Source organism: Peromyscus californicus, unplaced genomic scaffold, assembly GCF_007827085.1.
Source record: "Peromyscus californicus insignis strain IS unplaced genomic scaffold, ASM782708v3 Scaffold_20__1_contigs__length_68692818, whole genome shotgun sequence".
NCBI lineage: Eukaryota > Metazoa > Chordata > Mammalia > Rodentia > Cricetidae > Peromyscus > Peromyscus californicus.
In genome coordinates this window covers 42,483,905-42,545,922 of record NW_026294503.1, presented here as the reverse complement: position 1 = coordinate 42,545,922, position 62,018 = coordinate 42,483,905, and the positions used below count along the sequence as shown (strand labels likewise).

Below are 62,018 nucleotides of genomic sequence, written 5' to 3'. Positions count from 1 at the left end.
CCCTAAATGAAAGGGCACACACATTTGTAAAAGAAACATTACTAAATCTTAAATCACACATCGATTCTCATACATTGATAGTGGGACTCTTCAATACCCTACTCTCACCAACGGACAGATCATCCAGACAAAAACTAAACAGAGAAATACTGGAGCTAACAGAATGTTATGAACCAAATGGACCTAACAGATATCTACAGAACATTTCACTCAAACCCAAAAGAATATACCTCCTTTTCAGCACCTCACAGAACTTTTTCCAAAACATACTTGGTCACAAAACAATTCTTTTTTTTTTTTTAATTTTTTTATTTTTATTTTGCAATACAATTCTTAACAGATACAATAAAATTGAAATAACCTCCTGTATCCTATCAGACTACCATGGATTAAAGCTGGATTTCAACAACAACAGAAAGTCTACAAACTCATGGAAACTGTATAAATGGCAGAAATGAAGAAAGAACTTAAAGACTACCTAGAACTCAGTGAAAATGAATGTACAACATTTCCAAACTTATGAGACACAGTGAAAGCAGTGCTAAGAGGAAAGTTCATAGCAATAAGTGCCTTCATAAATTATTTGGGGGATTTCATACTAGCAACTTAACAGCACACCTGAAAGCTCTAGAAGAGAAAGAAGCAAACACATGCAAGAGGAGTAGTTGGCGGCAGGAAATAAACTGAGAGCTGAAATCACTAAAATAGAAACAGATTAAGACAAACAAAAAGTTGGTATTTTGAGATAATCAATAATATAGGTGAACCCTTACCCAAATTAACTAAAAGACATGGGGAAATTATTCAAACTAACAAAATCAGAAACAAAAGGGGACATAACAACAGACACTGAGAAAACCCAAAGAATCATTACCTTATACTTCAAAAACCTGCACTCCGCAAAATTGGAGAATCTAAAAGAAATGGATGATTTCTTTGATAGATACCACTTACCAAAGTTAAGTCAAGATCACATAAACACTTTAAGTAGATCTATAACCCTTAAGGAAATAGAAGCAGTCATTAAACTCTCTCAACCAAAAAAGCCTAGTGCCGGATGGTGTAAGCACAGAATTCTACCAGCCATTATCAGAAGAGCTAATCCAATACCCCCCAAATTATTCCACAAAATAGAAACAGAAGGAACATTGCCAAATTCATTTTATAAGGCCACAGTTACCCTGATATCCAACACACACAAAGATTCAACAAAGAAAGAGAACTATAGACCAATTTCTCTAATGAACATTGATGTAAAAATACTCAATAAAATACCCTCAAACCAATCCAAGAACCAATCCAATCAAAAAGATCATCCACCATGATCAAGTGGGCTTTATCCCAAAGATGCAAGGATGATTTAGAATATGAAAATCCTTCAATATAATACCCCATATAAATAAACTGAAAGAAAAAAACACATGATCATCTCATTATATGCTGAAAGAGCCTTTGATAAAACCTAACACCCTTTCATGATAAAAATCTTAGAGCGATCAGGGATACAAGGGACATAACTAAACATAATAAATGCAATTTACAGAAAGCCTATAGCCAACATAAAATTAAATGAAGAGAAACTCAAAGCAATTCCACTAAAATCAGGAATAAGACAAGGCTATCCACTCTCTCCATATCTATTCAATATGGTACTTGAAGTTGTAGCTAGAGCAATAAGATAACTAAAGGAGATGAAGGAGATACAAATTGGAAAGGAAGAAGTCAAAGTATTTTTATTTGCAGATGATATGATAGTATACATAGACAATCTCAAGAATTCTACCAGGGAAATCCTACAACTGATAAACACCTTCAGTGAAAGGGTAATATACAAGATTAAAGAAAAATCAGTAGCTCTCTAACATACAAATGAAAAAAATGGGTTGAGCAAGAAATCAGGGACACAACACCCTTCACAATAGCCACAAATAATTTAAAATGTCTTAGGGAAACTCTAACCACACTAGTGAAAGGCCTGTATGATAAAAAACTTCAAGTCTTTGAAGAAGGAAATTGAATAAGATATCAGAAGATGGAAAGATCTCCCATACTAATGGACCAGTAGAATTAACATAGTGAAAATGGCCATTCTACCAAAAGCAATCTACAGATTCAATGCAATACCCATCAAAATCACAACACAATTTCTTACAGACCTTGAAATGACAATTTATTCAACTTCATATGGAAAAGCAAAAAATCCAGGATAGCTAAAACAATCCTATACAATAAAAGAATTTCTGGAGCTTATCACCATCTCTGATTTCAAGTTTTACTACAAAATTGTAGTAATTAAAACCATAAAAACAGACATGTTGATCAATGGAATTGAACTGAAGACCCAGATGTAAATCCACACACCTATGAACACCTGATTTTTGACAAAGAAGCCAGAATACACAATGGAAAATAAGAAAGCATCTTCAACAAATGTTGCTGGTCAAACTGTATATCTGCATGTAGAAGAATGCAAATAGATCCATATATATCACCCTGCACAAAACTCAAGTCAAGTGCATCAAAGACCTCAACATAAAACCAGACACAATGAACCTGATAGAAGAAAAAGTGGGGAATATCTTTGAAAGCATTGGCGCAGGAGACAACTTCCTGAATAGAACACCAACACCAACACCACAGGCACTAAGACTGATGATTAATAAATGGGACCTCATGAAACTGAAAAGTTTCTGTCAGACAAAGTGCCAGAGGCCATAAAATATACAGCAGATGACAACCAATCTTCAACAGGTCAACCCACCAGATGGATAACTCTCTGATGGGGAGCCTCTCTAGGCAAAGACCATGGGGTTATTGGCTGTGGAATACCATTTGTTTTTGTAATTTTCTCATGTGTTACCACAATTCCTCCCTAAAAAGAACAGCTATGGGTTTCTTTCTACAGCCCATTGGGAGTTATATATATATATATATATATATATATATATATATATATATATATATATATATATATATATATATATATATATATCTGTGAATGGTCAGGAAGATGACCTCTTCTTTTTTTTTTTATTTTTATTTTTATTTTTTTTTTTTGGTTTTTTGAGACAGGGTTTCTCTATGTAGCTTTGCGCCTTTCCTGGAACTCACTTGGTAGTCCAGGCTGGCCTCAAACTCACAGAGATCCGCCTGGCTCTGCCTCCCGAGTGCTGGGATTAAAGGCGTGCGCCACCACCACCCAGCCTAAGATGATCTCTTCTTAAGCTATATAATTTTGATGAATAGAAAGAATACTAGGATATTTTTTCTTAACTCAGACTGACATAGGAAAATAACAGTATTTTCAGCTAAAAAGACAGCTTTTTACATATTTAGCTGATTTAAGACTTCAGAGCAAATTCAAAATATACTAGCTGTCCCTGCAAAATACATATAAGGACAGAATCCCAGATGTCTGTTGAACCAAGGTCAGGCACAGGACAATTTTAATAGATATAACTCCCCATAGCAATTGACTCTCTGAATGTACTCCTAAATTTACTTTTATGATACAAGGCTCAATGTTCAGCAAACTAACTGTTTATTGTTTAGGTCCTGAATTTCAATGTTACTCTCTGTGAAAAATGCTGACTGACCACTTAGAGCTCTGTGCTTGCTTACTCACTGGCCAGTCAGCATGACATTCCTAGCCTGGAGAAAGTGTAATTTTCTCATGTGATATCAGAATGGCTCAGACCCTGAATATGTAACTCATTTTGTCCAGAGTTCTTCTGTTGAAGGAGGTGTGTGTGTAGAGAGAGATGTGTAGAGAAACAGAGTTGGGGAGATGAGATGTAGCTGTATAGAGATGTGTGGCAGTGTAGTATAGAGATGTAAGTGTATAGAGGTGTGCATCTGTGTAGAAGAGAGATATTGCTGTGTGGAGAGATATGTAGCTGTGTGGAGACAATGATATTTTTTTCAAGATGCAGTAATAAAGAAATTTACTATCAGAATGCATGTGTACTTTTTCCCTATCACTCAAATAGAAAAGTTTAGCCATTGCCTATCTTTGTGGATTTTTTTGCATACCCTGGGCTGCTGGAGGCTGGCACTTCAGGCAGCAGTAGCAAAGGATACCATTAACAAGACACTGGAAGGCTACAGAATGGGTAAATATTTTTTATCAACCCCACATCTTATCGAGGGCCAATATCCAAAATACATAAAGAACTCAAGAAACTAGACAACAAACCAAATAATCCAAATAAAAATGAGGTAAAGATCTAAACAGAATTTTCAACAGAGGACTCTCAAATGGCCAAGAAGCACTTGAAGAAATGTTCAACATCCTTAGTCATCAGGGAAATGCAAATCAAAATGACCCTAAGATTCCACTTATATCTGCCAGAATGATTAAGATCAATAACACAATCACCTCATGCTGGTGAAGATGTGTAGCAAAGGGAACACTCCTCCACTACTGGTGGGAGTGTAAACTTGTACAGCCACTTTGGAAATCAATATGTCAGTTTCTCAGAAAATTAGGAATCTATTTACCTCAAGCTCCATCTATATCACTCCTGGGAATATACTCAAAAGACACTCCATTCCATCACTAGGGCACTTTCTCAACTATGTTCATAGCAGATTTATTCATAATATTCAGAAACTGGAAACAACCTAGATGCCCTTCAACTGAAGAATAGATAAAGAAAATGTGGTACATTTACACAATGGAGTATAACTCAGCTGTTAAAAACAATGACATCATGAAATTTGCAGGCAAATGGATGGAATTAGAAAAAGTCATCCTGAGTGAGGTAACCCTGACCCAGAAAGAAAAATATGATACATACTCACTTATAAGTGGATATTAGCTGTTAAGTAAAAGATATTCATTCTACAATCCACAAACCCAGAGAGGCTAAGTAACAAGGCTTAAGGCTCAAGGATCTCCCTGGGAAGGTGAAATAGAAAATATTTTATGTGTGTACTTGGGATTGAGTGGAGATGTGAACAGGGGGGATCAGGTGGGGTGGGGAAGGAGGGAGAAATGACAGTTTCTCCTGCTATCCCAGACAAAATTTTGAGACACCAGCCTTCATTACAGTTGTCCCCACTCCATCCCAACGATTTGTTTTATTCTTCCTTCCAGCCTGGACTAACAAACAGTTGTCAGAAAAACCTGTGAGAGACACCATACCTGGCACCAGGAACCCTGCAGCTCTTACATCCTCTAGAGGTACTGACATCTCTTCTCTAGCTATTTTCTGAGTGTGGTCTAGAACCTTGGGCCTTCATACTGAAAGCCTGTTGAATTGAGGATAGAAAAGTTGCCCCCAAAATGGACTAAGGGGAGTCTCCTGAAACTGGGTAAATGGTGTTCTCCTTATTGACTCTGTCTTGGGGTACATGCTCAGGGACTTCCTCAACCCTCCCTTGCCTCTCAATAGGGTCATGACAGCCTGAAGAAATGGGGAACAAGAGGGCATGTGACTTAGTGACAACTTCCAATGTCTGAGGAGACTCCAAACTCTCCACCACACACAGGAAAACACTTGTCTATGATCTTGTTCACACCAAGTTTTGCATATTTGTCAGCTCCTGTGAACGAGTCCTTCATCTCCTACAAAACCTCACCACAGCTCATCCTGTGGTGGATCTGTGTGTGTTGCAAGCAACATGGGAAAGAGTCATGACTTCAATGAGCAGGTGTCACTGCAAGATGGAATGAGTTCTAACCTGAACGGTGATGTCTGTTTACAATGTGAGTACTCTGTCCTCTCTCTGGGGAAAAAGGTGCCCATCTGGATGGGTACTAGAGACATAGAACACTAGATGTCATGGGCCATGACATAAATACAATAGATGTCAACTAATAATTCAGGTGTTGACCCACCAGATGAACTCTCTGATGGAGGAATCTTGTCAATCAAGGTTTACAGGACCACAGACTGAAAATCAATTGCTTCTGTCTGTAATTTTTCTCATGTGCCACTACATTTCTTCTTTAAAAACAGCTATGGATATTTCCCCCACTGCCTTTGTGTTTATCTCATGTACATATTCCATGTGTTGGGTACACATATATCTGTGGTCAGGAAGATGATCTCTTCTTAAGCTGTATAATTTTGATGAATTGAAATAATACCAGGATCCTTTTCATGGCTCAGGCTGACATAGGGAAATAACAGTATTCTCAGCTACAAAGACAGCTTTAGATACATTTAGCTGATTTTAGACCTCAAAACAAAACCAAAATAGACTAGCTGCCCCTGTAGACGAATTGCACAAGGACAAATTCATAAGTGTCTGTTTTTTGAACCAAAGTCAGGCACAAAGCAACTTTAGTAGCCATAATCCTCTCAGCAATTGGCTTTCTGCATGTACACCCAATCTCAGTTTATGATACAAGACTCAAGGTTCAGCCAACTAACTGTTTATTGTTTAAGTCCTGAATTTCAATGTCACTCTCTGTCTGGGACCCTGACCACTTAGAGCTACCTGCTTGTTTACTCATCAGCTTGTCAGTGTGACATTCCAAGCCTAAGAGAAAATGTGTGATTTCTTATGTGTATCAGAATAGCTCTGTCTATTATTGTTTACTCAAGAAATGCTATGTGACTCTGAATATTTAACTCATATTTGTCTAGAGACTTTCTGTTGGTGGGAGAAGAAAGAGCTAGGTAGATGAGATGTATAGCTGTGTGGGAGATGTGTGCAGAGAGAGCTATGTATAGAGAGCTGTGTAAAGAGCTATGTAGAGCTGTGCATAGAAAGAGGTGTGCAGAGAGAGAGAGCTATGTAGGAAGAGGAGTAGCTGTGTAGAGAGATGGAGCAGTAGCTGTGTAAAGGTGTGTGTAGGAAGAGATATGTAGAAGAGAGTTGTGTGTAGAGAGAGATGTGAAGCTATTTAGAAAGGAGATGTAACTGTGTATAGAGATGTGTGACTGTGTAGAAAAGGGATGTAGCTGTGTAAAAAGAAATGTAACTGTGTGTAGAGATGTGTGGCTGTATAGAAGAGAGATATAACTGTATGGAGACAGATAGATTTTTTTCAAGATGCAGTAATAAAGAAAGTTATAGTCAGAATGCATGAGTGCTTTCTTCCTAACACCCCTCAGATAGAAAAAGTCTGGCCCTTGCCACATTCATGGATTTTTTTGTGAACCCTGGTGCTGCCTGAAGGCTGGCTCCCCAGAGACAGTGATAACCAGATAGACAGTTTCAGAAAAGAAACTCTCCATATCCTAATAGTTAAAACACTAAATATATAAAACAGAGAATGTATGAGGAGCTGCAAAAGAGAAACAGTGAGTCATATATAAAGATAGGTCCATCAGACTAGCAGCTGATTTCTCAATAGAAAAACATTAAAAGCCAGAAGGACTTGGTAATACGGATTTCGAGTGCTGAGAGACCACATCTGTTTACCCACCTCATTATACCCAGCCAGAGTACTGTTATGATGGAAAGAGAAAGGAAAACAAGTCATGATCAAGGCAGGCTAAAAGAATTCATGATTACATCCAGGTCTGTAGAGGATACTGGAAGGAATGTTTCACACTGAGGAGGAAGCTCAACATGTCCAAGAGACTATAGGAGAGAGCAAGTCCCACAAGAGCACTGGTTAAGTAGATGAGGACCAGGAAAAAGCTAAACATTTCAACCTTAGCAAAATGATAAGAATTAATACTTTCAACAATACTCCTGAATATAAATATTCTCTATTCCCCAACCAAAAGACACAGACTGGCAGACTGGATTAAAGCAGAATTCACCCACTTGTGGCCTCCAGGAACACATGGATGATGGTGATAAAGACAGATGCTGCCTGAGGGTGAGAGGATGGAGATGGAGCTCCAGGCAAATGGAACTAGTGAGCAGTGTTCTAATGTCTGACGGAGTAAACTTCAACCCAAAGTTCCTGAGAAAGGACAGAGATGGCCACTGACTATAGGAGCAGTCAGTCAAAGGAAGTCACAATTCCAGATGTCTGAACACCAAAACAGGCACACCCAACTTCAGAAAACAATGCTACCAGATGTCATAGACCAAGCCTAGCAATATAATAGGATCACAAAAGTAGAAAAAGGGAAAACACAGGGAAGTTGAAGAGTGATTAATTGCAAAGAGGGAGGGAGGGAGGGGTCGGCATGAGTGAAAGTGGCTCAAGATGCTAATTGTGGTGAATATGATCAAAATGTATCAAGTAAATGGATGGAAATGTAATAACAAAACCCATTATTATATGTAATTTGTATGTTAATAAAAAGCTTAAAGAAGGGGCTGGAGAGATGGCTCAGAGGTTAAGAGCACTGACTGCTCTTCCAGAGGTCCTGAGTTCAATTCCCAGCAACCACATGGTGGCTCACAACCATCTGTAATGAGATCTGGTGCCCTCTTCTGTATACATAATAAATAAATAAATTTTTAAAAAAAGCTTAAAGAAGAAAATAATGAAAGAAGAAAAGGAAGGGAGTCCCCATCCTACATGCTAGCTCCATCTAGTGTGTGATGCTAGAACCCCAGTCAGAGGTGGAGCTCAAACACCTGGCCCTTGAGCTGCACAGGCCTCTATTCTTTCTAATGACATAGTCACAGGCCTCATTGTTTTCATTGTCTCAGAACAGATTAAGAGACTCGCTTTTGGCATCCAAGACAGACTGACATTTTCAAGATGTCTTCTCTCTGTCTGTCTCTCTGTAATGTTGTAGAATATTATTTTAAGGTGTGTTACTTTTGTTTATGTTGCATTTGTTTAATTCTGTGAAGCTGTGTTACTGTGCCTGTCTAGAACACCTGATGGTCTAATAAAGAGCTGAATAGCCAATAGCAAGACAGGAGAAAGGATAGGCGGGGTTGGCAGGCAGAAAGAATATATACAGGGAGAAAACTTGGAGGAGATCTAAGAGCCAGAGAAGGATGAGCACTTCAGGAACCAGCCACCTAGCTATAAAGCAGGCAATGGAGTAAGAAACAAAGGTATACAAAAATAGAGAACAGGAAAAGCCCAGAGGCAAAAGAGAAATGGGATGATTTAAGAAAAGCTGGCTAGACATGAAGCCAAGCAAAGGCCAGGCATTTATAATTAAGAATAAGCCTCTGTGTGTGATTTATTTGGGAGCTGGGTGGTGCCCCCCCCCAAAGAGTAAAATACCAAGCAACAACACTGTAGAGAGAAGATTTACAGAGACATCCACCTCTCACTTTCTGCAGTAGACACTGTAGACCAAAGGTTCTGGGTTCAAACAATCCTTTCATAGGGATCACCTAAGACCATTGGAAATATCCGATATTTACCTAAAGATTCATAACAGTGGTAAATTGATAGTTCTGAAGTGGCAACAAAAACAATTTTATGGTTGGGGACACCACAACATGAAAACTGTATCAAAGGGTCCCAGCATCAGGAAGGTTGAGAACTACTACTGTAGACACTCCTGCAACCAACCTCACCAAAGCCCAGCTCCTGCAATGGCTTCTCACATCTCCTTTACTAATACCATGATCTCAAGGTGGGCCTTCTCCCTTACTGAGAAGAACAGCTGACTGACTCACCGGACTCTGACAGGAGTGTCCCAGGATCTATGACTGATGGACATGGACTGTACAGGTGTATGTTGCTAGTGTCATGTGAGGAATGAATAAACCAGCACATCTGTGAGGTCCCTGTGAAGCCTGTCAGAGGTGGCCATGGCTCCCGAAGGTTCCTTTCCTCGGCAGCTGGTGTTTGCTCACTGACCTCATCACAGCAGCACAGTGGCTCCCGAGGTCCCGATGTGCATCCCAGTGCAGAAGCCACTCCTCTGCCCCTCCCCATCCTGCCTCTCCTCTAGGACACCGGACATCCTGACATCCGGGATTCTGGTCATGGGGCATGTTCAAACTAACAGTGACCATGTGACATAGGCCAGAAACTAAGGGAAAGCTGCTAAAGGTCCTCTGGGGTCTCTTGCTGTATTGGGGTGAACTGGAAGATCAGAGAGACAGAACAAGCCACAGCTAACCTCACCTGGCCAACTTCTCAGCTGGTCTTGTTTCCTCAGACTGGAAGCTTCTGTGTCCTCATCCCAATGGCTTTCAGCTGAACTGCTGCTAGAAGCCTGAAAGCTTAACCAGCCAAATGCCTCTAGTTTCTGGTCCTCACGCCTTATATACCTTTCTGCTTTCTACCATCACTCGCTTAAAGGGATTAAAGGCTCGCTTTCTGGGATTAAAGGCGTGAGTCACCATGCTTGGCTGTATCCTTGAACACATGGATTTCTGCCTCTGGAATGCCAGGATTAAAGGCGTGTGCTACCACTGCCTATCCTCTATGTTTAATATTGTGGCTGTTCTGTCTCTGACCCCAGTTAACTTTATTAGGGTGCACAATATTTCGGGGAACATAATACCACCACACTCTTGCTATAGATACAGGTGTGACAGGAGAGCTGGGGGTCCCTTTCTTTTTCCTCCTGCTTCACAGGCTGCAGGGTCCCAATGACACTACAAGGACCATGTGCAAAACAGAGCTGGGATGGTGGGCAGACATGATGATAAGACTGAGTCTTGGGTAACCCCACACATGGCTAACAGTATCTGACCGTGAGTCTCATTCTCCCACAATCCTCTGGTGCTGGAGATATGGCTCAGTGGTACAGCACTTTCCTAGCATGCAGGAGACTCTGGATTCTCAGCACTGGGGTGGAGGAAGGCTCCCTTGGTCAGCTCTGAACCTGCCTTGGACTCAGTCCTTTTTGCCTTCTTGGAAGAGCGTCCCCTGGGTAGGTGTGTTAAGGGATCTTGGATGGTGTCTTCTCTGTCCTGCTCCTGGTGAACTGAAAGCCCAGGCAGGGAGCCTGCTTCCCCCGCTGTGCTGAGCTCTCCAGATGAGACAGTACCAAGGCTGTCTGCACAGCATTTAGTGGCAGTGGGACATCCTACCTCTGCTTTAGGAGGGAACACAGGGGTCAGGACTACAAGCTTCTCCTGGTGTCAGGTTCAAGGGCTTCCACAAGCACATAATACCTGTTCCCTGCTGTGGTCACTCCCTCATCACCGTCCAGTCTCCCACAATTGAGGGACATTCCAGGACTCCAGGCCTGTACTGGGCTCCTCCCACCCCATAAAATTCCTCCCTTCCCTTCCCTTTTGAGGCTCTTACACACCACCTCCTCCCTGCTGGCTTGCCCAGTCCCTTCTAGCCTGGTGTCCCTATGTACTTCTCCACTTCCGGTGTCCCTAGGGCACTTCTCCACATTACACTTGCCCCCATTCTACCCCACCCCCATTCCTCCCACAAGACCAGTGGATGATCCTGGTAGCAGCCCTTTCTGGTAATTAGGACCAGCTGTGCAGCCTCTTTCTCTAGGGCCCAGCAAGTGTCCCACAGGCACTCCACATTTCCAGCAGGGAGACAGCAGAGAGTGTCCATGGAGACACTGTGGGGTCAGAGCAACTTGCTTTGTCTAAAAGGTTGGGAAAGAGCTGACTGTCAACCATAAGGAAGTAGAAAGAGGAACCAGAGTCTACAAGAACCAAGATTTGCTCTGCTGCCATGAGACAGAACATGGGCAAGGAATAGCCAGGTAGTGAGTAACCATGGAGACCCGTGGGGCAGAGGTTGAGGCACGTGTCTTCCTGGAGCCAGCTAGGTCTGATCACAGAATGTGAGTGTCCCCATGTCCTTCTTATTCTCTTTTGACTTTTGCTTTTTTTTTTTAAATTTTTTTATTTTTATTTTGCAATACAATTCAGTTCTACATTATCAGCCACGGATTCCCTTGTTCTCCCCCCTCCCGCCCCCCTCAAACAGGGTGTCACTATGCAGCTCTCAATCTCCTGACACTCACTGTGTAGACCAGGCTGGCCCTGAACTGACAGAAATCCACCTGCTTCTGCCTCCAAAGTTCGGAGATTAAAGGCATACACCTCCATGCCCAGCTGTCTGTCTTATTCTTTACCTGGATACACAAGACAGAGTCTGCCATTTCCCCCCACCCCCCCACCAGGCTGAGAAGAGAACAGCTGAGGCCCACAGGATTCAAGGCTACCCTCCACTGCTCAGCCTCCTTTCCTGGATCCTGGACAAGCCACTGTCTCGTGCAGCCTCAGTTTCCACAGAGTCTCACTTAGAATAGCAATTCAGAGACAGGTTGGGTGAGAACCCCTCCCTGGGAGGTGGGCTCCTTGTTTCACAGGAGGCAGCTTTTGTCCCCATCCTGCTTCAGTGGCGGTACCCCAGAGCCAGTTTTACTGACCAGACACCAGGGATGGCCAGGCTTAGGCCCCCACCCTCCTCCATCTCTATGTTTCCTCCATTTCTCAGTGGAGTGGGCACCCCCAGCAGACACTGATCCTCTGGGATCCCCTGTCATGTCCCAAGCATTCTGTCACAAGCTGAGCCCTGGCAGCTCCCTGATCCTGCTGAGGGCTTCCACACCCTCTCTTGTGCTTCACAAAAACAAAACAAAACAAAACAAAAAAAACCCAACCCTGCCTTGAGTCCAGTTCTACTGTCACTGAGTGTGGACATAAAATGGGTCTACACCCTGCTCTAGAGCTGTGCTGAAGATGAGCAAGTGGGGGACCAGAACACATTCCCCAACTTACAGAGGAGTCTCCTGGGTCCTGAGACACAGGTCTCAGGAGTGTGGGTGCTGCCACTGACTGTGTCTGTGTGACAACCTGACAAAGGTCAGAAACTCAAAGAGAGAGGGAACGCTTCCTCCTCTGAGCAGCTCAGATCCATGTGAGACCCCAGACTCAGGTCCTGAGCCCCACCCTCACCCGATATCCTGGTCCACCCACTCACAGGACCAACCTCAGGTTGACTTTGTAGATTCTTCTCTGCACACCCCGTGCTGTTTGTGTGTACTCTATGCTCTTTAAAAAAAATCTGCCACTTCGGGCTCGGGGACCTTCCAGAGATCACTCTCCACAGCTCCCGGCTTCTGACCAGGCCAGTCTCTCCCCAAGCACACCTGCTTCTCCTCATCCTGTTGGGAGCACAGTGACCCTCATGCACCCATCCCCAGTGAAACCAGAATTGTCAAGCAAGCAGCATTTTCTTTTCAAAGAAAAAGATGGATAACTTGTTTTTCCACCCAGAAGTTTGGGAATTGGGGGTTATTAATAACCAGGTTATCTGAAAGTCAGGCCATATCAAGCTTCCAAAACTAGGACTGGACATATTTAATGGTCTAGATGATCTTTACATTTTCTGTCTATCCTTGGTTTCCCCCAAGCTCCCATAACCAGGACCAGAGGTGGCTAATGGCCCAAATAATCTCTACTCTATCTGTATGACCAAGACCATCCCAGAACATTCTCTAGGCCTTAAGCTAATACAGGTAGCCTATCTCTAGAACCCATCTTTTGGGAAAAAATGACATGTACTTTGAAATAAGTTCCAATGTAAATATGCCTCCTCATGCACCGGGGGTGGTATTGCACCAGGAAAACCCGCCCCCTGCCATATTGTACTGTTTTTAAATATGCTCACATCAAAGAGCCTGAGACTGGACTCCAGAAGTTTGATCCAGCCTGACTAACTAAGTCATTCCGAACCAAGTTTTTTTTTTTTTTGCCTCTTGTGGATGTCTTGCCATAAGCTGTGATGCATGCAGGAACACCCCACATCACTCCTCAGCACAATCCTGGCCTCTGGAGTGGTTGACGCTTTCAGTGGTCTGTTGACACTTTCAGTGGTCTGCTGACATTGGTGAGCATAGCACTTGGAATCTGCCTTTACTTAGGCCCATCCTGCATTGCTTCTTCTCAGAATTTCCCAGCATTCTCTATGGCAGAGTCCACTACCTCATGTCTCACTCTTGTGACATCTTTGATGGACAGGCCAAAGTCCTCTGCTCTACCAGAGACCTGCAGCTGGAAGGCTGTGAGACATCTCTGCTGTGCCCCAGGTTAGGGGACTAAGAGGAGTCAGTCATCAGGGGCAACATAACCCTTTCACTTGATACCTGTTTTACCCTAGAGAAGGGTCTCTGGGCCTTGATGGCCATGGCCTCGAGAAGGAGGGAGAGCACGTGACTACTTAGGACCCATGCACTACAGTTAGCAACACATTTTATTGGGATTTCTTAATCATTCCCTACAATACATATCTTTCTCCATTTTACAAACCAGTGTGTAATCACCACATACACTACGGGGTTGTGCTGTGATTTTGCAGATGGGGAGGACAGGGGTGAGGAATGAGTCATCAGCTTTCATTCTGCTACTCAGAGCCTGAGCCAAGACTCAAGCCAACGTGGAGCCTTAGACATGATGCACTATTGACCGTGCTTCCTTGTAAAGAGTTATTTCTTTGCCATTAAAACAACCTTTTCTTCCTCTTTCATCAGCATGACTTTAGCTTGAAAAAGAAAAACAGTGAGAGGCAGGACCATGTAAATGTCCCCCGAGCCACAGGCCAACCATGATGGGAATCCCTTGATCAGTCTGAGGAATGGGCTGGAACATTCATAAACCTTGATCAGTCAGGATGGGGCTACAGACTCTTACAGCAGTGGTTGGGACACCCCTTCCCCCATCCCTCTATCTCTAACTCCAGAGACACAAGCAGATCCCATCGGACCTGGAGATCCTGAAGATCTACTAGGGACCTGCTCAGCCTGAACAGTGACACCACAAGACAGTCATGCAAATGTCTGCCACCTCAGAATTGGTGACACTGCGAATACCTTTGGTCTGGAGGAAACTTCAACCAATGGGAATGTGATCCCAATCCAATGGAAGCCATCCTAATTCTGATTCGTGTTAATATTAGCCTTACCAAGTGGAGTAGGGAGGAGTCAGCACAAAGGTGCCAGGTCATTGTGGTCACCCTAACCTAATCAGCCCTCTAGAGAAGGGGCTTGGCTTAGACAAGGCATGGGGTTACCTGTATCAGAGACCATCTACCTTTCAAGTGGTCTCCCTTTCTCTAGGGTCTGTGGGGGAGACAAGAATCTTCCATATGAGCAAGTGACATCATGGCTGGTGTAATCATCTGAGGGACCCTGACAGATAAACCTCCCAGGACTTCAAGCAGAGAAGGCAATTTCATGCCACACTGACAGCATATTCTGAACCAGTCTGTTTCCCCAGAAGAAGAGAAATCTTTGAACTCTCCAGGGTTTTGAAAATGTGATTCTCATCCTTGAGTGCCTGAGATGAGTCACAACATTTCAAACACCATGACATTGTTGTCCTGTGGTGTGTAGTGGGTAGCTGTTCCAGCTTTGACCTGGAAGTACTACCCCCATTGAGGCTTCCGGTAATTGTCATGCCTATGAGGCAGAGCCGAGACAGGAAGCCCTTTAGACCTGAGATCCAGATGTGCCGGTGCTCTTGGTGGAGTCACTTCCTTTCTAGTCTGGTCATTTCCTTTGTAGGCACACAGGGTCAAGAAACAACAGACCAAAGGACTGAAATGCTAGATGCTGTCAATCATAAACATGCTGTGGGAACCACACTGCCTTTGGGGTTGATGGCTAAAGAAGGTTCCAGAATTTTTGAGGACAAACAGCAAAACCCAGTTGTTAGATCACAGACCAATTACTTGTCTCCTCCCTCCCTCCCTCCCTCCCTCTCTTCCTCCCTCCCTCCCTCCACTCTGTCTTTAAGAAATCAGACTATGTCCCCATGCCTCTCTGGTCCCTACCTCCTATCACTGTGAGCTCTGCTGCTCAAGGATGTAAGAGGAACTCGTGAACAAATGTTTTCCCTTATTTCTGTCATTCAGAACCAATCAGATGCCTACTTTGACACTGGCTTTGAGCTCTGGCCAGGCACAAATTATAAAATCTGAGGGGATTTTGTTCTCACTCTCTTATTCTTTCTCTCTTCTCTCTTCAGCTTTATGTCCTTCTGCATTGTTGTCCATGGCGGCTGTCTACCTTACTATTTTAATTTAACTAATTTCTCAATGAACCTCCTCTCCAGGTCCTAGAGTGAAGCTCCTGTTTAGGCTCTGTCATACCATCTCTGATGATCCTCTAGCCCCTGATTGTTACCCCGCCTTGAAGCCCAACCATGACCCCCACTATGGTCATGTGACTTTCTCTTCTAACAAAGCTCATGCTAGAGGGTGATTTCCTGTCAGTTTCTTCCCCAAAGGCTTTCTTTCTTACACCAGCCAATGTTTAATGTGCTTAAGTGGGACCATATCTAACCCCAGGCATCCAGCAGGCAGAGTCAGAGCAAACATTCCAGGAAACCACGTGCAGGTCACAGAAGCAGCTGGAAGCAGCTGAGTTTTAATGCCGAAGGAGAGAAGAAGGGATCGACTTTCCAGTCATTGTGCAGTGGTCAAGCAGTCCCGAGTCCAGTGACACCAGAGAGCACTCCAACATCCAGAATGTATGCTGCAGGGGTGGGGACAAAGGGGGACGCTTGGCTTTCTGGAGCTAGGTCTGACTACATAATGCAGCTTATGGGTATTTGTGTGTGTGTGTGTGTGTGTGTGTGTGTGTGTGTGTGTGTGTGTGTGCCAACCTCCACTTGGATACACCAGAGCCCCTGCCCTTTCCACTCACCCTTTAACAATTGAGTAGAGAGCAGTTGAATCCCATAAGGAAGATGGCTGCCAGCTACCTGTTCAGCCCCACCAGGGGGTCCTGGTCAAGTCACTCTCTTCTGAAGCCTCAGTTTCCTCACAAGGCCTGACCCAGAGTGAGGGATCAGAGACAAACTGGGTGGAAAAACTCTGAGGTCCTCGTGTCTCAAAAAAACAGCCCTTGTCCCCATTCTGTTTAAGTCACAACACCCCAGAGCCAGGTTTGGGTGTCCAGCCCCCAAAAACAGAGAGGCTTGGTCCTCTGCCCCCCACCATCTCATTGTTTCCTCTGTGATTGGAAGTTTCTGTCCCACCAGCAACTCCCAAATACCCGGCAGGCACTTTACACTTAATTGACTCAGAGGCTTAATATTACTTATAAATGCTCAGACAGTAGCTCAGGCTTATTACTAACTAGCTCTTACATTTAAATCAACCCATAATTCTTATCTATGTTTAGCACATGGCTTGGTACCTTTTCTTAGTATGGCATTCTCATCTTGCTTCCTCTGCATCTGACTGGTGACTCCTGACTCCACCCTTCTCCTTCCCAGCATTCTCAGTTTGGCTTTCTATCCTAACTTCCAGCCCAGCTACCAGCCTGTCAGCTTTTATTAACCAATGAGAGTAATACATATTCATAGTGTAGAAAAGGATTACTCCACAGCATTCCTCTATTTCCCAATGAAGGGACACTGACAGCAGACATCTCTTTGAGGCGTCCTGGTCAAGTCTCGGGCATCCTGCCACACATGCTGAGTCTGTAGGGTAAAAGGGCCAGCCAAAGACACCCACCCTAGCTGTGAAAACAGAGCCAGTGAAAGAAATACTTTGTCCGTGAACCCAGAACCAAAGAAACACACCTTGACCCTGAAACCAGAGCCAAAGAAACACACTTTGGCCCTGGATCCAGAGCCAGTGCAAGAAATACACCCTGGCCCTGAAACTAGAGCCAAAAGGATAAAAAGAGCCAGTGAAAGAAACAGTTTGTCCCTGAAACCAGAACCAACACTGCCCCTGACCAACTAAACATGAAACCAACCAATCCCTGAGCAGGAAACCAACAAATCCCTGAGCATGAAATCTAGCACTCTAACCCTGAATCCATAGTGAAAGAAATACTTTAGCCCTGAAACCGGAACCAAAGAAACACACCCTGACCTTGAAATGAGAGCCAGTGAAAGAAATAAGCCCTGGCCCCAAAACTGGGGCCAAAAAGCTAAAAAGGGCCAGTGAAAGAAACACAGTTTGCCCTGAAACTAGATTCAACTCTGCCCTGACCAACTGAACATGAAACAAACCAATCCCTGAGCATGAAATCTAGCCAATCTGAGCTTGTTCAAGCTCAAGGGGATTGAAATCTGACCAATTCCCTCCCTGAAAATCTTCTGCCTGGAAAAACTCCACCCCTAAGAAACCCTATATAAGCCCCTCTGCCTGCTCAGTTGATAGCTGTCCTTCTCCACCCTGGCAGAGATAGCCACTCTCCTGGATTCCTCCTTCCCAAATAAATCTCTTTCCTAAAAGAGTTTTAGGTGAAGATCTTCTTTTTCTGGGGAGGAGCAGAGTCCCTGCTGGGAAGCTCCCTTGGGAGCAGAGCAGAGCAGAAAAAGAAAGGGATACTTCTACTGGGAAGCTCCCTTTGGGGAGAAGCAGAGCAGAAGTAACAACTTTTGAGCTGGAGCAGATTGCTACATTTCTGCAGGAGTTTCCCCTTTAGCAGAATGAAGCAGAAGTAACATCTTGAATGGAGCTGAGAAGAAAGGGACATTCCCTTAGGGGAGCAGAGCAGAAGAAGAAATGGATACCTCTGCTGGGCAGCTCCCTTGTGAGGGGACGAACAGAGCTCAGTTGTAATGGATCTCTTGGAGAGGAGCAGGATTGCTACATCCTTTGGGGAGACTATCCCCCACCAGACCCCAGCTTCAGATATAGCCTGACTTCCCAATAAGTCAGGATATCTTTCTCACAGCTGTAGGTATCCAGGATACCTCCCTTTCCAGCTGTAGGTAGAGCCTGACTTCTTGGAAAATTAGGATACCTTTCCCTCCAGAATTGTAACACTTGCAGGTATAACCTGACTTCCTGACAAGTCAGGATACCTTTCTCTCCAGAGCTGTAACACTTGTAGGTATAACCTGACTTCCCGACAAGTCAGGATACCTTTCCCTCCAGAGCTGTAACACTTGCATTTTGGTGCTCGTGCTCTCCCCTTGTAGTCTGAGCCACACTGGGACCCTATCCCTTATCTCTAGTCCATCTGCAATGGACTCACCTTTGGCTGACTGATCCCTCAGCATTCCATCTAACAGCAGCAATTAGGTGAGTTCCCCCTTTGGTTGGTGTCTGAGGAAATGACCATTAAGTGTCTGGCACCCCTCTAGTACTCTTGGAAGTGGAGGTACTCTCAGTCATTGTCTTTAAGGCTATGGCTGGCCCTCTTCACCTGACCACACTCCCCTACCTGTGGAGCTGCAATCAGGCAGTTTCCTTAGGCCAAATTGGGTTATTGCATTCCTTCTTGTCCTCTCCTCCTAGTGCTGTGGGATGTTCTGTATGTTAAATGTGTTGCTCTGATTGGTTAATAAATAAAACACTGATTGGCCAGTAGCCAGGCAGGAAGTATAGGTGGGACAAGGAGAGAGGAGAATTCTGGGAAGTGGAAGGCTGAGGCAGAGAGAGGCTGCCAGCTGCTGCCATGAGAAGATGTTAATATATTGGTAAGCCACGAGCCACGTGGCAACTTATAGTTTAATAGAAATGGGTTAATTTAAGATATAAGGACAGCTAGTTAGAAGCCTGCCACGGTCATACAGTTTATAAGTAATATAAGTCTCTGTGTGTTTACTTGGTTGGGTCTGAGCAGCTGTGGGACTGGCGGGTGAGAGAGATTTGTCCTGACTGTGGGCCAGGCAGGAAAACTCTAGCTACATCCTGTCTTCCCTTGGAGCTGCCAATAATTACACAACTTCTTCTCTAGGCTCTAGAATTTATAGAATAAATCTCTCTCTACGTACAGAAAGAGGATTTATAGAATAACTCACAGGCTATGCTTCTGCTAGTCCAACAATGGCTGCCTATGAATAGTACGTTGAAGACTCCAGTAGCTGCTCAGTCCACAAAGCTGGATGTCTCAGCTGCTCTTCAGTATATGCTGGAATCCTGAAGAAGGAGGCTGTAATGCCAGTGAAGGAAGGGACTTGTTAGTCAGGCAAAAGCAAGCAGGCAAAGATCAAAAACTTCCTTCTTCTATGTCCTTATATAGGCTTCCAGCAGGAGGCGCAGCCTAGATTAGAGTCAGGACTTCCCTCCTGAAAAGATCTGTATTAAAGGCATATCTTCCCACCTCAAAGATTGGGATTAGAAGTGGGTCTTTACACTTCCAATTATACAAAAATCCTCTCATAGGTGTTCCCTATATATGAGTTTTAAGTTAATTCCAGATGTGGTCAAGTTGACAACCAAGACTAGCCATCACACCACTCAACCAGAGTTAACTCCAGGAGGTGCTCTGCCATCCAGACCCCCCCCAAAAAAATTAGGAAATAAACCCTTTTGGAAACCTGTGGGACAAAGGTTGAATCACAGTTTCGTTGAGCTAAGTCTGAGTGGGAACTATGTATGCACCTGTGTTTATGTGCACTGTGTTGGCATGTTGTTTAAATTAGCTCAAGTGGAAAATATAATACCCCTGATGGTTCTGGAATAAAGGATGCAGAGCCTGGTCTCTTCCCTCTGAGCATCTCCAGATCAGAGGCAAGCTCAGGATTCTTAGTACCCATATTCCCTTGGTGTCTGTGGCGTGTGTGGCAGATGTCTGCCCACAAAGGAGAGCAGTGCCCTGCTGGAGATGAGCAGAGCAGCCAATCCTAACTCTGTTTATCAGGAGAAAAAGAGAGATTCTGAGAAGGCAAGTCCTGTACACAGTGTCACACAGCTGATTCTGACTTTAAAGGGAAAATGTGATTTTAATAATTCCAAAGTTTCTAGACTGTTCTTTGCTTGTATTGACACATAGGTTGCCCTTACCTGGACTCTGTCCTTGGATCTTTCAGTTACACAAAGGTTCTGTCAACAGGATTGTGTACCTTGCCCTCCCTGTCCGCAGGCTGGCTCTCTTTCCCACCAAGCACCCAGACTGCAGAGATGCTGGCTAAGGCCAGGGGTGTAGGCAGGACACCCACTGACTTAGTTCTTCTATGTGGAACAGGACACTCTTTTCTGGGCCTCAGTTTCCACTGTGGATCCTGCTATAGACACACACTCTGAGAGAGTCATGGTGCAGTCTCTGGGTTCCTTGTGTCTCACAAGTCTACATTTGCCACCGTCTGTTCATGTGGGGACCTTAGGGACAACACCAGGGTGGTCTTCATACAAAGATGGGTGGACTCTGGGCTCTCTGCTCTCTCCATTCACATCCTTCAATTCCTTCATTACCCTGAGGACACCCAGAACAGCCACGTTCCCTCTGAGTTGCCCTGGGAAGGCATATATCAGGCAGCCTGAAATGAAGTTGAACCTTTTAGTGATCCCATCTGAGGGGGGTCCCACAGTCTCTTGTGCTGACTTCTGAGGGAGAGGAAAAAGCAGCCAGATTCCAGCCTGGATGAAAGTTTAGTCAAAGGCTAATGAACCTGTGATCTGGACCAATGCCTAAATCACGTTTATAGACAGGGGCAATAGTCCTTTTTTAGAGTGGCTGTGGGCATGGGCAGAATTTCTCTACTTAGAGAAGTTCTTTCTGGCTGAGTTAGGTGGGACACAGCGGTCCTGAGCAGTGTGTCCAGTCTCCAGTTGGGCAACTGAGTCACAGCCAGAGGTAAGTGCAGGGCCAATGTTCCCAGCCTGAGAAGGGCAAGTGGAGTCACACCTGCTGAGCAGCTGATGATCCCGTGGACACCCCAGACAAGCCACTCACCTGCTGCCACCCTCAGTCTTGCCTTCTCCACAGACCCACTCAGAGGAGTGACCTCAGGCCCTTCTCATCTCATAGTGCTGGATGAATGTCTGTGGTCTCAGCCACCACTGACTGTGGGACCCTCTATAGATCATTTCCCAGCTCTGCTGGCCATGTCTCTCTTTCAAGTAGAATCCCCTTCCTATCCCCTCACCTGGGTTCTTGGGGGCACAGAATACCACTCCAAGGTCAGTAACAAATGTGGATGGTGCAAATGAAAGTTTCCAGAAGGAATCCCAACTGAGTCTTCTAAGAGCCAAAATAGGTAGTTAGAATGTCAATAGCTGTGGAGAGCTTGGAATGTTTTGGATCAAGAGCAAAATGACAGTTTGTCTCTGGCTGTCTTTAGACCCTTGAATATTGGTTCCTCGTCAGCTCTGTGTTGGATTTAACATCCTGTGACTAAGAGATAAAAACCAGTTGGGATGTATTAACTTAGCTGACCACTAACTTCCACAAACCCACAAGCTAAGAACATCGGCAGATGGGATCTGAGGACTGTAACCTGCTCCGATGTTCCACAAATGTATTCATTTATGGCTTTCTTTCTTCTGTTTCTACAACAACTCCATGATTGGTTACCATGTTGAAAGATGGACTTTGGTGTAACCTAACTTTGTGTTCCTGGGCCATGGTCCCTCCTATTAGGCTCCAGATCAACACTGTCTTATCCCCTTTGAGGTGAGAGTTAGATATTTGTGTTGACAATGGTAATGAGCAGCTGCCTCCCAACCCTAAGCCCAGGCTTTGGACTTTAAGCACATTCCTGTCCTTCTTTGTCCTGGCATCAGTTCAGCTACTGCCGAGTTGGAGGGGAGGGTTCAGTCACACTGTTCTTCCTGCTGCCAACATCTATGGGAAAAAAACACAGAAGGGAGAGGCAGCAGGAGAGGAGAGCCCCCCACCCCCACCACGGAGCCTCCTGAGGGAAGTTCTCCCAGAAGGAGGGAACAGCACTGCACCTGGAGTCCTTGATAATGCAGAGTTCGGGAGCATTCCTGTTTGGCTCCTGTCTGGCTGCACCAGCCCTTAGAGGCAACACCGAGAGTCAGGATACCTGAGGAATCTTCCAGGTTCTTAGGTCCCAGGACAAGGAACTGAAGCAAACACACAGTGAGGTAGTTACAGCAGAACAGTTTATTTAGGGGATGAAGACATGCCTGAGGATGGAGTGGACTGGGGATCCGGGGGAAGGCATTGCTCTAAACCACAGGGCTGGAGGCTCAGGACTTATTTACACAGCACACACCTTCTCTTGGGTCTGTGTTTTGCGGGTTCTTCTCTCCCATGCTTTGTTCTGGTAGCTGAGGTGGGGAGGGCTTTCCAGTCTTCGTGACAAGAGGTTTCTTCCATGTTTAGTGCAGAGACCACTCTCTCCAGTCCCTCTTCGGCACATCCTCTGGTCCTGGTCTCAGGCTCCAGTTGGACTCATTGACCCACTGCTGTGCACACTAACCTGCCAAGATCAGTCAGAGGCTTGACTCTCTGTCCCATGGACTTGACTGGACCCATGTTCCCCTTCTAACACTGTCCCCAGCTCTGTCCAGTTCCTTTCCCCTGACCCCAGCTTGTCTTGGGGGACAGGGCCTGATCAGAGTGCCTTGTAGAATTTGACGAGCTTCCCCAACTTCTCCTCCAGCTCCTCAGCCAGCTTCCTGAGAGCTTCAGCCGACTCTGACTGTGCCCCTTCCTGCAAATGCTTTGACTTTTTCACAAGGCTGTCAACATCTTGCAGGAGAGACACACCTGCAGTGGTGGCACTCCTGATCCGGGCGTCATTGCTCATCGCCAGAGGGGTTCCTTTCAAGGTGGCCTGTACCCTTCTAGCACGTTGGGCAGGGATCCTTCCGGTGGTGGCAAGGATCCTGGCATCTTCTTCTAAGCCAGGGTTGGCTCTAACCAGCCTGAGGGCATCCATGTGCTGCTGAAGGGCTTCAAGGTCTTTGGTGATATCTCTGGTAGCCTGAGGGAACTTGCTGGCAATCCTCGCCAAGGTTGTTCCAGCCTCCAACACATCCAGGCCAGGTGAGGCCTGGTGACCGGCTTCAACTTCATCCAAAATCCTGCTTGCTTCCTCCACGATGGAGGTGGCGGCATTAGTCACAGTGGCTGCTACTCCCAGCCCCAGCCCAACAGAGGACAGCATCAGACTGCCCTCCGCTGTCACTGGTGCCAGAAACAGACCAAGGAGGCCCAGGATGTCAGAGGCAGTGCTGAAGGAGTCAGCCACGACATTGGAGATGGTGCAGCCCCTGTGCACCCCCTCAGTGTGGTCAGCCAGGGCGTGGAGCTGCCGGATGTGCTCCTCCACCTCTGCTCTCAAGCGAGGAAACGCTTTCAAGAACTTCTTCCTGCCCTGCAGGTCTCTCCGAAGTCTGTGTCTGTCTGCTAGGGCCGAGAGCGCTGTCAGATCCCTCAGCACTTTGTGCAGTGCAAGTGCCTTAGCCCTGTAACAGCAGAGGTCAAGTGAGTAAGAAAGACAGCTCCTGTCTGGGTAAAACGGGCTGTGCTAGACCCACCCTACAGATGTATACTGTAACCGTCCACCCGGAACTCTAAAGATGTGCAGAAGTTCCCCTTTGGTGGGTGATGTTAGGTCTTTCCAAGGCAAACTTTGTGGTCCTCATAGGTGAGTCTTTGTAAGGGCTGGGGAGACTCTGTTGGGAAGGTGCTTGTATGTAAGCATACAAACCTGAGTCCCATCCCTCAAACCTAGGTAAGAAGAGCCAAGCCCAGGCGCATGATGTGTAATCTCAGTGCTGGGGAGGCAGAGACAGGTGGATCCTGGGACACTCTGACCAGCTAGTCAAGTCTACTTGGCAAATGTGAGTCCAGTGAGAGACCCTGTCTCAAAAACAAGGACAGTATCTAAGGCACAATTGAGGTTGTCCTTTCTCCCTTTTGTACATAAGTTCACCTGCACATGTACATGAACACAGACATGTAGGCACATGTTTTATAATAGTCATCATAATTGGCATGGTATCGGTAGATATTGCAGAAAGATGCGCAACTACTCAGGTAAACGCCATCACCTCCAGAGAGAGATATGCTGAGTGGTGGATCAACACTGCCACCACCAACCTGCGTGTGCTGAGGGGAGTCTGCAGATGAACACAGAGCCCCGAATGACCTCAAAGCCCCCTTCACTCAGGGAGTGTTGGTGTGCTGTGGAGAGTTGATTTTCCCCAAAGACAAGATTTCTCATTGTCCTCAGCTGCTGGAATGTCCACTACAGTCCTGGCCTGCCAGAAAGGTGTGTTCACCTAAGCACTTCGGCTGTGAGACCATGCAGCTTGAGCATGTTGAATCTGACAGAGTCTAAAGACGGGACCACTCTCCGACCATGACTGATTATGTGTGCACATCTCTGCCTTCTATTCGAACTTCAATCTCACTCAGGACCCGAAAGATGGAACTGAGGAGACACTGGGTCTCGGTCTTTCCCTTTCCGAAGTGGCCCCTTCCCACTTTACCACTAATTGGTCTATTCTGGTTGTTTTATTGAGGATGGGTGTCTGAACCTGACTTCTCCAGATACAGACTGTGACCAGGAGTTTGGTGACCATGTGGGCAGTGATCAACAGCTGTCCCCCACTCTTAAGTCTGTGCTCAGCAGCTGCTACCAACTCACGTGTTTCTTTGCCCCTGCACAAGTTTGGTCAAAGAAGTAGTAATAAATAGTGTCCTCTGACCTTGACACACATGCCCACATGTGAGTATCATACAGATCTCACATACTATAATCCACTAATTTCAAAAATGAAATGACCCTTGCCCCTGTGGGCACCATGTCCCCTCAACCTGATGCAGCTGCTTCCCAGGGAGATCATGTTAGAACAGTTTCCAAGGATTGTTGGGGAGTGCCCTACACCCCAGCTCCTGGGACTGTCTGGAGTAGGTGTGCCTGCCCAGAGAGAACCAGTCATGCAGGGGTTTGGGGGCAGTGCTGGGGCATCCCATAGAGGTGACCTGGGCAACTTGGTCTTAGATACAAACGCCTCCCAGGCTCCATCTTCAGTCAGCAGGCAATGCAGGTCATCTCTGCCGGCCGTGTCCTGGAGATGCCCAGGGGCTTCCGTAATGAAGTATCTGCTCTCTATGTGGAAGTAAAGAATGAAGTCAGAGACAGGGCAGAGGGACTGAAGTGACATGGAGCACAGGGATCTTATGTCATGTCATGAGCTTTGGTTAATGACATTCTGCTGATGGATTCGCCAGTGTTGTGGACTGAATTGTGTCCTTTAGTTTCTATGTAACAGTTGTCGTAAGGCCCAGTGTCGATGTTTATAGATAGAGTCTCCATGGAAGTGAAGTGATTGCAATGAAACATTATAAACATAGGTTCCTAATCGACAGTCCTGGTGAAATGACTCACTCACCCACTCACCCACCCACTCACTCCCACACTCACTCACTAACCCATCCACTCACTCACCCACCCACTCACTCACACATTCACTCACTCACCCATCCACTCACTCCCACACTCACTCACTAACCCATCCACTCACTCACACACTCACTCACTAACCCATCCACTCACTCACACACTCACTCACCCATCCACTCACTCACACACTCACTCACCCACCCACTCACCCACTCACTCACACACTCACTCACCCACCCACTCACTCACTCACCCACCCACTCACATACTCATTCATTCACTCACCCAACCACCCATTCATTCACTCACTCACTCACACACACACTCACTCACTCACCCAACCACTCATTCACTCACTCACTCACACACTCACTCACTCACCCACCCACTCACTCCCACACTCACTCACTCACCCATCCACTCACCCACTCACTCACTCACTCACACACTCACCCACTCACTCACTCACTCACACACTCACTCACTCACCCATCCACTCACTCACCCACACACTCACTCACTCACTCACACACTCATCCACTCACTCACTCACTCACCCATCCACTCACTCACCCACACACTCACTCACTCACTCACTCACACACTCACCCACTCACTCACTCACTCACTCACTCATTCACTCACTCACTCATCCACTCACCAACTCTATACCTCTGTCTCCTTTCCCTCTCTGTTCATACAAAACAGCAGCAGAGACTTTGTAACGATCCAGTGAGCCTGATCCCACTGCAAGCCAGGAAGAGAGTCCTCACACTAACAACCGGCTTCACCTTCATGATTTACATTGCCTTCCAGAGCTGAGAGAAAAGGTAGGCTTTTGTTCTCCCTTTGCCTGTGGTATTGTGGAACACATTGTGTGTGGGACACACACACACACACACACACACACACACACACACACACACACACACACACGGAGGTGCCACATTGCTTTGCAGGGGAATGAACTGTGTTCAGCTCAGAGTGAATGGAAAGTGAAGGCTGGCTCTGTGGAGGGGAAAGTTTCAATGCTGGCTTACCTCCACCTTGAACATCTGGCACATCAACCACTGTGGTACCAGTACCTTCAAAGGTGTCTTTCAGCCTCTCTGGTTCTGACACCAGTTTATTGGGTCAAAGAGGAACATTGACAAATGGAATAGATTGGATATCAGAGTGTGTTGAACACAGCAAAGATATTGTTTTTGGAGTCATCTTATATTGATAATGAATATGTCTATGTAGATTACGGACAAAATGACCAGCTTTGGAGAAGATTACAGGAGAAGTATTTCTTCCTCAACGGGAGCTTTGCACTCTCTGGCCTCTCAGAAATGACACAGTCAGTGAACCATGGTGACTGGGGAGATGTGACTGAGCCACATGGTCTGCTGTCCTCCACGTTGTCAGGCTCTCCTGGTCACACCAGAGAGGAAAGGTAGAGGGAAGATAACCCTTTCTAGGTACCCAAGATAGGGCTCGGATGGGGATCCCTACAGACGCAGGGTCAGGTCACTCACCTTGGTCCTTGGTGGCCTCATCCTCATCTGATGTGGAGGCCACCAGGTCCAGGCTGAGAGCAGAGAACAGACTTGGTCGAGGATCACGGCTCCCTCGAGAGGACATCGGTGCTTCTGGAACTTTAACACCGGTCACAGTGTCTGTGAGAGATTTTCCTTACAGATCACTGGATGCTCAGGCTCTAGGGAAGAAGAAACACAGTGTGGGATAAAGTGGGAATAACTGTAGGAAAGGCAGCTAGCCAGATATCCAGTTGTCCCACGGTTCCCCCCAGAGTGACTGCCAAAAATCACAGGGACTTAATTCACAGAGCCCAGTCTTTCCCTGAACCAGGCAGCTGCTACACAAGGAAGTCAGTCATCTGGCTTCTCCTGTCCTCCCTCACCCCAGCCAGGGCAGAGGCCTCCTGCCCTGTGGGGTCCAAGGGAAGTGTGAGGCACTGAGGACACAGTTGTGAAAAAGATTCACATCCACACAAGCCAAGGGGAGATGGGAAGAACATTCTGGTAACTACTCAGGGGTGGGAATACCAGCTAACATCAATAGAGGGACTCTGTTTCAGGGGCCTGAGCACCCAGGCTGGGGCTTAGGACTCTGCAGAGGAAGAGAGCATGGAGTCTGCTCGCTTACGTGTTCCACTCTGTGATGACATCTTCTTTTGCTACAACAAGAATATCCTGTTCCAAACTAAAGCTGCGACCTGGGCCATGCTCTGAGATGGCCCAGCCTTCTCAAGTGAGGTCAGTAAATATCTGTCTTTGTAGACTGAATCCTTGCAGGTACTGCGTTACAGTTACAAGATCTCATCAAGACACCCTGCCATGGAGGGAAAGAATGAAGTGCCCTTCCTTGCCAAGTACACCTTGGTGGGTCCTTCCTCAGGTCTATTTTTCTATAGACAGGATACAGAGAGATTCCGTGGACACAGCTGGCTGTCACTTTCTGTAGCACACATCTAGACATCCCCCTAACCCCACCCACCCACAGCCCTGATCCTGTTGAGGGTTCTTTCTACCCCCCTCTCTCCAGTCTTGGATCTCCATGGTGAGCCTTCTCCACCACCGGGAACAAACACCCCCGGTTCACTTGATGACAGGTCTGTCCCTGGGGCTGGAGCACACCAACTGCCCAGAAACAAGTCACTTCTGTCTCTTGGAAGGAAGCTGTGAGATGTCCCTTCCTGGATGCCCAAAGGTTGCCTTCTCTATTGAGCCTTAGTAGCCCAGGGTACTCCCAAGAAGATGGCATCTGGGTTTGGCTACCATGTGCAAAAGCCACCACCACCACCTGTCCCCAGTGTCCTCCACTCAGAATTTCTTTTCTCAGACTTGAGGTCAATAACACAGTGACTGAGTGACTCCATCCTGTCCAACAAGACAAAAGAAGAAGGCTGCTGAGGGTTTTTGGGGTGGGGGGCTTGCAAAAGGCACTGGTGTGTAGGAGAGCTGCATCCTTGCTGCTTCCTTCTTGCTTCACAGGTAAGGACCTGAGAGACTGTTGCCTGAAGAGTTGGAAATTTGGGAGACAGTTTGCATTGGTAAAGTGTCTGCACCATGGACCTTATAGCTCTGTGTGAGTCTGGGCAGGAGAGATGAGTCAGTGGGTGAGTTCTTGCCAAGCATGCCCTAGGCCCTGGGATTGATACCCAGTACCACAAAAACAAATGAATATATAAAAATTTGTCTTGCTCCACATGTATTATGCTCTCCTTCTGGCCAGCAGGACAGTGAGCCTTCTTAGAAAAGCGACTCCTTGGGTATGTCCCAGGAGGTGTGAGGATGATCCAGTCCTTTTCTGCTCCTGGCCAACTGAAGTCTCAGGCTGAGAGCCTCTGTTCTCCATCAGTGCACAAGCTCTCCAAAGATGGCCAAGCAGGGGCTCTCAGCCCAGCATCTCCCAATGTCTGCCTGACTTCATCCTTGGGCAGGCAGAGCTGAGGGCAGCAAGCTCCTACTGAGAATCTGTAATTCTCTCCATCTCTAGAATGAGGCAATTATCCCCTATCCCAAGGTAAATAATTCAAGACCTGGAACCTATCACAGAGGGTCCCCCCTACCCACCACACCTCAGTCTGCTGCTGTCCCTCCTGCTAATCCCCTCAAGCAACTTCCAGTTTTTGAGGCCTACACTGGGCTCTTCCCTACCCATCAAATGCCTCCATGCTCCACCCCTTGAAATCTCAAGGCCAACTCTTTCTGGGTGGCTTCTGCATTCCCTCCCTGGACTGAATACAGGGCTTTCCTGGGGCCCCTCTGTACATTAGTGTTGGTCCAGTATCAGCATCAGCCATGATGCCAGTAGTAGCCCAATGCTGGTGCCAGAACCATCTAAGTTGGTATTGTCCTCCTGGGCCCAGCGTTCCCATATCTATGCTCTGGGAGACATTTTTTGTGCATAGAGTCACCAATATCTGAGGATATAGCATCATTAAAGGAAAAAAGAGTGACTGCTTTTCAATTTTCTTCTTCCTCCTTCTCTTCCCCTCTCCTTATCATCCCAAAGATTCTAGAATGTTCTCTGCTTCTACATGCACAGAGGACCACAACCCCTCCCTCAACACACACACACACACACACACACACACACACACACACACACACACACACACACACCTGAAGTCTGACTGTTGACCTTGTGATTAACAAACAGCTCAGTGTGCTGTTTATGGGATTGTCCCCATTTTCCCTCCCTGCCCTCACACTGACACCCTTCCCTACCTAATACACAGGGAACCATTTCTCTATTCTCCATCCCCTACAGATAGAGGACAGGACATGCTCAGATCCTGTGACCCATCTGCTCAGCCTCTTTCACAGACTCCTCAGTACTACACACTCCCTGGTCCTCAGTTTTCCCCAGGGCATGGCACAGATACATGCACAGAACAGTTCATGGCACAATCTCTGGGCTTCTTAGATATCCAAGTCAACATTTATCCGGAACTGGTCTAGGCAACCACAGTCCTGGTCCAACTTCAGGATTCGCCCAAGGACCAGTGAGTTCGGAGCCTCCTGCCCTCCTCCACATTCTCCAGCTTCTCCATAACTCTGCTGTTTATCAGGACTCTGCCTGCCGGATTCTAGGCATTCCAGCATCTGAGCTGAGCCCCCAACCACATGGTGATCCCATCTGAGGGCTTGCCCATCCCTCTTATGCTTAGTGCAGAGAGAAAGAGCCAGAGCCAACCTGGCTGCAAGTCCAGTTCTTCTCAACTAAGGGCTAGGGATGATGCCTAAGTTCACTGAGTCCATCCCTAGAATGAGGCAATTATCCCTTATCCCAAGGTAAAATCGTGAAGAGGAGGCGGTAGAGGAGCTGAAGGGGTTCAACTTACCAAGGAGTCTCGTTCTGGCTGAGTTTGAACAGGACACAGATGGCTTTATCTGTGTAGATTCTGTCAACAGCTGCACATCTGAGTCATAAGGAGAAACAGCCTCTGGCCTGGTGGACCCAGCTGGGAAATAGAAACTGAACGTCTCATCTGGGCAGACATGGTCCAATCAGCACCCTGCAGTGGACACTTGGAGGGTGCCACCCACTGCCCCACCCATCTTGCCGAGTCAAAAGAGTGACCTCAGCTCAACATTCCCAATTCTGCTCTGGGCAACCCATCTCTGGTGGGTTCTCCGTGGTGGGAAGACCCACCACCACAAACTGTGGAGCCCTCCACAGATCACTGCCAGCCCCTTCCTGCTCTGGCAAGCCTCCCCAGTGCCCTAGTACACCCTCATCCCATCCCTCTTGCACTTCAGCGGAACATCCCCACCCTGGTTCATTGGTGAGGTCAGCACTGCTGAGGGTGGCAGGCACAGTACTCAGACACCTGCCTACGTGGATTCTTCTGTCTCAAGCTGCTGCTCTGCACTTAGACATCTCACGAATTGACTCCTCTGAGAAATCCTCTACACACACACACACACACACACACACACACACACACACACACACACACAGAGGGATATTGACACAGTACTAGGTTGGGAGCCCTGCACTTTGACCTCAACTTAATATGCAGGCAGAGAGTATCTGGGTGTTCCATCATCTTGGGAAGTGGAGTGTGTGTGTATCATTCCCTTTATGCTCTTTCTGTTCAGATCAGCCAACTCCACTTCTGCTGCTTCCCACCCAAAGCCCCCGACAGCACAGTTATCCTGAATGGAGTCAGTGATCCAGGCCCAAGCGAAACATCAGCACTTGGAGCCTGAGGCACTCGGTGCCCAGGGACCATCTAGGAAAGAATGTACAGTAGGAAACAGATGACAATTGACTAAGAAGTGAAATGTGTTTTTTAGATGAGAGGCTGAAAGGGGACCACGGCTCTGTGGATTACTTCAGAGAAATGGAAGAATCTATTGCAGGCCACAGGGGAACCCGGGACAACGGACAGGTAGAGGAACAGTGAGAAGTCTTCAGCAGGGTTGTGGGCACTAAGGGACTCACTGAGCACTGTGGCCTCCTCAGGAGTGACAGGTGGTGTGGGAAGGTCTGCACACTGCATGCTCCTGCTCCTGTACAGGGAGAGCTTCCACTCAGATGCGTGCGTGGATAAATGGAGAATCGATGCCCCTAGTGTGGACTCACATGGAGCCTTGTCACTTCTCCATAACAGAAGATCTGAGGATGGTCCCTTAAAGCTTCCTCAGAACGTTCTGGCAGGCTTAGTCACCCACGTGAACAGGGGAAGAAGAAGGTGTCATTTTATCCACTATTGCTCTTCCCTCTGTCATTCCTCACAGTCACTCCACACGCCCCAGAACCAGTCCTTACTCAGCCACTGTGTGTGACCCTTACCCCTGGAGGTGCCCGTGGACCCCCCTGGGTACAGCACTCACCGGTATGTGTCATGGAATTGTAGGGGTTTGTCTGAATGGTAGTGGAAGCCATCAGGGAGTTGGAAGCAGGTATTTACCCAAATCTGTATTCTCAAGGCCAAGAGGCCCCCTTGGAAAGTATTCAGGGGCAGTGCCACAGAAGAAATTTATGGAAACTCTTGCGAGTCAAGGAGGGACCCAGAAGCAGATTGGGGGAGTTTTGCTGTCCAGCTGTCTCTCTGTAGCCGGTCCTCACACACTCCTTCATACAGGTCCCTGAGTCTAGGCAATCTTGTTCTCGCATGGTGGCTGAGGAATGTACCTGCGCCCAGCTAAGCAGACAGGCGTGGTTTTCAACCATCGTTCCAGAGGGGCCTGTAGATGGCAGAGACCAAAGGAAGTGCCTGAGTGAGAGAGAGTGAGGGCACAGGAAGACCATGGAGTATTCAGTTCCCTCACGCCACACGGAAGGTTCACAATGAAGGGAAGCCAGGCACGTGGTCCCAGGCATCAGTCAGCCAACACTACACAGGTTCAGTGTGTTATTGAAGGGATCCACCTTGGCTTGACTGCAGCCATCTTGGGATGTTACCATCAAGAGGGCCATGAGAAAACCTACCCTGCTTTCCCTTCATGGTCTCCCTGCCATGACAGCAACACATGGGACTTTACCACAGGATCCCTGTGCTACCAGCATTAGAAATAGGCCTCACAGCCTAGGCGTCAGTGAGATAAGAACAGCCACTACCTGGCTCTGGCCAATGTCACCAATAGCCTACTCACCCCACACACCCTCCCTCTAAGTCCAGGCAGGCCCCCAGGCTTCCTGATTCCCTTGACCTTACATCAACCATAGCTCTCCAACAAAGACTACAGTAGGTGGCATCCCAACACTTTCTATCCATTTCTTCTGTCCCATGTCATCTTCTTTTTCATGGTTGACTGTTTCATCCATTTTTCCTGAGCATTAAGTGATTTTATTCAAGCCAAGTCTATAGAGTATAGGACAGTCAGAGCCAGGTGACCTGAGACATCGTGTTGACCAGCACCCCATTCCCAGCTCTGGAAGAAGCTGAGGCTCGGGGGCTGCATCTTCTTTTTAAAATCCAATAACCTCAGTATCTTTTAAAAAAGATACTTAATGACATTTATTAACTTAGTGTGTGCATGTGTTTTGTAGGGGGTGGACTGGGTGCCATGGCCAGTTTAGGGGTGTCAGAGAACAGCTTGAGGAAGCCAGTGCTTCTCTTCCACCACGGGGTCCCCAGCATCAAGTTCACATCACCATGTTTGGAGGAATGTGCCTTCATCCTTTGAGCCACCCTGCCAGGCCAAAAGCATGTCTTGTGACCCCCCATTGGTTGACCCTACACACCACTAATTGTTTGGTCTCTGATAAAATCTGTCTGCACTCTCCAGGCCCCCATGTGCTGTGGTGGAAAACGGGCCGGCAAAGAACCAAGCGGGGCACAGAGAGCTGGAGCTCACGCTGAGTTTTGCAATCTGGCCTGGACCCAGCCAGCGCTTTGCAAAGCCCGGCCTCAACCTGGTTTCCTTACTGCTTTTATGGGCTGAACAACTGTGTTGAATTCGCTCCCCGTGCAGTCACCTGCAGAGGGCGCTCTTAGTGGCAATCCACTGCAGTCAGGCTTGCCTGCAGAGGCAGGGCTTACAAGGTTCCGGCAGTTTCTGCCATGTCTGTTTCAGGGATAGCTTTCCCAAGTGTTAGCCCTCCCGAGGTCAGGGGGAGTGAGGGTGCAGTTGGGGTTCAGCTGAAGCAAGCAGGAACACAAGTCTGAGGTCAGCACTGTATCCTAAGTGTGTCAGAAGTGAAATTTTAATTCGTTCTATTTCTACTTAATCCTAGAGGCCGGGAGGAGGAATAGTTATTTAAGATTCCACAGTGTAAACAGGAGTGTGACTACACTAGGTGCACATTAGTGTAAACAGAAGTGTGACTACACTAGGTGCACATTAGTGTAAACAGAAGTGTGACTACACTAGGTGCACATTAGTGTAAACAGGAGTGTGACTACACTAGGTGCACATTAGTGTAAACAGGAGTGTGACTACACTAGGTGCACATTAGTGTAAACAGGAGTGTGACTACACTAGGTGCACATTAGTGTAAACAGAAGTGTGACTACACTAGGTGCACATTAGTGTAAACAGAAGTGTGACTACACTAGGTGCACATTAGTGTAAACAGTAGAGTGACTACACTAGGTGCACATTAGTGTAAACAGAAGTGTGACTACACTAGGAGCACATTAGTGTAAACAGAAGTGTGACTACACTAGGTGCACATTAGTGTAAACAGAAGTGTGACTACACTAGGTGCACATTAGTGTAAACAGAAGTGTGACTGCACTAGGTACACATTAGTGTAAACAGAAGTGTGACTGCACTAGGTGCACATTAGTGTAAACAGAAGTGTGACTACACTAGGTGCACATTAGTGTAAACAGGAGTGTGACTACACTAGGTGCACATTAGTGTAAACAGAAGTGTGACTACACTAGGTGCACATTAGTGTAAACAGAAGTGTGACTACACTAGGTGCACATTAGTGTAAACAGAAGTGTGACTACACTAGGAGCACATTAGTGTAAACAGAAGTGTGACTACACTAGGTGCACATTAGTGTAAACAGAAGTGTGACTGCACTAGGTGCACATTAGTGTAAACAGAAGTGTGACTGCACTAGGTACACATTAGTGTAAACAGAAGTGTGACTGCACTAGGTGCACATTAGTGTAAACAGAAGTGTGACTGCACTAGGTGCACATTAGTGTAAACAGGAGTGTGACTACACCAGGTGCACATTAGTGTAAACAGGAGTGTGACTACACCAGGTGCACATTAGTGTAAACAGAAGTGTGACTGCACTAGGTGCACATTAGTGTAAACAGAAGTGTGACTACACTAGGTGCACATTAGTGTAAACAGTAGAGTGACTACACTAGGTGCACATTAGTGTAAACAGAAGTGTGACTACACTAGGTGCACATTAGTGTAAACAGAAGTGTGACTACACTAGGTGCACATTAGTGTAAACAGAAGTGTGACTGCACTAGGTGCACATTAGTGCAAACAGGAGTGTGACTACACCAGGTGCACATTAGTGTAAACAGGAGTGTGACTACACCAGGTGCACATTAGTGTAAACAGAAGTGTGACTACACTAGGTGCACATTAGTGTAAACAGAAGTGTGACTACACCAGGTGCACATTAGTGTAAACAGGAGTGTGACTGCACTAGGTGCACATTAGTGTAAACAGGAGTGTGACTACACTAGGTGCACACTAGTGTAAACAGGAGTGTGACTGCACCAGGTGCACATTAGTGTAAACAGGAGTGTGACTGCACTAGGTGCACATTAGTGTAAACAGGAGTGTGACTACACCAGGTGCACATTAGTGTAAACAGGAGTGTGACTACACTAGGTGCACATTAGTGTAAACAGGAGTGTGACTGCACTAGGTGCACATTAGTGTAAACAGGAGTGTGACTGCACTAGGTGCACATTAAAGGTGATGAATGTGTACCACATGTTTCTTTCTGACATTCACCACCACTGTCCCAGCACTGCACATGGGATCCATTTTAATTCCATTGGTCCTTTGGTGGTCTAAACCCTGCCAAAGGCTCCACCCACTCTGCTGTCACCACCACTGTCACCATCTGGAAGTCACTTTCTGATGGACAAAGTCTAAGCGAATGCTACAACTCTGGGCGGGGGAGGGGGGTATTCTGACTGCTCAGGGAGTCGGGCTCTGGCAGCTGGAGCTGCAATGGGACAGCTCTGCTCTGGAGGGAAAGGTCTCCTGACTGTCCGGGGAGTCAGGCTATACCTGGAGTTGGGGTGCAGTGGGAGATGGTCTCCCCGCAGGATATAGCAATCCTCTCCTGGAGAGCCGCTGCAGCTGAGCTTTGCTCAGCCCGCACTTAAGAGGGCTCCCCAGCAGAGCTCTGCTTCTTCTCCAGCCCAAGGTGCTCCTTCTTTTACCTCACTCTGCTAAAGGGGAAACTCCCGCAGAAATACAGCAGTCCCCTCTGGCTCTGGCAAAACGTTGCTACTTTTCCTGCTCCACATTGCTCAGTCCCCTGAGGGATGTCTCAGCAAGGTTCTTCTGTTCTGCTCCAGCAAATGAAGATCTTCACACCCAAGACTCTTTTGAGAAAGAGTTTATTTGAGAAGGAGGAGTCCAGGAGGGCGGCTGCCCCTACCAGGGTGGGAAAGCACAGCCCACAACTGAACAGGCATGCTGTGGGATGGTCTGTATGTCAAATGTGTTGCTGATTGGTCAATGAATAAATCACTGATTGGTCAGTGGCCAGGCAGGAAGTATAGGCGGGACTAACAGAGAGGAGAATTGAGAGAACAGGAAGCTGGGTGAGAGAGACACTGCCAGCCGCCACGATGAGAAACAGCATGTGAAGATGCCGGTAAGCCACGAGCCATGTGGCAAGGTATAGATTAATGGAAATGGATTAATTTAAGCTGTAAGAACAGTTAGCAAGAAGCCTGCCACGGCCATACAGTTTGTAAGCAATATAAGTCTCTGTGTTTACTTGGTCGGGTCTGAGTGGCTGTGGGACTGGCGGGTGAGAGAGATTTGTCCTGACTGTGGGCCAGGCAGGAAAACTCCAACTACACAGGCAGGTGGTTTATATAGGGTTACTTAGGGGTGGAGTGTCTCTAGGGTGATTTTCTACTCAGGGATTGGTTAGTTTTGTTGGTCAAAGGCAGAGATGACCCTGGTTTCAGAGCCAAACTGTGTTTCTTTCACTGGCCTTTCTTAGCTTTAATTCTAAGTTCTAATTCTAAGGCCAGGGCGTATTTCTTTTACTGTCTCTGATTCTAGGGACAAAGTGTGTTTCTTTGGAACTGGTCTCAGAGTCAGGGCATGTTTCTTTGGATCTGGCTTCAGGGATAAAGTGTTTCTTTTACTGACTTGGGTCCCTGATCCAGACTGTGTTTGCTTCACTGGTTCTGGGTTGCAGGGTCGGGGTGGGTTCCTTTAGCTGGCCCCTTTACCCTACACCAAGCATGAGAGGGTGCTGTTGCTGCTGGAGAGGAAGGGCTGTGGCTGCCGCTGACATCACACCGTCCTGAGGGGAGGGGGATTGGAGAGCCACTGTGTCTTCTCCATCTTCAATACTCTCACTCTGGCTTTCTCCCGTTTCAGCACCTCAGTTTCCCCACCATCCTCATTGCTCCGGCTGCCCAGCCCTCTCTGTGTTCCAGTCCATTTCCGCTGCTCTTGTCTCCTCTGCCCCTTGCTTCAGACCCCAGCCGTTGCCTTCTCTTTGATCCACATGAACCCTGGGCTCAGACACCCAAATCCACACTCCTCAGTGTTCGGTTCACCGACTTGCTCTCACTCTTCCCCCTCTAACAAAATGGATCCACTGTCCCCCCACTGTGTCCAGGCCATCTTTGTTCACCCCTGTGCTGCCTAGGGACATGTGGTTTGGCTGAGCTCTACAGACTTCTCAAGCTGCCCAGCCACCTGTCTTATTGGTTCAGGCAGCCTTGACCTTTGCCCCCTTGTGTAGATAAATGGAGTCTGCTACAAGACTATACACATCCAATGCAAGGAAGGAATTCCCAAATGCTGCTCCTCTGACTCGGATTCCTCTCTTCATTGACCAAGCAGTACTTTCAAAGGCATTCCACACCTGACAGGCATGTTGGGCACTGAATCCTCCAGTGAAGATCCTTCCAGGATTCTGCCTTCAGCATCATCTGACAACTGGCTTGCTTTATCCACAGGAAGTGGCATCACCAGTTACAGTAGCTGCTACTCCCAGCCTCAGCCCCACTCCTAAGAGCAGCGGACCTGATGGGAAGGGTACCAGAATTATTCCAGCCATGTCTAGTATTCCAGAGGCACTGTCTGTGGACTGGCCACCATGTTGGAGCTGGCACAGCCCCAGTGAACCTGCTTTATGTGGTCAGCAGGGGCTCGGAGTTTCCTGATGGTCGCCTCAAGCTTCCTTTCAACTCAGGAAAAGCTCCTAAAAACCTCTTCCTGTCCTGTTCTTTTTGAAGGCTGTCATTGGCATCCACAGCCACATGTGCTGCATGCTCCTTCAGAGCATCAGGTACCACAGCTGCTTCCTCCAATGAGAGAAGAGGTAAACCATGAGCATCACGTGAAACAAATTAAGTCCACATATAGAGATTCAAGAGCATTTTAGACCCAGCTGTAGGAAATGCTAGGCCAGAAGTTTCCTGAATTTGGACAGTGCAGTAGGGGATGTATTTTCTTCTGGGGTCAGAACCTGGAGTCCTCTGAGATTCTCAGGTTGTGCAAATTATCTTCAGACCACACTGCCTTTGGAAGCTGTCTCAATCCTCCTGAATTTCAGGGAGCTCAGAGTAGAACAGAGCAGCCACCTGAGAACTCTGCAGCGAAGACACTGTGTGGAGAGCATATCTAAGCTCAGCCCTGCACACACATGGAGTATGAGATTGTAGCAGGGCTGATAATGTCCCTTGTCCCTCTTGCATGTCCCCTGCCAGGCCTCTTCTCTGTGCCATCAATTCCTCCCTCTCCTTCCAGCTCTACTGTCCTCGCCCTCTACCTATACCTCCTCTCTAGGGTCACTCACAGTCTCTCCTGAACCCTGGCTGTGACCCTGGCCCTGGTCTCTGGGCTTTGGGAAGGGTGCTGGCACTTGGTTTTCCATCCCTGACCTGTTCCTCACTCCAGGCTGTCATCACCATGTCCTTTCAGACTGAATGAATTCCCATTCCTACTGAACATACGGGGGCTCCAGATCTCAGTAAGGACAGTCAGGGTCAACCCAGATCTGCAGCTGCACTGTGGGCTCTCTGCCTCCTCAGCCCACACAATACCCTGCTGTTGTTCCAGCTCCTCAGATGGGAGGAAAGTGACTGAGACAGAACCTGGGGACATGTTGACCATGTCCACACTTTTCTGAATTGTCCCCTAATGGTTCTTCAGTATTTTCTGCTACAAAGAGATTTTTGATTCTGGTTTCTTCACACTAGGCTTTCAAAGCTAACTTTCAGGAGTACCTACTGTGTGCTGACCATATTTTGAGAACTGCATGTGCATGATCCTGTTCTGCTTACACTAATTTCAATAGCAATGACCCTAATTCGGAAAGTGGTAACTAACTTGCCAAAGTCACATAACTAGCAGATGATAGAAGTGGTCCAGCCAGCTGTGGGCATCCCAGCCAAGACAGTGGCCTCCAGTCCTATTAGGATCCAAAGAAAAGTTGATCAGTTGAAGTTGTGGCCATGAGAAGAGATTGAATGGGCACATGGGAGAGATGAGGAGCAATGTTCTGGCATTTGGGGGTGGGACCTGTGTGTAGCAAGGTAATAGCTAATACAGATGAAGGGAATATGGTACATGAGTGTGGACTCCCATGTTAGTGTTCATGGTTTCATTGAGAGGAGACCCTGACTGTGGACACTTGCTCTTGCTCTGAGCCAACCAGGTTATTGATATTTAGATCAGTTTCTTAAGGATCTCATAACTGTAATCCCACTTGAGGTCTTTCTGGGGAATGGCATCATTGCCCACACTCTACATGGTACTCTGTGGGTAAGTGGTGCCCACCGCCACTTCCCTTCATTCTGTATTTATTCTTTCTTTTATGTCATATGGATAGCATTAGAACAAGGCCACCATCACACTCTGATGAGCAGAGAGCAGAAAATCAACTCTACAAATCCATTCTGAAACTTGTCAGTGTTCTTAAAAATTCTCCTACATTTTTTCCTTGCAGAACACTGAACTTGTTATGGAGAACTATTGGGCAGAAGGCAAGGTGTGAATGATCATCATGATTGTCCACTTGGTTGAACTGCAAGACAATATGCAGGTTAATAGAGCTTGCCTCTGGTTGTGTCTGAATTTTCAGAGATTGCTTGGGGAAGGCTTGGACTTGTCGAGTGGTTTAACTTACTGAATAGTAAAATTCTGAAAGGTCTGTTAGGAAGTGGAGTATTCTTAGAGACAATGGGTCACTCTAAGCATGTCATAGAATGGTTTAATCTTTTCTGTGTCTCCTTCCTGTCACGCCTTGTTGCTTCCTGGCTGCCTTGTGGTAAACTGCTTTCCTTTGCCATGCCTGCCCAATAAGCTTGACCTCAGCATACACTTCAATTCCACCGGCTCTGACTGTGCCATATCCATGTGTTCACAGTAGTCCTTGATTATTCACCACAGATATAGGTTCATAGAGTCATTGTAACCATCAAGGTCAAGAATTTTCTATCACCAAAAAGTGACACCCCGCCGGGCGGTGGTGGCGCACGCCTTTAATCCCAGCACTCGGGAGGCAGAGCCAGGCGGATCTCTGTGAGTTCGAGGCCAGCCTGGACTACCAAGTGAGTTCCAGGAGAGGCGCAAAGCTACACAGAGAAACCCTGTCTCGAAAAAAACCAAAAAAAAAAAAAAAAAAAAGTGACACCCTGGTGTAAAGCCCTCAGGATCTTGAATCTTCCCTATTCACAAGGCAACTGCCCAACACTCCACTTCATCCATCATTTTTCATTTCAACAGTTTATTTTCATAACAGAAATCACAGATGTTATAACCCATTACATTTGGCTCTGTTTTGACTAAGCACATGCATTGACATCCATCTGCAATGGTGTGGGCACCATTAATTCTTCCCTTTCTGTGGTTGAGGAATCACAGCTCAATATGAAAACCTTCCTAGTGTTGCCCATATCCCAGGACACCTTCAGAGTGCCTGAACTGAATGCAGTATCCCTCCAGGGGCAGCAGCTGCAGAAACAGTCCTGTTGTCTGTCACTTGTGTTTGGCAGGGACAGACCTGGTCACAGATTCTCCTCTGCACTGTCCTTTGTTCACTCTGTCCATCTGTCATGTCCCTTTTAGGGTCGTCTACTTAACTCTGAGCATTTTCTGGTATCCTTCTACAGACTTTTCTTTTTTTGAGAGCAACTTCAAAACCTGAGACACATTTTTACATCACATAAATTCATTTTAAATTTCTTTATATGTCTCTTTTTGTTGAAAATATTCTGCTACCTACTAGAATACCTTCATCACCCATAAAGTAACACTGTCTCTGTGAGAAGTGACAACAGGCTGTCTCCATTCTTCCCCCAACACCCACCATGGCCTATTTGTCTCCTTCATAAAGGAAGGTCTGTTCCTAGGTGGACAGAATTGTGGAGGTGAGGTGGCCCTGGACTGGAAGGCTGCAGGGATCTATCTGGACACTGGGCACTGGACACCTAGTGCTCATTCATTCAAAGGGCTGTGGTGCAGTGGTTCCCAGAGGCCTGAGAGCCTGGAGGAGTGCAAGGACAAAGGGACAGAATCTTCAATAATCTATGTCCCAAAGGGCCAGACTGACATGTCAGGAAAGAGTGCAGGGTTCAAGGTCAAGGGTGTGGTGAGCTCTGGTGATGGCTCTTGAGTTAGTTAAGGGACAGATGCTGAGCAGCTGGCATAGTGTTCACCAACACAGCACATGGGCTCAAGAGTAGAGAGGACTCAATGAACTTGGACACTAGGAACAAGTTGCTAGGCAGCTCAGGACGCAGGTAGCTTTCTTTCCCATGTTCATCCAGATCTCCATTCTGTCCCTGCTCTGCACCCCAGGGAGATGGTTCTGTCCACATCCTGCTTTCCCTTAGGCAGACATTCCAGTCCAGGAAGGACAGAAGGGGCTGTGGAACACAAGAATGTTCCTCTAGAGGATAAGACCTAGACTATGCACAGGTCATCTGTCAGTCTCCATTGGTGAGAACTTGGGAGGAAGGCGCTTGAGCTGCAAGGGAGGAGGGGACACCACTCTGTGTTGCAGCCTCAGGGGAGCATCTGCGGCCAGAAGGGGAGGGCAGCAAAGAGAAGGAAACGCTTCTTGTATAAATCTCAAATATTTTTTAATAATCCATAAGAAACAAACAGGTTTTAAAAGAGGAGATGATAAAAATCAGGAGGAAATGATCAACTTTATAGTCAACAATCTAGAAAACACAGGATATCATTTGCAGAAATCACACAAGCATGACCAGTCAGTGTTCACTAGTCTACTCTTCAAATACTATGGACCAAGTGTAGCCTTTCATGTCTATCGCAGCAAATTTTAAATGTCCATAGGAATTAAACCTTGAGATTTCCCCAGAATCTGGTAGCAGAGAGCAGAACTGACCAGCCATACCCTGTCACCTCTTCTTCCTTGTAGGACCCACGGCTGGCATGCAGGACCAAGAACCTGTGATGACCATGCAGATGATATTCCCAGCATCCTTTCCTTTCTACTCTCTGAGCATTTCACCAAAACACCCATCACTCCAGGTGACCAAAATCATGAACAAAGAAATGGTGTTCCTTCCAGAGTCTGATTGCAGGATTTGGAAATACTTGGAAAAACAGAGAATTAGGCAGATCTAGGAAGGAGGAGAAGGTCTCTATGCAACCAATCAGAAAGCAGTATGGAAGTTGGCAGCTCAGAGGACAGTGAGGATGGTGAGCCTCAGCTAGGAGCAGTGTGGTGGGCATGACTGAGGAGCAGCCATGCTGTGGCCCAGTCAAGCCTTGGATCTTCTCTCCAGCATGGGAGCTTGGTCCTCATGTGGGATGTTGGGAGGTTGTTGGATCTAAGAGGTGGAATCTAGTGGAAGGTCCCAAGCCTGTCCCATCTGTGTTCTGGCTTCCTTTCTCTTAATGTGGCCTCCCCCTCTAGCAGGCACTTCCACCATGGTGACATTGCTGTAGAGGGGATACAGTCAGGGGCTATCAGGTGTCTATCTAGAGCATCCCCCATCCCCAGTCCTCTGAGCTGCACTGAAGAAGAGGTCACTTTGTCAGGCTGTCATGGACCCGGATGAGCTCCTGCAACTTCTGCTCCAGGTCCTGAGCCTGCTGCCGCAGCTTTGCCGCAGACTCTGTCTTCGCACCCTCGTGCAAATGCTTTGTGTCTTCCACAAGGTTGACCACATCCATCAGCAAGGAGAGGCCTGCAGTAGCTGCACCCATGATCCGGGCTCCTTTGGACATTGCCAGAGCTGTGCCTCCAAAGGCTTTCTCTACCTTTTTAGTAGTTTGGGCTGACACCTTCCCTGTGGTGATGAGACGCTTGGCATTAGTTTTTAGGTGAGAGTTAGCTTTGGCCAGCTTGATGGCATCAATGTTCTTCTTGATGTCCTCCAGGTTCTGGAAGGAATTCTTATACACAGAAACAAGCCTGGGGGTGCTCTCCTCCAAAACTTCTTTAATGACCTCCTCTTTGTCCTTGCTGGTTGGCACCAGCTGGCTGGCTTTAGCTTCCTCTTTCGCCGTGATGACCTTTTCCACAAGGCTTGTAGAAACACTAGTCACAGCTGCTGCCGCCCCCAGCCCCAAGCCTGTGGCTGAAAGTCCCAGACTGAGTCCTGCTGTCACGGGTGCCAGAGCGAGACCAAGGATCGTCAGGACTCCAGACACAGCACCAGTAGATTTGGCCACCACTTGTGTGATGGTGCAGTCCCTGTGCACCTTGTCAATCTTGTCTGCAAGGGCGTGCAGCTTCCTGATCTGCTGCTCAAGCTCCAGTTTCACCTGAGGATAAACTGCCAAAAACCTTTTCTTCTCCTGCAGGTCATTTTGGAGCTTGTTGTCATCACCTACATCAGTAGCCACTATGGTCTTAGCAGGAGCTTCACACCAGTTATCTTTCTTTTTCCTGTAACAGGAGAGGACAACTGAGTGAGAAGATCTGCCCTGTGGAAACCACAGAGCATCTGCTCTAATGAAATGGTGGTGAGTTGTATTGGATCTTTCTTATAGCTACGAGAAGACTTGACACACCACAATGTCTTGAATTGTTAAAAAGACAATGAGTTAAACCCATCTTCATGTGTCTTCTTAATTTGTTATTTTATGTTGTATGAGTGTTTTGCATGTGCACACACATGCATGCGTGTGTGTGTGTGTGTGTTTACCATGTGCATGCCTGGAGGGTACAGGAGCCAGTGGAGGGTACAGGAAGGCATCATATCCCTAGGACTGGCTTTAGATTCTGTTGCAAGTCATCGTGAGGGTGCTGGGAATTGAACCTGGTTCCTCTGGATGAGCAGCCAGAGTTCTTAACCACTGAGCCATCTCTAGTCCCTTAATACACCTCTCTATTGCTAGACATTTAATAAAGATGCCTTCCCCTCCAGGTCAATGTCATCACTACTAAAATACTTCTCTGTAGGAACTCTAAACAAACACAGAAAAGAGGATTTAGAGGAAAAAAAATAATTCTTTGTTTTAGGAAAAGTTACTATTCCCTGAAGAGTTCACTGTACCCAAAGAAAAACCTTCTATGACCTTAGTTGCTGAGACATGGCCTATGTCCTGCTGGTCAGAGATTTCCATGTTTGCTGGAGGACTTGGATTTTGAGAGTCTGCAAAGTGCACATTCCTAAGAGGGAAACCCTATATGGGAATTCTTTTTGTACTGCAGTGGTGTGTACATGTGTGATCTGGTGGGGCAGCTCACAGCTGAGATCCATCCACTCAAAACACAGCACAGAAAGTTCTTTTCCATCTGTGAGTAGAAGGTAAAGAAACCTGAGTGGATTCCCCATTGACATGTGTGTCCCATCGCCAAGAAATCTCACTGTGCCTCTGCAAGTGTTTCAGTAGCAGGTAAATCTGAGAGTTCAGAACATGTAGGTTCCCTAGCAGTTCCCAGACTGAATTCCCAGCCTGAGAAAGGTGATGTGTGGTGGGATTTTGCTGTCATTTCTGACCTGCAGGGGAACTAGACAATAAAGGCATGAACTCCAGGAAGGTGGAAGACACACACACACACACACACACACACACACACACACACACACACAAACACATGCACGCATGCACGCACACACAGAAATTAAAATAAAATAAATTAATAAAATTAAAATTAAATCTTTTGTAAAAAATCAGCTTTCAATGAACACCTACAATGTGCTGGGCACATACTTCATGCTGACCTGTTTCCTGAGGACAATAGAAAATTCTCCCATAAAGCCCTAGAAGCATCCCGAGGATGTGACTAAGCTGGTAAAGCGTTTGCAATGCAAAGTAGACCTGAGTTCAGTCTTGCAGGGGCCACAAAGAAATCCAGGTGCAGTTTTTTAAATCAGGCTACAGTTAAACTGACACCCAAACCACACAAAAATGCAACAAAGACAGAGAATTATAGACCAATCTCTCCACATGAACATTGATGTGAAAACACTCAATAAAATACTGACAAACTGAATCCAAGAACATCTCAAAACAAAGTCATCCACCATGATCAACTACACTTCATCCCAGTGATGCAGGGATGGCGCCACATACAAAAGTCTGTCAATGTGATCTACCATACAAAGAAAATGAGAGAAAAACACCCACATGATCATCTCATTAGACGCTGAAGAAACCTTTGACGAAATCCAACACCCCTTCATGATAAAGGTCTTAGAGACATCTAGGATACAAGGAACATACCTAAATATAACATACGCAATATACAGCAAGCCGACAACCAACATCAAATTAATTGGATTGAAACTGGACAAAGCAGCTCCTTCCACAGGCTCTTGCCACTCTACCACGTCAGTCAGCTGGAGCTGCAGATACACTTTGCTCCTTGTGTCCCAGAGGTACTCAACCACAGACTCAATGAAGCCTTTTCTCTCTAGATGGGAAGGTAAAGGAATATGGTTAGAGGACTGTGCATTGGTGCTTGAATGGCTTCGGGAACTAGCTTTGTAAATGTGGTTCTGAGCATCTGTCCCTTGAGGTAAATTTTGGTGTCACTAGTGGTAGGGGCTGAGTTGTGTCCCTTAATTCATTTGTAAAAGCTCTGACTACTAGTGACTGTATTTGGAGATAGAGTTGTTAGGGAACCAAGTGAGGTTGTGAGTGAGGTTCCTAACCCATAGCATTAGGGTCCTTATAGCAGCCAGAAGAAACTCCCTCCTACCCTTTCCCTACTTCTCTATCTCCCCCCACACTTCTCTCTTTCCCTGCCTCTCTTCTTCTCTCCAGACACATGAGAGAGCCCATGGGCTAGCACAGGGTACAGACTTCTCTGCCCAGCAGGAAGACAGAGCTCAGCAGTGCCAACGTGCCACACTTTGATTGTGGATGTTTGATTCCAGCAGAGTGAGAGAAGAGGTCTTTCTTTTTAAATCACCTACCCAGTGTCGCTTTGTGATGGCATCCTGAGAAGACCAATGTACCAGAGCTGTGTCATGGTGCTTTGCAGAGACACATATCATATCATTTTTAGTTAAGACCAAGTAGGAAGTGAGCTCCTAATACCCAGGAAGAGGGAGGAGATTCCATTGATGACTTCCATTTACAGTGTACCTGTGTCATAGACCTTGAATGTGACTTTTTCCCTCGGTTTTTATTTTATATATAGGAATATTTGCCTGCTTGTATGTTTGTCTTTGCACCATGTGTGTGTGTGGTGCCCAAGGTGGGCCTTGGTTCCCTGGAGTGGCAGTTACAGACTGCTGTGAACCTGATGTGGGTGTTGGCAACTGAACCCAGGTCCTCTACAAGAGCAGCAAGTGCTCTTAACCACTGACCTGCTCTAGCCTCAAACGTGACTATTGACCCCAGAATGGTTAGTTATTAATCCCGAGTTTCAATCCACTGGACTAATGAACATCTTAGAAATCAGTCGATCTTATCTGGGCAGTTGTGGGGTGGTTCCAGTTATAGTAGAGCATAATTGCTCTGAGCTAATGAGTAGTTCAAAGACTGAGCTGAGGCACCATGGGAAGTGGGGCCTGCTTGATGTCAGGAGGGCAGGTGGAATGAGTCTTTGGGGCTGATGGGCATCTTGTCTTGGCCCTTTCATGTTGCAGCTTTTTGTGTGCCATGATGTGAGCTCTCCTGCTTCCCTTCCAGGATGGACCAAAATATGCAAAATTATAATAAATGTGCAATATTATAAGGAAAATAATGTTGTCATTAGTTACAGCAATGACAAAGGTGAGTAACACCAGTTTAGAAACTGACTCATAATGAATAAAAGAAGGAATGGTCCACAGAGCCGATAGAAGAATCTTGAAAAGGAAATGCAGCCAAGCTAGTGGCCCACACACTGGGGAGACTGAGGCAGGTGGATCTATGTGAGTTTCACATCCCGCTGGTCTACATAGTGAGTTCCAGGACAGCTAGAGCAGAAAGTGAGACCTGTCTTGAAAAAAAAAAAAACACATAAAAAGGAAATGGCATAGACAACAGCAGAGGAAACAGCAGAGGAAGAGTGAATATTCATGGATTATTCTATGCATGTCCATATGCACACACATATACATGCAAACACTCAACTCATTCAGAATCTAAATCTTTCACAATACTTTTAAGTGATTTTGAATTTTTATTTTTAATTGTCACATTGTAATTGTATGTATATATGTAACACAGTATGATATTTCATGGAAAATTAGTATGTTATTAGTTCAAACATTTGTCATTCAGTTAAGAATGATCAAAATAGGGCTGGAGAGATGACTCAGCAGTTAAAGGCCATGGCTGTTCTTCCAGAGGACCCAGGTTCAATTCCCATCACTCATAGGTGCCTCATAACTGTATGTAAACCCAGCATCATGATATCGAACCCTCTTATACAGATATACATTCAGGAAAAATCCAAATTCACATAAAATGAAAATAAATCATTAGAAAAAAGAATGTTCAAAATTCAGTTCTCACTATCACTACTACCTACTCTGAAATATTCAATTAATTAGCTACTCTTAAATATTCAATTAATTAGCATTTCTAATCTGTGAGAAATGCAATCCTGAAGTGATGGTGTAGACCCATAATCCCAGCACATCGAAGATGAGGCAGGAGGATTGTGAGTCTGGGACAGCTGGAGTACATAGCAAGACTTCCTTTGAGGGAAAGAGAAGAGAGAGGGAAGACAGAGAGAGAGAGTAGGAGGGAGAGATGGAAAAGGAAGAAGAAAGGAGGAGGCATACAGGGGCAGTCCCAGCAGTCCAGGCATCTATTCACGATGGCAGCAGAACATGGGGACTTTCCATGAAATGAGACCCACAGTGTAATGGCCACAAATATTCCCAGGTCACTTGAGGTCAGGTTCCAGCCCAAGTGAGTTGCCAACAATGTGGATGTGGAGGTTATGGTATTAAGAAAAGAGTGAGGACGAGTTATTAATAGCATGCCTGGTGGGTGTGCCTCTTACATTTGAAAATGACATTTCAAATGTCACACTACTAAGATCAACTGTCAGTGAAGAGGATTCCTGCTCTGATGGAAATGCTAAGATCAGCAGCATATGGGGGTCATTGGTAGGTGGAACCCTCCACGCTGACCTGTGGTTTCCTCATGTGTCAGGGGCTGGCACCCCAGACCTGTCAAGGTTTTCAGGCTGCCCCATTTAGTAAAAGGGAATATTTACCCTGAAATCCACGTGCTCCCTAGCCTTCCTTAAGAATACCAGGGCCTGCTGGGTTCTCTGATCTCCCTGCCTCTAAACTTTCCTTCCTTCCTTATTCTATTGAATTTTTTTTTTATTAACTCTATTTATTGTCCAAAATGATGGGTTTCAAAAAGCCATATTCATTCAAGCTTATGTAAATTGACTATATTCACTCTGTACCATCTCCCGTTACTAGTCTGCCTTTGGCTAAATAGTCCTCCCTCTTCTTTTATCCTGCGTGTGTGTGTGTGTGTGTGTGTGTGTGTGTGTGTGTGTGTGTGTGTGTATGAGAGAGAGAGAGAGAGAGAGAGAGAGATCTAGGTTCCATATTTGAAAGAAAACACTCAATATTTGTCTTCTAACTGATAGATTCAGAACGTGCCCCCACGGTTGGGCATGCCCAGCAGACCTAGACACTTCCACCTAGCCAGTTCCAAGTCAAAATAGTCATTTCTGGTTCAAAACATCTCATGTGACCAGGACCCCGTGGCTTTGCATGGTTGCGTAAAGCGCGCAGCGCAAACATGTGATCTACGTGCATGTGTGGAGTAGCCACGTGAGCCTGTGCATGCGCAACCCTGCCTTTATAAGCCGGCGCCATATTCCTGGCTTCCTTCCTTATGCACGTGTCTTTCCACAGGCCTGAGCACACCTGTCTCTCTCTCTTATCTTAATAAAACTCTTGTTAGTGGATTCTGTCGTGTTTCGTGACATTTCCTCGCAGGGTAAGAGCACCGCCAAAATAACTAACACTAAGTCTGACTTATTTTGGTCAAAACGCCGACCCACAGTTCCATCCATTTTCCTGCAGACAAGATACTTTCGTTCATTTTCAAGGCTGAATGAAATTCCACAGGTAGTGCACCACATTGTCTTTATGCATCCGTCTGTGGATGTGCACGGTTCTTCATTCCATATCTTAGTTACTGTGAATCACGCTGATAAAACCAGGATGCCCCAGCACCTCTCTAACACATTGATGGAGATTCCCTTGGGTGTTCACCCTTGAGCAGGGGAGCTGGGTCTTACAGAAGTTCTATTTTCATATTTTTGAGGAATCTCCATACTGATTTCCACAGTGGTCAGACTAACTTACATTCCCATGACGAACACGTGTCCCTCTGCCTGACTATGTGTTGTCTATTTCCTTAATGAGAGCCGTGCTGACCGAGGACACATCTCTGTAGTTTTTTTCTCTCTCATTCGTCAACATGACTGCTGTGCTGTGTGGGTTGGCCAAGTGCTGAGCAAATAACCCGACTGCCTAAGCAGCAGAGTTGGGGAGGAAGTCAGAGAACACGGGGCTTGGAGATTGGTTTGGATCCAGGGCTGGTGTAGGGTGTTCCTGGGCACAGAGTCACTCCTGAGTGGAAATTTTTAGTTCCTGTTTTTGTTGTTGTTGTTGTTTGTTTTCTGGTTTTTGTTTCAACTTCAGATTTTTTTACAAGACAAAAGAAAAAAAATCAGGCCTTGCCTGAGGTAGGCACACCTGGTAAACAAGCTCTGGTCCTGGCAGTGAAGGGCAGGTGCCCTAACACAGCTTTGGGATGGGAATTGGGTCACTTGGAATTAATGGAGTGTAGGCAGAGGATGCAGCAGGCTGGAGCCTGCCTGTACACACGGGGACACATGCCCTCATGGTATAGGTGACTTGAGGTGAGAGTCTCCAGGTAACATAGATGGACTGTGGATAAGGTCTCATTGGGGTGCAGTAACTTCCTGCTGAGGCAGTTAGAACAGGTGGATTCCTGAGCTGGAGCAGGGTGGGCTGCCTCCTCAGGGACAGCGCCCCAGCATCTCTGAGAGCAAACCTCCATGAGGGGGCTAGACCTTCCCGCCTCCTGTTCCCTTCATTCCTCCCTGCTCCCCTCCTGGATTCCATTTTCCAGGAGGTGACTCCTGAGAAGGCACCCCAAGTCAAGACAGGAAGTGGGGACTTGTCTGACCCAGGACTGGGAAACTCCCTATGCTCTCCCTTGGGATTCATCTCCTGTATCCTTGACTCCTCAGCAGACACTCAGCAGGGAGGCTCTGGCAGTCCTAGGCCAGGAGCAGGAGTGGAGAAGAAGACTGGTTACCTGGGGAGCCCATGGCAGCTGCTGGGTCTTGGTGTCACTCAGGAGATCCTGACAGGTTTTCTTTACTCTCACGAGGCATCCAGGCTACAGGAGGAAAAAACAACCTGTGGAACATAATGGGGACAGGTGCTGTGACCAGGGATCTGGTGACCCACAGTTCTCTCAATGGTGACTGCAAAGGACCAGAAGAACTTGACCCAAAGCCTGTCTGCTCCCCTGGCTCTGTGACTGCTATTTAAAGAACCCTATCTGTGGCTCCAGCCCTGCTGCCCTCTCTCCAGGCCAAGACAGAGGAACCTTGTCTTGTTGGGAACAATGGAGAAGGTGTCAGCTGAGGACACAGAGGTGGAGAAACAACAGACGTGAGCACAATGAGAGATGGAGCATGTGGCTGTGAAGGCAATACAGACTCCATCTTAGGGTAGGGCCACCATTTTAGACCACCTGCTGTCCTCAGTTCCAGGAAGGACCTCAGGAATGTGCCATGACAGCTCCAACAGATACAGGGCAGTGTGCTCCTGCAGACATTCTGTCTGCGGGTTATGGCCCTTGAAGCTATCTAGATAATGTTAGGATTCTGCCACTCAGACTTGATGACCACACACGTGCAATTCAGTAGCTAAGCAAGGGATCTTCCGTCCTATTCATCAGTGCCCTGCTTGATTGCGCAAATGCTCCCAGTGTGGTCACACAATCAGCCCATGTGTGGTGTAGCTCTGTGAGCCTACATACTCATGTGCAGGGGAATCCTTAAAACTGGACACAGACTACTCCCCTCTCTTCTCTGCTCTCTCCTTCCCCCACTATCTCTCTCTCCCTCTGCCCGTGTGTCTCCCCCAGGCCTGTTTACTCTCTTCTGTTCCCCCACTCTTCCTTCTAATAAAGTTCTGATACTGGGTTTTGTTGTGTCTCGTGATCTTTTCACCTGGTAACAGTGCCGTTTATCATTTTTTTATTTATTTATTTTTTTTTTAATTTTTTTTTTTTTTTTTGGTTTTTCGAGACAGGGTTTCTCTGTGTAGCTTTGTGCCTTTCCTGGGACTCACTTGGTAGCCCAGGCTGGCCTCGAACTCACAGAGATCCGCCTGGCTCTGCCTCCCGAGTGCTGGGATTAAAGGCGTGCGCCACCACCACCCGGCTATCATTTTTTTAAAACAACAGATAATCCTAATGAGCAGCCCAGATAATCCTGCTCAACATGTTGTGGTTTTCCACCAAAAGGTCTAACCCAGTGGTTTTAAATGTGGTTTGTGCCCCAAAGTCTAGACCAATAGTTTCAAAAAATCTCCTTGCCTCATATCCCTTCTACCCAAATCCAAGTTGTCAAAGCATGTAATTCCCGGCTTGTGGTTTTTCCCTATAAAAACTCTCTCTACACCTGGGCTCCCTGCTGCTGCTGCTGCATTTCCCTCCATTTGCTGTGGGGTGGCCCATGTTTGAACTTTACAATAAAAGAACTCTTGTGTGCTTGCATCAGAAACCAGTTCCTTGGTGGTCTCTGGGGCTTTCTCGAAATGGGTACAACACTGCAGGCCACAGGAATTCAGTTACTACAACAAAACCTAATACTTGGAATGTTCAGGATCGTTCCTGAAGGTCAAGCCATGGCTTAAGGAGTCTTGGTGATATTTTAGCTTTTGTATATATATTAGCTGGTTCCTGCAATGATTTTCTTGTATGCTATGTATGTTTCCAAGAACTCCTCAAAGTGTATTTATCTGAAATGCTTCTCAAGCATCCTAGGCCATAACAGCAAACAGTCTCTTGACTTAAGGTAAATACCTTTTGGAGCTATGCACCTAGGGGACAGCTAGTTGCATAGCTTTATTTCTTGTGCAAATGAAGCTCAGACCCCCTTTCTCTCACAGCCCAATTGGCACTCCAGAGCAATTGACTGAGAACAAAGGGGCTTTTTGTATAGCAGGTGCAATACAGCTATGAGGCAGCTTCCCAGCTCCATAGAAACCTTGTACAGGGGTGTGAGGTACAGTCAGAGTCGCTTGCTTAACGTGAAAGTGAGTAATGGGGAGAAGTGACCCTCTGTATTAGTCCACAGGCACATACTTAGCTAATGTGTATGAGTTGTGAGTGTTGACTAGTGAGGACTTGGACCCGGGACATGCTAATCCACATCCCACTTTCAGATAACTGATCTCCACTATTTTAAAAACACAACTGCATTCCCTCCTCTTTATATTACATGTGCGCACCATAGTATGTGTGTATGTTATAAATGCTTCTTCTGTTTCCACAGCACTGCCTTGTGCCAAGCACTGGGCCCTCATCTTAGTAAGTTCTTGGGGTCCTTTGTGATTCCCAGAAATCACACCCTCCTTGCTTCTGTGATTTCCTTGTCCTTTCAGGACCTGGAGTCCTACCTGGCCCTGGTCCTGCTGTGTGCTGCCTTTGATAACAGCTCTTCTCCCTGACTCCTGGACCTTGTGCTCTTCCTAATCCTTATGTAAACAGTAATGTAAAGAAGTTCTCATTGCCTGTTAGTGCCCGCATTTGAGATGATTTCCTTATGCTGTTTGTGGAAGTAGAAGGACTTGACTAAAGGGTGTTAACATCTAACACAGGCACTGTGTGAGGATGCTCATTCCTTCCTCTGACCAGTCCTCAGTAGTCTTTGGGGTGGGAAAGACTTCATAAAGAGACACAAACCGCACTGAGATTGCCTGACACTGAGGAAGGAATGAAAACACGTTTAGCAGTGTGGGTCGGAGGCATCAGCTCCTCCTGGGATCTGACCAGAATGAGAGTGAACGACTGTTGATATGGTAAGAGCTGAAGATAATGGTGGCTCACTCTCAGGACTGTACTTTGCCCTTGGAATTGATGATTCAGAGTTCTTGCCCAAACCTTGCAAGTATGCACCCAGTCCAGGGTGGCCTCAGACTCACTTTGTAGACTAGGAGAATCATGAACTCCTAATCTTAGGTCTGCCCCACCCAAGTGTTAGGATCCCAGGTAGTGCCCCCTCCCCCAAGCCTTCCCATATTCACATGAAATCAAAAGGAGATAGAAAGAGACTAGTTCAAAAACCACAAGAGAAAGTCAGTGTTTGAGATGTGACAGGTGTTCTGAAGTCCCCTCCCCAAAGTGAGACCTAGGGTCAGCTCCTCAGGGCCAGCATCCTTCCTGTTCAATAATCCTAACAGGAACTTTAACATTATCAGACAGAGATAGAGTTATCCCTTCATTGGCAGGCTCAAAAAAGAATCACATTAGTACAGAGATCCATCTTAAAACCAATTTACTGGCCAAAGAATTTAAACTTCTGGAAGATGCCCATTGATCCAGTTCTGGGAACACATCCCCATTGTAGCTGTTGGGCTGTGGAAGGATGTGGAGTTTTGTAGGACAGTCAACAACACCCACCCAGAACTGTAATAGGCCAATGTGGGGCCGCAGCCACCCACATGTCTAGCAGGCAGACAACAGAGAGAGTCCAAAGAAACCTTGTACAGGGGTGCAAATAGCTTGCTTAAGGAGAAAGTGGGTAGTGGAGAGAATTGACCCTGTGCATTAGTCAGTGTTCTCTAGAGTAATAGAACTTACAGAATAAATCTCTCTCTCTCTATATATATATACATGCAGAAAGAGGATTTATAGAAAGACTCACAGGCTGTGGTTCAGCTAGTCCAACAATGGCTGCCTGTGAATAGAAGGTTGAAGACTCCAGTAGCTGCTCAGTCCACAAGGCTGGATGTCTCAGCTGCTCTTCAGTATATGCTGGAATCCTTAAGAAGGAGGCTGTAATGCCAGTGAAGGAATGGACCTGTTATTGAGGTTAAAGCAAGAAGGCAAAGATCAAAAACTTCCTTTTTCCATGTCCTTATATGGGCTTCCAGCAGGAGGCGTGGCCTAGATTAGAGTCAGGGCTTCCTTCCTCAAAAGATCTGTAGTAAAGGCATATCTTCCTACCTCAAAGATCCACACTAGAATTGGATCTTCTTATTTCAAATTAAGCAAAAATCCTGACACAGGTGTGCCCCATATTTGGGTTTTAATTTAATTCCAGATGTAGTCAAGTTGACAACCAAGACTAGCCATCACATGCCTCAACCAGATCCACTACCTCCAGGGGATGCTCTGGCACCCAGACACAGAAATTGTTAGGAAATAAACCCTTTTGGAAACTTGTGGGACAAAGGTTGAATCTTGTGGGACAAATGTAGAGCTAAGTGTGACAGGGAACTATGTGTGTGCCTGTGTTTATGTGTGCTGTGTTGGGATGTTGTTTAAATTAGGTCAAATGAAAAAAGTTTATTTTCACTATCTATACCCTAAGTCCTTGATAGTTCTGGGATCCAGGGTCTGGGATCCTCTCACTTCTGAACATCTCTGGGATCAGAAAGAAGCTCAGGCATCCTGGTACCCACTTTCCCATGGCATCTGTGGCATGCGTGCCAGACATCAGGCCACCAAGGAGAACAGTACCCTGCTAGAGATGAGCAGAGCAGCCAATCCTCACTCATCTATCTGATGAAAAAGAGATTCTGAGAGGAAAAGTACTGAACTCGATGTCACACAACTAATTCTGACTTTGAGGGAAAAGTGATTTCTTTTTTTTTTTGTTTTGTTTTTTTGGTTTTTCAAGACAGGGTTTCTCTGTGTAGCTTTGCGCCTTTCCTGGAACTCGCTTTGGAGACCAGGCTGGCCTCGAACTCACAGAGATCCGCCTGGCTCTGCCTCCCGAGTGCTGGGATTAAAGGGTGATTTCTTTTTATAGTTCCAAAATTTCTAGAATATAATTAACTTTTTTTTTTTTTTTTTTTTTTTTTTTTTTTTGGTTTCTCGAGACAGGGTTTCTCTGTGTAGCTTTGCGCCTTTCCTGGAACTCACTTGGTAGTCCAGGCTGGCCTCGAACTCACAGAGATCCGCCTGGCTCTGCCTCCCGAGTGCTGGGATTAAAGGCATGCACCACCACCGCCCGGCCATATAATTAACTTGTATAGACACATAGGCTGCCCCAACCTGCACTCTACCCTTTGATCTTTCAAATATACAGGATTGTGCACTTTGCTCTCCGGGTCCCCAGGCTGACACTCTTTTTCCACCCAACTAACAGACTGAAGAGAGGCTGACTAAGACAAGGGTGCGGGCTGGACATCTACTGCTATAGTTCCTTCTAGTATGTGGAACAGGACACTCTTTTCTGGGCCTCAGTTTCCACTGTGGAACCTGCCATAGACACACACTCTGAGAGAGTCATGGTGCAGTCTATGTGGCAACACCTTAGGGCTACCTCCAGGATGGTCAAGACACAAGGATGGGTGGACTCTGGGTTCCCTGTTCTCTTTATTAACATCCTTCAGTTCCTCCATTTCCCAGAGGTCACCCAGAACAGCCACCTTCCTTCTGAGGTGCCCTAGTCATGTATCAGGCAGTCTGAAGCCATCTGTAGCATGTCCCACAGTCTCTTGTGCTGTCTTCTGAGGGAGAGGAAAACACCCTGATTCCAACCTGGATGCAAGTGCAGCCACAGGCTGATGAACTGTGACCAGGGCCAATTCCTAAATCACTTTAATAAAATTCAACAATATTCCTTTTAAAGATATTTTCCAACTTAAGAAGAACCTTCTTTGGCTGAGTTAGGTGGGACACAGCGGTACTTAGCTGTGTGTCCGTATCCCAGCTGCACATCTGAGTCACAGCCAGAGGCAAGCTCGGGGCCAATGTTCCCAGCCTGATAAGGGCAAGTGCAGTCACCTACTGAGAAGGTTATGATCCCGAGGACACCCCAGACAAGCCACTCACCTACCGCCATCCTCAGTCTTGCCTTCTCCACAGACCCAATCAGAGGAGAGACCTCAGGCCCTTCTCATCTCATAGTGCTGGATGAATGTCTGTGGTCTCAGCCACCATTGACTGTGGGACCCTCTAGGCATGGTGCCTCTTTCGTGTACAAACCGTTTCCTGTCCCCTCACCTGTCTTCTTGGGGGCACAGAATGTGACTTCAAGGTCAGTAACAAATGTGGATGGTGCAAATCAAAATTTCAAGATGAATCTCAACTGAGCATTCTAAGATCCTAATTAGCTAATAAGAACATCAATAGCTGTGGAGAGGTTGGAATGTTGCAGATCAAGGACCTAATGACATTATGTCTCTGATTGTCTTTAGTCCTTTGAATATCTGTTCCCCACCACTGCTGTGTTGGATTTAGCATCTCTTGACTAAAAGATAAAAACCATTTGGGATGTATTAACTTAGCAGACCACTAGCTTCCACCAACCCTCAAGCTAAGAACATAGGCAGATGGCATCCGAGGCTTATAACAGTCTCTGATGTTTCCAAAATAGTCTTCGAAATGTGTTCACTTATGGTTTTCTTTCTTCTGTTACTATAACAGCTTCATGAAATGGTTACCATGTTGAAAGATGGATTTGCGGTAACCTAACTCTGTGTTCCTGGGCCATGGTCCCTCCTATTTGGCTCCAGATCAACACTGTCTTATCCTCTTTGAGGTGAGAGTTGGATTTTTGGGTTGACAATGGTAATGAGCAGCTGCCTCCAAACCCTAAGCCCAGGCTTGGGACTTGATGTCAATTCCTGTCATTCTTTGTCCCAGTATCGATTCAGCTGATGTCCCAGGTGGAGGAGAGGGTTCAGTTCACCCTGGCTGTGTATCTCCTTCCTGTGAGGCAGGACCTAGCTCATCGTAGACAGTAAGAGAAAGGACCCATGAAAGCTCTAAGCGCTGTGCTCTGGGTCAGTGATATTAGGCTGATTGCTCCCTCCACACTCACCCCAAAGCTCTTAGGAACACATCTAAGGCATTATTTGTTTCAGGTGGATTGTCACAAAGGCCACTGCTCCTTTCCCAACTTAACCCTTTCCTGAGTAAACTGAGTATACAAAAACTGCAAAGTGACGTCAATTTTCCAGAGTCCTTCCTCTACAGGTAAAACACCTCAGACCTGGGTCTGACATCTGAAGGCCAGCTGCTCTGTGTGATCCCTAAAGATTAAATGCTGCTCTTCTCTGACAGACAAAGAGTGATGCTTCTCCACCCCATGACCCACATAAGCCTCCAACAATGTCTAAGTACGTCTCTGTCATTTTAATTGACGCAAAACTCATCTAAATTACAATTCCCACTCAAAGTTATCCTTCTCAGATCTCTGAGGACATTGATAGCTAACTGCACCTTCAAGGTGAGCATGCACCCAGCTGCCTGGTCAGTCCATTTCCTATGTACAGTTTCCTTGCTGACAGGCTTCACACTAAGAAAGATTTAGAGTTGCTGCAGGTCTAAGAAAGTAATTTAAGGTACATAAATCCAGGACGTACTTCAAGACAAGTCTGAAATTCTCTGTCAGTTCCTGTGGTGCCTCACACAGACTCGACTCTAATATACAGACCTTGACCCCACCTCCACCCAGACTCCTCCTTAGCCTCCTCCTTTCAAGGTTTTTTCTTTCTCACTCCCTGCTCCTCATTCCTCCTGTCCTAATCCTTACTAGGAAGGAATGTCCTCTCCAAAACTGACATGATTGACCCTTTACCCTTACAACAGCTCCCAGGACACCCCTGCATCACTCCCCTTCCTTTCCACAGCCTCATTTGTACACCCCCACTCTCTAAATCCCCAAATCACCTACCCCATCCTCTCACACACAAGAGGGTCCTCTAGCTTCTTTTCTGCCTACACATTTTTTTCCCTTGGATGGCTGCTCCTTCCTGTCAGATGGCCACATCAGACTGACCCATCCATTGTCTAAAGACAATAATCATGACAATATCACAGCCGTCAAGCTGCCCTATACCACATCCCACTTCCTTCCAGACTACTCTACCACATAATCCAGATAACAACATACCCAAGCTTCCTTCGACCCAGGGAACTCTCCTAACCCTCTGGTTCCTGCTTCCTCAAGATCACCTGTTCGCCACAAATCTCATCTCTCTTCTCACACTCTTACTTTTCCTCTGCCCAATGATTGTCAAACATAAACCGCCAACTGACTCCCCTATAATCATGACCGATTCAGATGTCCTCAGACATCCAACACTCTGAACAAATCCCAGGCTCTACCACATCTAAGCCCAGGTATCCAGCAATCAGAGCAAACCTTCCAGGAAACCATGTGCAGGGTCACAGAAGTGGCTGGAAGCAGCTGAGTTTTAATGCAGAAGGAGAGAAGAAGGGATCGACTTTCCAGTCATTCTGCAGTGGTCAAGCAGTCCCGAGTCCAGTGACACCAGAGAGCACTCCGAGAGCAAGAAAGTGTGCACAGGGGTGGGGACAAGGGGGACACTCGACTTCATGGAGCTAGTTCTGACTACATAATGCAGCTTATATGTGTGTGTGTGCCAACCCCCACTTGGATACACCAGAGCCCCTGCCCTTTCCACTCACCCCCTAACAGTTGAGTAGAGGGCAGGTGAATCCCAGAAGGAAGATGGCTGCCAGCCACCTGTTCAGCCCCTGTCCCAGAATCCTGGTCAAGTCACTGTCTTCTGGAGCCTCAGTTTTTTCACAAGGCCTGACCCAGAGTAGGGGTTCAGAGATAGGTTGCATGAGAAAATCCCAGGGTCCTTGTGTCTCTAAATCATCCCTTGTCCCTATTCTGCTAAAGTTACAGCACTCCAGAGCCATGTTTGGGTGTCCAGGCCCCAAAACAGAGAGGCTTGGTCCCATCTCATTGTTTCCTCCAGTTCTCAATGGAGGGACCCTGAAAGCAAACATCTCTCTGAGGTCTCCTGGTCAAGTCTCAGGTGTCCTGTGCACACGCTGAGCCCCATAGATTCTATGGTCTCCTCTGAGGAGTCCTCATCCTGTCTTGTGCTTCGGGAAGATGGAAAGGAGGAGCGGCCCGACCCCAACCTGCCTGCAAGGTCAGCTTCATTGCTACTGTGTCTGTGACCTCAGGCAGATGCCCAACCTTGCTGAACTTATCAACAAAATGGGTCCACAATCCTCTTTCATAGTGGCTGCTGGGGGTATGCAGGTGTGAGAGCTTAGAGATTCCCCAACCTCCCAGGAGTCTTCAACAGGCAGAGTGTGGAGGGCACTGGACAGTCCTTAGCTGTGTGCACACCGTGACCAGCTGTGCATGCAGGTGATAATAGAACACAGTGTCCTGCTGATATACCCAAACCAGAAAGTGAAAGAGGAAGAGGAAGAGGAAGAGGAAGAGAGAGAGGAAGTCCCACTTCCAAGGAATTCTCCACTGACACTACATTGGAAACTTGTTGCTTGATGGATGCTACCCTCATCCCATGCTCCCTGCTGACCCACTCAAAGGAGTGACCTTATGCCCATCATTCAGGTTCTTCTTGGTGGAGCCCATTTCAGAGGGGGGTCTCCATGATCTGGAGGGAAAAGACCTGCCACCACAGACTAGGGGACCCTCCACAGATCACTCCATGTAACCCCTGGGGTCTGTTCATCCCTGCCTTCCCTACCTGCTGCCTCAGCACCGTCCCCACCTCCTTGGCCCTGTTCTGGTGCTGCCGAGGATGAGGTGCACAGCACATGGACATCTGCTTTCCTGGGTTCTCCTTCCAGGAGCTCCTGCTTGGAATCACTAAGTATCACATCCTCTCAGTGTAACAGACACCAAACCTTAGTAGGTCTCCAGACCTTAGCACAACTGACTCCATGATGGAAGCACCACTAAGGCTGTAAAATTCAGCACATAGACAGCACCACCAGACAAAATGAGTATAAAGTGCTAATGCATCAATGTCCATGGTTCTCCCAGAAGTCTCTGAATGTGCTAACCTTGATTTTAGCACCTGGAGATCTGCTCCTGGGTAACTCTTCTTGTTACCTGAAGAACGTCAACCCAGGATATGGGTTTTGTGCCTGAAGTTCAACCTGAGAAAGGCTCAGGGCTACACTGGGATTCTGAACACTGGTGTAGATGCTGGCAGGCTAACAAACACTTTGTATTGGCTTAAACCCATGTCTGAGTAGTCTTCTCTTGTGGAGACCCCACAACATTTCTGGAGATCCCTAGAGACACTGGCGTCTTAGAGTGGCAAAGAGTGTAGTGGTCTAGGGGCTCCAAGGGGAATTAGAAACCTGAGATAATCCAGGTCCCCAGGATTCCCTTTGATAAATTCCTGCCTAATGCTTTGGAGGGGTCTGACACCTCCACCAGAAAAGGAAACACATTAGAATGTCACCCTAGAGGTAAGTCTGGTTAAGAGGCCTTCTGTTTAGGACACAAAGAGAGACAGGACATGGCCACTGATCGTTGTCCAGGATCTGTGTGAGTCATCACCAGACTCCCCTGGGCTGCTCAGGTGTATGAACGTGTGGCGGCCATCCCTGGTTGTCTTTATTGTGTGTCTCTCTATTTGTTTCTATCAGTTCTATTTCCCTGTATTGACCTGACCAATGGCTTTCTCTAGTGTGAGACACTCACCTCTCCCTGCTTATGCCCTGCCCTCCTGTTGGGGACCTGAATCCTTTTGGTTCTGCTAGGTCACCCAGAGAAACCCAACACCTATGCCCGACCCACTCCCAGAGCGCTGGCTGGTTTTGATTCTTGACTCCACTCATGGTTGGAGTGAGCCCCATTCCCCATGGAGAGGAGGGGAGGGGCCGGGATCTTATCCAAGGAGGACCCTGACATCTGCAGAGTGCACACAAGGGGGAGACATAGTTTCTCAAGTCACAAACTCCCTCTACCAGCCCCCTTACTCTAAGCAGCCCCTGGGAATGGGAGAAGTTCCCCTGAGCGAAAAAGGAAGTTCCACACCTTCCTCTTTCATGATTTATGTGTTCTTTCCTACAAATAATCTGTATAATTGGAAAACTCTTAACCTACCATTCTCTAAAAAAGCAGAAAATCCCCTGGACCTTTTGAGGGTGGGAATTAGTTCCTCCTAGACAGAATGGATTTTCCCTTCTGTCCAACACTGACCAAGGGGACTTTTAAATAATGTTTGTGGGTCACCCCACTTTTTTAAAGAAGGATTAACAACAGCTGCTGAAAAGATTTCCTTTGTCAGCCACTTGGCCCTCAATATTAGAAAATAGTTATAAAAATTAGAATAGTTAAAAGTATAAATGGTCCCAGTTGCTGGAGGTAACTCAAAGATGTTTAGCATCAGAGAACAGATTGAGAGATGAGAACTTTTGCATAAACTGAAAGCCACAGTCACCTTCTCTGATGATGAGACATAGACTTACAGATCCCCAGCAAAATTTTGGTGTCTTGCTCTCTGCCAGAAGAATTTCTCCTAGTCCAAGGATATGCTTGGACTATCTCCTGGATTTACAATTCCTAGGGATATGAGCAGAAACCAACCCCCCAGGTCTGGCCAAACACCAACTTCCTATAATTGTTCAACTAATCAGTTCATCTACTTTCAT

At 46.7% G+C, this 62,018-nt stretch overlaps 2 protein-coding genes across 2 annotated transcripts; both read right to left on the bottom strand.

Annotated features, from left to right (window-relative positions):
• Positions 1-22,638: 22,638 nt before the first annotated feature.
• Positions 22,639-30,783, bottom strand: LOC128116286 (apolipoprotein L2-like). The gene is made up of 4 exons (XM_052747467.1): positions 30,692-30,783; positions 27,357-27,538; positions 25,416-25,542; positions 22,639-23,890 (listed from the first exon to the last, which is right to left on the bottom strand). Exons 2-4 carry the CDS (start codon positions 27,460-27,462, stop codon positions 23,035-23,037), a joined length of 1,089 nt encoding a protein of 362 aa, XP_052603427.1. The 5' UTR covers positions 27,463-27,538; positions 30,692-30,783; the 3' UTR covers positions 22,639-23,034.
• Positions 30,784-42,995: 12,212 nt separating this feature from the next.
• Positions 42,996-50,694, bottom strand: LOC128117239 (apolipoprotein L3-like). The gene is made up of 3 exons (XM_052749226.1): positions 50,682-50,694; positions 45,741-45,834; positions 42,996-43,860 (listed from the first exon to the last, which is right to left on the bottom strand). Exons 1-3 carry the CDS (start codon positions 50,692-50,694, stop codon positions 42,996-42,998), a joined length of 972 nt encoding a protein of 323 aa, XP_052605186.1.
• Positions 50,695-62,018: the final 11,324 nt, after the last annotated feature.

Coding starts and splice junctions, on each gene's coding strand:
- LOC128116286 (XM_052747467.1), bottom strand. CDS start 27,462: ATGTCCTCTCGAGGGAGCCGTGATCCTCGACCAAGTCTGTTCTCTGCT. Junction 25,543..27,356: donor TGAGGCCACCAAGGACCAAG/GTGAGTGACCTG, acceptor ACTTCCACATAG/AGAGCAGATACTTCATTACG. Junction 23,891..25,415: donor TCTAAGACCAAGTTGCCCAG/GTCACCTCTATG, acceptor CTGCTGTTACAG/GGCTAAGGCACTTGCACTGC.
- LOC128117239 (XM_052749226.1), bottom strand. Junction 43,861..45,740: donor CTGACTGACGTGGTAGAGTG/GCAAGAGCCTGT, acceptor CTCCTGTTACAG/GAAAAAGAAAGATAACTGGT.